At 32.5% G+C, this 72,089-nt stretch overlaps 1 pseudogene; it reads right to left on the bottom strand.

Moving 5' to 3' along the window:
• Nucleotides 1-27,522: 27,522 nt before the first annotated feature.
• Nucleotides 27,523-71,848, bottom strand: LOC139099654 (lachesin-like; annotated as a pseudogene).
• Between the last annotated feature and the right edge of the window lie 241 nt (nt 71,849-72,089).

Genomic DNA, 72,089 nt, shown 5'->3' with positions numbered 1-72,089 from the left:
TTCGACAATTCAGGTGTTATAGATACAACTACTAATTTATCGTACCCAATAATAAATTGAGCAGCATCATTTGATATAATTTCATATGGATCATGGATATAAAATTTTAAACCAGATTCTTCAAGGCTCGGTACCGTTAAATTGAAATTATTATATCCCTCGAATACGAATTCTACAAAAATTAAGTATATGAGCTTGTGAAGTATAAAATTTCATACAAATTGCAATCAGTTCTTAAGAAACATTTACCTGGTCTTAAAACATTGCAGTTTCTCTTGTAAGTACCAATCATGAGGAAAAATCCATCTTCATTTGCTTTTACAGGATATGAAATATTTTGAAGTTGCTTGCAATGGGTTGCGAACTCTCTACTTGAACGTATATAGTTTAAAGACAATATTTCTTCATCCTTTTCACGAATATGATATCTATGTAAATTAATAAAATCTTTAGATTTTCAAAATTACATGTATATGAATCATTCAGATCATTAGAATATAGAGCCACGATTCGCGACAGATGATTGTTTAACAAATGAGGATGCGATAGTTCCCAGCACTTGAAGACCTACAATTTAGAAAGAGATCAGTACCTCTCCTTTGATGGCAATACTGCCTGTAGCCTGCATAGGATAGGCTGTGAACCCATGATTCCTGAGTCTGTGTTGCAATAATGCAATAATTAGATACTGAATTACTAAACCACTCCGACACCGAACCAATTCGACTCGCTTAGATATATAAATTTACATTTAGGAGAATCTGCTAGTCCAAGAGGGAATCGGATAAAATTATCAGTTGGAATTGAAATCGTCTGAAAGTTTTCCGAATTCGGACGGAGTAGAGCGGATAGGAAATGAAACGATTACTACTTCTATATTTTAAAAGGACATATGTTCGATTCCCACTAATGACAGATGATTTCGTCTATATAAATCATTATTACATTTACTTACTTATTTTGATGATATAAACTATCAAATTTTGGTGAATTGAATGTGTAGCAGGGCCCATATTTAGTAACTTGATACTTCAAATAAACAGTATAATTATTTGCATATTTTCCATAGAAATTTGAAGGGGGAAATTTTGGGAATGGCCGATTAACTATGACCACCTGTTTATAAAAGAAAAAGTCTGTAAATGTCAAGTTAAACTTGTAAAAACTGTCCATAAAATTATCAGTTGGAATTGAAAGCCACGGAAAGTTCTCCGACAGAAAACCATCGCGTGCTACTAAGCTCACAACTTGGAGTAATTCAAGTTCATTTATTGTCAATTCACTGATATTTCGCTCATGATTTGCTAGTTGTGATTTTATCAAGTCATAATCAATAATATCTTCACATCCATTTCTATAAATCAGTCCAGGACATATAGAAACTGCTGGAAAGTTTAGTTCCTCAATTTTCACAGCATTTTGGTCTGTATAGATAACAATTGGATTCTTTTGACTTTCAAGTACAAGTTTGCGTATCAAAATTCCAGTCAATGTTAGCGAAATTAAAATTATAAGGAACCAAAATATTCGTTCAACTTTGTGACGTGGCTGAACAATGTAGACGAATCCGTGAAGATTTGTATTTTCACAAAAAGTTTTGAAAATTTTCATCAACATTTTTAATGTCTATTTGCATTGATCGCTTTTTTTGTACTGGAAAGTGTACAATATGTAGAGTAATGTGAATAAATATGATAATATCTAGCCATGCTTTCTAGATTATCAGAGTTATTCGTGTTGTGTTTAAAAAGCATGTTGAAGTTGATGATTTGATGCCGTATGATTTTGTTATTGATTCCTTTGCCTTTAAAACCTTATTAAATCAGTAACCAATCTAATTGTCAAGAAATAAATGGTTTCAATTATTGACAGTACAGAAATGCCAGCAAAAAGTCCCAAGATTCCTCCAGCATATGAAATGAAGTCGACATACGTATATTCTTGGAATCGAACCAATGCATAGTATTCACTGTCCTTCCATCTCATTTTAATGATCGAATTTCGATCAGTTGAGTTCAATTTACTCGTGTGAATTTCATAGGAATATTCTATGTCATTACACAGCGGCAAACAGCCACAAACTCCATGAGTCTTGTACAGATGATCATAGGTACTGGCTTTAATAATTTCAAACTTGTTACTACAATGCTTATGGCTGTATTGATCACAAACATCCATTGATGGACTTCTAATGTAGTTGTAAGGAACGCATGTACATTCATCGTCAACTATCAGAATTAGGCAAATAAATTAGAACCAGAATTGGCAGGTATTAGAATATGTACTCACCAACATAAGACATGCATTCATATTCACAATTGGTTTTTGTGTAGATCTTGAAATATTTAAGCTTCCTTTCATCCTCAAAATAACAATTTCTAATACTGACATCAACAGACTTTAAATCGTCATCAATTTTTACAACAGTTGGCATTACCAAAATATTATATACCGTCCTTTTCATCAATCCTTCTTCGTTATGTCTTATAGGTAACTCATAGGCTGAATGAATTATAAAAAAGTTATCCAAGATATATATTGTTTTCCTGAAAAATATAATCATACAGTAATAATATGTAAATATTAGATTCCAGATTACAGAGTTCCCGAATGGAAAAAAATACATTAGTACTAGTCATCAGCAGCACATTAACTTGTCAATAACTAGTTGTAGCAATAGAAGGAATAAAAATTCAAGACTAAAGATGTATTTAACGATCATTCTGGATTTGAAAATTAACGGAAGTTCAAAATTCAAATGAAAGTTTAAAGTTTGAACTTTGTTATTTTTGGAGCAAATTCGGAGTAAAAATTCCTAAGAAAGAAATATCAAAAGGAAATATAAAGGCTAAATCTAAAGGAAATACTCACCAAATATTAAATTCAATACTGATTTCGTTGTTCTCATTCAATGAAGTTTTGAGAGGTAAATTTAGATTTCCTTTGTTTCCGTAAGTGTAGAAGAAATCTTTCGAGACTCTGAAAATAAAGATTAATCTAAGCATCTACTTTTAAGAACCACAACTACTAACTTACGTCATATTATCCAGAAGCTGATCGAATTCCACCAAATTAAAAGTGAGTCCAAACATTATAGTCGTTAAAACATGAGCTGATGATATGTTTTGAACTCTATTCAGTGTTGCATCATAAAGATGAAATGGCGGATTATCACTTTCATCATACATCCTCAATAAATCAACGAGATCTGAATTTGTTTTGAATTCATGTACCACATCTGCAGTGGTTTTTTGTGTGATATGGTTAGCTTGGGTTTCAAGGCTGTTCAAGTATTTTTTATCGTTCAGATATAAACTTCTATTTCCTTTATAATAAAACAATAATGTATATCGAACAATTGTAATGGCAGGAAGAGGAACCTAGAATCAGAGGATATTCATTAAATAACAAATAAAGTCCATGATCTGGACACATGTGATCATACTTCTTCAATATTCAACGGAGTTTGTTCTAATTTCATCACAATATTTTTTTCACGAAATTTTTGAAAGACATCCTTCATCATAATTGTTGAAATTGATATTGACGTTAAGAATAGAATTGTCCAAATTAACCTGAAATGATCCAAGCATACATAAGGGTTGTGACGTCTGAGCAAAGTGAAATCTTGGAGGTATCAAGCCATATATAGGCAAATCTGACAGTTTGAGATTAAGGCGTCTGTGTCCGAGTAACTAGACAACTGACGTAATAAATGAATCCGTTTTTTGTGAGTACTTGGGTTCGATTCCTACCATTATATAGAATGCTGTCAATATGACAAAGATTCGCACAATACTCACGACATTACCTTCCAATAAACCTTCTATCATCTCCTCCAATTTGATTAAAACCATGAATTGAAGACTTCTTTAGCATCTCTTTGATGAAGTTAATCACACGTGATTGAGGCATTGATTCAATTGGATAGTCTTCATCTCGGATTAATGGATGAACTTTTGAAAATTTACAGGATAACGGAACGAATATAAAGTAATACAGCACTTCAGCACCAGACAAAAATGAAAATCCAGCAAATAGTCCCAATAATCCACCAACAAATGAGAAGAAATCAGCAATCGTTTGACTTTTCTTCTTTCGGGTTACGAACACAGAATCCACTTCCGTTTTAAGATACAATCGTACGCCGTGGGTACCACTGAGGAAAAAAGTAATGATTTAAGTCTTAAACATTTTAATATTTTTTTGCATAGATTTTACTATTGTACGTCAGGTTCTATAGTTTGCAACCTAATTTTATACTTAAGATTGTCGCATGGTTCATAGCATTTGCAAGTCGATCTTTGATCTTCAAATTGTGTTTCAACTTTAAGAAAGCATTTTTCATCAATAGATCCGCATATTCTTGTGTCTTGCTTTTTTGTCATGAAAAACTGGACGCATCCGCATGATTCAAGAGTCAACTGAGCCTGACATTCATGTTCGCAATTGACTTTGTTGTAGACTTTGAAGAATTCAAGTTTTCGTTCACCAGGTAGATAACAATTCCGGCTAATAAATATATGTACAGCATGAAATGTAACATAAAAGGTTTCAAAGATTGAGCTTACTATTCAAGATCCTCATTAATTAGTGATTCATCCAACTTCGACAATTCAGGTGTTATAGTTAAAAACATTAAATTATCGACTCCAATAACAAATTGTGCAGCATCATTTGATATAATTTCGTATGGATCATGGATATAAAAATGTATCCCAAATTTCTCAAAAATGGGTACTGATAAATTGAAATTATCATATCCGTAGTATTCAAACCCTTAAAAAAATTTAAATAAAATTTATGTTCATTTTGACTTGAATTTGCTTCAGTCATCTAAAGCCGATTAAAATTTACGTAATTTTTTTCTGCTAACACTTGTGAAGTATAAGATTTCTTACAAAGTTCTAAGAAAACATTTTACCTGGTCGCAAATCATCGCAGTTTCTCTTGTAAGTGCCAATTATGAGGAATAATCCATCTTCATTTGCTTTCGCAGGATATGAAATATTTTGAAGCTGCCTGTGAAAACCGGGCTGTCTACCTGAACGTGCAATATCATAAAACAATATTTCCTCATCTATTTCACGAATTTTGTATCTATATAAATAAAATTTGAAAATAATATGATAATAACTTTATTAAACGAGTTGTTAAGAAGGGTGCGCCGGATCACAACACTCAGTAGACCTTCAGTCAGACAGATGACATTGCTGTCAGCTGATTGCAAATGGACAGATGAAATAGTTTCTCCTATCAAGTCCCGAACCCAAGACCGTTTGGTCGATACCACCATAATTAGGTATCAAAGTATGAAACCATTTCGTGACCGAGTCAACTAAATCACTTAATCACAAGTCTTTTTATGACACTACCTTACTACGTACCTTAATAGATTTACTTACTTATTTTGATGATACAAATTATCAAATTTTGGGAATTGAATGTGAAGCATGGTCCATATTTAGAGACTTGGTATTTCAAATAAACAGTATAATGATTTGCATATCTTCCAAAGAAATTTGAAGGGGAAATTTTGGGAATGGCCGGTTAAATGTGGCAAGCATCTTGTAAAAGAAAAAGTCTGTAAATGTCAAGTTAAACTTGTAAAAACTGTCCATAAAATTATCAGTTGGAATTGAAAGCCACGGAAAGTTCTCCGACAGAAAACCATCGCGTGCTACTAAGCTCACAACTTGGAGTAATTCAAGTTCATTTATTGTCAATTCACTGATATTTCGCTCATGATTTGCTAGTTGTGATTTTATCAAGTCATAATCAATAATATCTTCACATCCATTTCTATAAATCAGTCCAGGACATATAGAAACTGCTGGAAAGTTTAGTTCCTCAATTTTCACAGCATTTTGGTCTGTATAAATAACAATTGGATTCTTTTGACTTTCAAGTACAAGTTTGCGTATCAAAATTCCAGTCAATGTTAGCGAAATTAAAATTATAAGGAACCAAAATATTCGTTCAACTTTGTGACGTGGCTGAACAATGTAGACGAATCCGTGAAGATTTGTATTTTCACAAAAAGTTTTGAAAATTTTCATCAACATTTTTAATGTCTATTTGCATTAATGGTTTTATTAATACTGAAAAGTGTGCAGCAATAGAATATAAAAAGTGAACCCGAGCAGGACATTTTGGCAATGTCAATTATGTCGTAACCAATGCCTAGTACCCAATGACTGCCGTGTCATAAACGTGGCACGGTAATTTTAGTCGGGTGTCATATGGTAGTCATGAGTCACATAACACTTACATATGGTTGCCTCATGTCACTGATGTACAGTTCGGATTTTACTATAATTTGATAATATCTAGTCATGCAATTTAGGTTATCTGTTTAATATTTTTCATGTCGAATTTTAACAAAAGCTTACTTAGCGTCAGTTCATAGTTCTACACACTCCAAACAATCTCAAAACTTTTCTGTGACCTTCCTACTTATTCTGAACCGTCAAAAACTTTTCTGTGACCTTCCTACACATTCTGAACCGCCAAAAACTTTTCTGTACGCTCTTTGAACCTTTTGCACCTTCCCAAAACTTTTCTGTACCCTCTCTGGACGCTCTGTACCTTATTAAAAGTTTTCTGTATCCTCCATGCAAAACAAAATAATTTTTTTCTTACAAAATCGCCATTTTTTGATCATTTTTCACTTTTTCCCGGAGCAATTTGCATTAAAATTTTTTTTCTTCGATGCACAATTGAACATGAAATCATTCTGCACATATTCTGCCTTCATGAAAAATTGTGTTACACTGCGTAATGCGTAGAAAAGAATAATAAAAAAAAAAATTTCGCAATTAGCAACTTAAATTTAATTTCTGCCGAATACATTTTGTGTGCTTTTTGTAAACGGAGAACGCCTGTGTGGGTGAGTCTCAGAACGTTTGAGAATACAAAAAGTACATTTTTTTTCATTCATTTTTCTTGGGTTCGAATCCCGTCAAATCCAAAAAAAGTAAAAAGAAAATTTTTGTTTTCATTCAAAACCACCATTTTTTGTTCATTTTTCACTTTTTCCCGGAGCAATTTGCATTAAAATTTTTTTTCTTCGTTGCACAAATGAACATGAAATCATTCTGCACATATTCTGCCTTCATGAAAAATTGTGTTACACTGCGTAATGCGTAGAAAAGAATAATAAAAAAAAAATTTCGAAATTAGCAACTTAAATTTAATTTCTGCCGAATACATTTTGTGTGCTTTTTGTAAACGGAGAACGCCTGTGTTGGTGAGTCTCAGAACGTTTGAGAATACAAAAAGTACATTTTTTTTTCATTCATTTTTCTTGGGTTCGAATCCCGTCAAATCCAAAAAAAGTAAAAAGAAAATTTTTGTTTTCATACAAAATCACCATTTTTTGCGCATTTTTCACTTTTTCCCGGAGCAATTTGCATTAATATTTTTTTTCTTCGATGCACAAATGAACATCATGAAATCATTCTGCACATATTCTGCCTTCATGAAAAATTGTGTTACACTGCGTAATGCGTAGAAAAGAATAATAAAAAAAAATTCGCAATTAGCCACTTAAATTTAATTTCTGCCGAATACATTTTGTGTGCTTTTTGTAAACGGAGAACGCCTGTGTGGGTGAGTCTCAGAACGTTTGAGAATACAAAAAGTACATTTTTTTTCATTCATTTTTCTTGGGTTCGAATCCCGTCAAATCCAAAAAAAGTAAAAAGAAAATTTTTGTTTTCATACAAAATCACCATTTTTTGCGCATTTTTCACTTTTTCCCGGAGCAATTTGCATTAAAAATTTTTTTCTCCGATGCACAAATGAACATGAAATCATTCTGCACATATTCTGCCTTCATGAAAAATTGTGTTACACTGCGTAATGCGTAGAAAAGAATAATAAAAAAAAATTTCGAAATTAGCAACTTAAATTTAATTTCTGCCGAATACATTTTGTGTGCTTTTTGTAAACGGAGAACGCCTGTGTGGGTGAGTCTCAGAACGTTTGAGAATAAAAAAAGTACATTTTTTTTCATTCATTTTTCTTGGGTTCGAATCCCGTCAAATCCAAAAAAAGTAAAAAGAAAATTTTTGTTTTCATACAAAATCACCATTTTTTGCGCATTTTTCAATTTTTCCCAGAGCAATTTGCATTAAAATTTTTTTCTTCGATGCACAAATGAACATGAAATCATTCTGCACATATTCTGCCTTCATGAAAAATTGTGTTACACTGCGTAATGCGTAGAAAAGAATAATAAAAAAAAAATTTCGCAATTAGCAACTTAAATTTAATTTCTGCCGAATACATTTTGTGTGCTTTTTGTAAACGGAGAACGCCTGTGTGGGTGAGTCTCAGAACGTTTGAGAATACAAAAAGTACATTTTTTTTCATTCATTTTTCTTGGGTTCGAATCCCGTCAAATCCAAAAAAAGTAAAAAGAAAATTTTTGTTTTCATACAAAATCACCATTTTTTGCGCATTTTTCACTTTTTCCCGGAGCAATTTGCATTAAAATTTTTTTCTTCGTTGCACAAATGAACATGAAATCATTCTGCACATATTCTGCCTTCATGAAAAATTGTGTTACACTGCGTAATGCGTAGAAAAGAATAATAAAAAAAATTTCGAAATTAGCAACTTAAATTTAATTTCTGCCGAATACATTTTGTGTGCTTTTTGTAAACGGAGAACGCCTGTGTGGGTGAGTCTCAGAACGTTTGAGAATACAAAAAGTACATTTTTTTTCATTCATTTTTCTTGGGTTCGAATCCCGTCAAATCCAAAAAAAGTAAAAAGAAAATTTTTGTTTTCATACAAAATCACCATTTTTTGCGCATTTTTCACTTTTTCCCGGAGCAATTTGCATTAAAATTTTTTTTCTTCGTTGCACAAATGAACATGAAATCATTCTGCACATATTCTGCCTTCATGAAAAATTGTGTTACACTGCGTAATGCGTAGAAAAGAATAATAAAAAAAAATTTCGAAATTAGCAACTTAAATTTAATTTCTGCCGAATACATTTTGTGTGCTTTTTGTAAACGGAGAACGCCTGTGTGGGTGAGTCTCAGAACGTTTGAGAATACAAAAAGTACATTTTTTTTCATTCATTTTTCTTGGGTTCGAATCCCGTCAAATCCAAAAAAAGTAAAAAGAAAATTTTTGTTTTCATACAAAATCACCATTTTTTGCGCATTTTTCACTTTTTCCCGGAGCAATTTGCATTAAAATTTTTTTTCTTCGTTGCACAAATGAACATGAAATCATTCTGCACATATTCTGCCTTCATGAAAAATTGTGTTACACTGCGTAATGCGTAGAAAAGAATAATAAAAAAAAAATTTCGAAATTAGCAACTTAAATTTAATTTCTGCCGAATACATTTTGTGTGCTTTTTGTAAACGGAGAACGCCTGTGTGGGTGAGTCTCAGAACGTTTGAGAATACAAAAAGTACATTTTTTTTCATTCATTTTTCTTGGGTTCGAATCCCGTCAAATCCAAAAAAAGTAAAAAGAAAATTTTTGTTTTCATACAAAATCACCATTTTTTGCGCATTTTTCACTTTTTCCCGGAGCAATTTGCATTAAAATTTTTTTTCTTCGTTGCACAAATGAACATGAAATCATTCTGCACATATTCTGCCTTCATGAAAAATTGTGTTACACTGCGTAATGCGTAGAAAAGAATAATAAAAAAAAATTTCGAAATTAGCAACTTAAATTTAATTTCTGCCGAATACATTTTGTGTGCTTTTTGTAAACGGAGAACGCCTGTGTGGGTGAGTCTCAGAACGTTTGAGAATACAAAAAGTACATTTTTTTTCATTCATTTTTCTTGGGTTCGAATCCCGTCAAATCCAAAAAAAGTAAAAAGAAAATTTTAGTTTTCATACAAAATCACCATTTTTTGCGCATTTTTCACTTTTTCCCGGAGCAATTTGCATTAAAATTTTTTTTCTTCGTTGCACAAATGAACATGAAATCATTCTGCACATATTCTGCCTTCATGAAAAATTGTGTTACACTGCGTAATGCGTAGAAAAGAATAATAAAAAAAATATTTCGAAATTAGCAACTTAAATTTAATTTCTGCCGAATACATTTTGTGTGCTTTTTGTAAACGGAGAACGCCTGTGTGGGTGAGTCTCAGAACGTTTGAGAATACAAAAAGTACATTTTTTTTCATTCATTTTTCTTGGGTTCGAATCCCGTCAAATCCAAAAAAAGTAAAAAGAAAATTTTTGTTTTCATACAAAATCACCATTTTTTGCGCATTTTTCACTTTTTCCCGGAGCAATTTGCATTAAAATTTTTTTTCTTCGTTGCACAAATGAACATGAAATCATTCTGCACATATTCTGCCTTCATGAAAAATTGTGTTACACTGCGTAATGCGTAGAAAAGAATAATAAAAAAAAATTTCGAAATTAGCAACTTAAATTTAATTTCTGCCGAATACATTTTGTGTGCTTTTTGTAAACGGAGAACGCCTGTGTGGGTGAGTCTCAGAACGTTTGAGAATACAAAAAGTACATTTTTTTTCATTCATTTTTCTTGGGTTCGAATCCCGTCAAATCCAAAAAAAGTAAAAAGAAAATTTTTGTTTTCATACAAAATCACCATTTTTTGCGCATTTTTCAATTTTTCCCAGAGCAATTTGCATTAAAATTTTTTTCTTCGATGCACAATTGAACATGAAATCATTCTGCACATATTCTGCCTTCATGAAAAATTGTGTTACACTGCGTAATGCGTAGAAAAGAATAATAAAAAAAAAATTTCGTAATTAGCAACTTAAATTTAATTTCTGCCGAATACATTTTGTGTGCTTTTTGTAAACGGAGAACGCCTGTGTGGGTGAGTCTCAGAACGTTTGAGAATACAAAAAGTACATTTTTTTTCATTCATTTTTCTTGGGTTCGAATCCCGTCAAATCCAAAAAAAGTAAAAAGAAAATTTTTGTTTTCATACAAAATCACCATTTTTTGCGCATTTTTCAATTTTTCCCAGAGCAATTTGCATTAAAATTTTTTTTCTTCGATGCACAAATGAACATGAAATCATTCTGCACATATTCTGCCTTCATGAAAAATTGTGTTACACTGCGTAATGCGTAGAAAAGAATAATAAAAAAAAAATTCGCAATTAGCCACTTAAATTTAATTTCTGCCGAATACATTTTGTGTGCTTTTTGTAAACGGAGAACGCCTGTGTGGGTGAGTCTCAGAACGTTTGAGAATACAAAAAGTACATTTTTTTTCATTCATTTTTCTTGGGTTCGAATCCCGTCAAATCCAAAAAAAGTAAAAAGAAAATTTTTGTTTTCATACAAAATCACCATTTTTTGCGCATTTTTCACTTTTTCCCGGAGCAATTTGCATTAAAAATTTTTTTCTCCGATGCACAAATGAACATGAAATCATTCTGCACATATTCTGCCTTCATGAAAAATTGTGTTACACTGCGTAATGCGTAGAAAAGAATAATAAAAAAAAATTTCGAAATTAGCAACTTAAATTTAATTTCTGCCGAATACATTTTGTGTGCTTTTTGTAAACGGAGAACGCCTGTGTGGGTGAGTCTCAGAACGTTTGAGAATAAAAAAAGTACATTTTTTTTCATTCATTTTTCTTGGGTTCGAATCCCGTCAAATCCAAAAAAAGTAAAAAGAAAATTTTTGTTTTCATACAAAATCACCATTTTTTGCGCATTTTTCAATTTTTCCCAGAGCAATTTGCATTAAATTTTTTTTCTTCGATGCACAAATGAACATGAAATCATTCTGCACATATTCTGCCTTCATGAAAAATTGTGTTACACTGCGTAATGCGTAGAAAAGAATAATAAAAAAAAAATTTCGCAATTAGCAACTTAAATTTAATTTCTGCCGAATACATTTTGTGTGCTTTTTGTAAACGGAGAACGCCTGTGTGGGTGAGTCTCAGAACGTTTGAGAATACAAAAAGTACATTTTTTTTCATTCATTTTTCTTGGGTTCGAATCCCGTCAAATCCAAAAAAAGTAAAAAGAAAATTTTTGTTTTCATACAAAATCACCATTTTTTGCGCATTTTTCACTTTTTCCCGGAGCAATTTGCATTAAAATTTTTTTTCTTCGTTGCACAAATGAACATGAAATCATTCTGCACATATTCTGCCTTCATGAAAAATTGTGTTACACTGCGTAATGCGTAGAAAAGAATAATAAAAAAAAAATTTCGTAATTAGCAACTTAAATTTAATTTCTGCCGAATACATTTTGTGTGCTTTTTGTAAACGGAGAACGCCTGTGTGGGTGAGTCTCAGAACGTTTGAGAATACAAAAAGTACATTTTTTTTCATTCATTTTTCTTGGGTTCGAATCCCGTCAAATCCAAAAAAAGTAAAAAGAAAATTTTAGTTTTCATACAAAATCACCATTTTTTGCGCATTTTTCACTTTTTCCCGGAGCAATTTGCATTAAAATTTTTTTTCTTCGTTGCACAAATGAACATGAAATCATTCTGCACATATTCTGCCTTCATGAAAAATTGTGTTACACTGCGTAATGCGTAGAAAAGAATAATAAAAAAAAATTTCGAAATTAGCAACTTAAATTTAATTTCTGCCGAATACATTTTGTGTGCTTTTTGTAAACGGAGAACGCCTGTGTGGGTGAGTCTCAGAACGTTTGAGAATACAAAAAGTACATTTTTTTTCATTCATTTTTCTTGGGTTCGAATCCCGTCAAATCCAAAAAAAGTAAAAAGAAAATTTTTGTTTTCATACAAAATCACCATTTTTTGCGCATTTTTCACTTTTTCCCGGAGCAATTTGCATTAAAATTTTTTTCTTCGTTGCACAAATGAACATGAAATCATTCTGCACATATTCTGCCTTCATGAAAAATTGTGTTACACTGCGTAATGCGTAGAAAAGAATAATAAAAAAAAATTTCGAAATTAGCAACTTAAATTTAATTTCTGCCGAATACATTTTGTGTGCTTTTTGTAAACGGAGAACGCCTGTGGGGGTGAGTCTCAGAACGTTTGAGAATACAAAATAGTACATTTTTTTTTCATTTAAATTTCTTGGGTTCGAATCCCGTCAAATCCAAAAAAAAGTAAAAAGAAAATATTTTTTTCATGCAAAATCACCATTTTTTGTGCATTTTTCATTTTTACTTTAAAAATTTCCTCTCTGAACTCTCTGAACTCTCTCAAAACCTTTCTGTGACCTTCCTACACGTTCTGAACCGCCAAAAACTTTTCTGTGACCTTCCTACACATTCTGAACCGCCAAAAACTTTTCTGTGACCTTCCTACACATTATGAACCGCCAAAAACTTTTCTGTGGCCTTCCTACACATTATGAACCGCCAAAAACTTTTCTGTGGCCTTCCTACACATTCTGAACCGCCAAAAACTTTTCTGTGACCTTCCTACACATTACGAACTGCCAAAAACTTTTCTGTGACCTTCCTACACATTATGAACCGCCAAAAACTTTTCTGTGGCCTTCCTACACATTATGAACCGCCAAAAACTTTTCTGTGGCCTTCCTACACATTCTGAACCGCCAAAAACTTTTCTGTGACCTTCCTACACATTACGAACTGCCAAAAACTTTTCTGTGACCTTCCTACACATTATGAACCGCCAAAAACTTTTCTGTGGCCTTCCTACACATTATGAACCGCCAAAAACTTTTCTGTGGCCTTCCTACACATTCTGAACCGCCAAAAACTTTTCTGTGACCTTCCTACACATTACGAACTGCCAAAAACTTTTCTGTGACCTTCCTACACATTATGAACCGCCAAAAACTTTTCTGTGGCTTTCCTACACATTATGAACCGCCAAAAACTTTTCTGTGGCCTTCCTACACATTCTGAACCGCCAAAAACTTTTCTGTGACCTTCCTACACATTACGAACTGCCAAAAACTTTTCTGTGACCTTCCTACACATTATGAACCGCCAAAAACTTTTCTGTGGCCTTCCTACACATTATGAACCGCCAAAAACTTTTCTGTGGCCTTCCTACACATTCTGAACCGCCAAAAACTTTTCTGTGACCTTCCTACACATTACGAACTGCCAAAAACTTTTCTGTGACCTTCCTACACATTATGAACCGCCAAAAACTTTTCTGTGGCCTTCCTACACATTATGAACCGCCAAAAACTTTTCTGTGGCCTTCCTACACATTCTGAACCGCCAAAAACTTTTCTGTGACCTTCCTACACATTACGAACTGCCAAAAACTTTTCTGTGACCTTCCTACACATTATGAACCGCCAAAAACTTTTCTGTGGCTTTCCTACACATTATGAACCGCCAAAAACTTTTCTGTGGCCTTCCTACACATTCTGAACCGCCAAAAACTTTTCTGTGACCTTCCTACACATTACGAACTGCCAAAAACTTTTCTGTGACCTTCCTACACATTATGAACCACCAAAAACTTTTCTGTGGCCTTCCTACACATTATGAACCGCCAAAAACTTTTCTGTGACCTTCCTACACATTCTGAACCGCCAAAAACTTTTCTGTGACCTTCCTACACATTCTGAACCGCCAAAAACTTTTCTGTGGCCTTCCTACACATTATGAACCGCCAAAAACTTTTCTGTGGCCTTCCTACACATTCTGAACCGCCAAAAACTTTTCTGTGACCTTCCTACACATTACGAACTGCCAAAAACTTTTCTGTGACCTTCCTACACATTATGAACCGCCAAAAACTTTTCTGTGGCCTTCCTACACATTATGAACCGCCAAAAACTTTTCTGTGGCCTTCCTACACATTATGAACCGCCAAAAACTTTTCTGTGGCCTTCCTACACATTCTGAACCGCCAAAAACTTTTCTGTGACCTTCCTACACATTACGAACTGCCAAAAACTTTTCTGTGACCTTCCTACACATTATGAACCGCCAAAAACTTTTCTGTGGCCTTCCTACACATTATGAACCGCCAAAAACTTTTCTGTGACCTTCCTACACATTCTGAACCGCCAAAAACTTTTCTGTGACCTTCCTACACATTCTGAACCGTCCAAAGCTATTCTGAGACCTCACTTCACTTGTCAGAACTTGTCAGCAACATAAAGTGAGTGCAAACATTAATAAACTCACTACAAATATCAAAACTACACATAAAAATGACAATATTGACTTTAATCGAATTGTCGGACGCACGATAGAGTAGGATGAGTAAACTGTTATAGTGAGTGAGATGGAGATAGTCGAGTATGAAGGAAATGATGACACAGGAAATTAAAAACCATAAAATTGAATAAACATTTCATTGGGCATTTTTTGTTGCCCAATTCATGAGTTTATTGAGTGATGCTGCTCGATTTAAATCAATAAATTTCAACAATATTTTTTTGGTAAGTGGTTAAATTATTGAATTTGATAAAAAATCATTATGAGTGCTGTTCAAGTGCCATTGTAAATATTTTCATGAATTAAAGAGTCAAGCACTCAACCTCAAAAGTAGCTGAAATTCTCATGACAATAAATACCGAGCTGGAAAATTCACATGTCTAAAATGCTTTGGATATAAAAAGAAAATTGAAAAATCTCATGTGTCAGTTGAGTCTTTCCATTTTCAACGCATGTCAATGTGAATACATTTCAGCATCTATGAATTCAATTCTGAGGCAACATTTCTGTTATCGATAGTTCAATTTTTGGAGACTGCATTTTTTTAAGGGTGGATATGTGAATGTGTTCTTACAGATTGTAGATTGTCAGTTTTGGAAATTATAGAGGGAATATTTATATTAAGGGGCTGCTTATTGAATGGAAATTGGGAGATTATTGTAAAATTTTAGGTTAGAACATCATCATTATACCCGAAACACACATGGGGTAGAAATGTCCAAACCTGCCTCCAAACTACAGTCGCAACGTCCTAAGACCGGTGAATGTAGGCTCCTAACAATAACAAACCAGGAGGCAACGTATTAACATCGGTGAATTAAGGCTAATAGCAAGAACAAACCTGAACACCTGCGGGGTTCACTAGGGTTAATGCCAGAGTTGCAAAAACAAGTATCTGTGACAGGCAAAAACCGTACAAATTTTTGATAATTTGTATGGTTTTGAAGGAAAAACCAATTTGTACAGTTTTTGCCTGTCACTGGCACCTGTTTTGCAACTCTGGTTAATGCTCCCTATTGCAGACAAATATACCGCTTTTTGGTACCGTAATTGCATTTCTGAGCCATGAAACCACCTCTTTACTTGTTGAATACGTCACCATATGAACGGTGAGACTCAAAGTTGCTCCAACAGCCCCTAATGGTTTCCTTTAATTTTACAGCGAAAGTGCAGCATTTTTGTTGATTTGACAGTAAAAACTTGATTCTAAATAACGATTCCCGAGCGGGAATCGAACTCACGTTTCACGATTATCAATCACATGCTCCTACCAATGAGCTATCGAGGGTTATTCTTCGATACAGCAAAGTATCACAAATAAATTATACATTTTTCAGTATCCTCCTTACAAAATCCCATTTTATCATAATTTCCAAAAAAAAACTGAATACTTACCAGATCACATAACTCAACAATCAGTTAACAACACTTTCTTACTTACTTTACTTCTTATAGACACACAAAACTAAACATTGAAATTTTTCGATCAATTTTTCACCCCATTCACATGTTTCAATGCTTCTAAGCTACACGAACCTCAACATTTACTTCTAAAACTGAAAACATATGGAAGGAGATAAGTAAAAAATTGTTAGCATCATCCCAGAAAATTCTCATCCCAATTCCAATATTTTTCGAAAAATACACGAACCACTTCTGCTTTCGATATTGATTTTCACTTGATTAGAAGCACAAAGGACGTAACATCGTTCAGTCAGGCAAGCAAGGAATATAGTAAAATGGATTGTTTGCAATTAAGTGTTGCGGTCGACACGAGAGTAAGAGATTAACTCAAAGGAATTTAATGAAAATTGGTTGGATATAAGAAGGAAGTTTGGGGAAAAAAATTATTCAAATATTTACATTGCGAATCAGCGATGGATGGAGTGAAATGAGGATCATTTGACGATGTAGTTGTAGAGTTTTGAGGTTAGTTTTGGAGACGGGGAGATTGTGTGGCTGTGAATATTGGAGAAAATGAGATAAAATGTGACATTTTAGGTTTTAAGTCATCTGAGCTGAAGTTCTGTCGATTTCGACTGACAACTGAGTGATTTTATGTCCAACTATCGGTCACGGACCTTATTTTGAGATCCAGCTCTGTCGTTGCGTATTACGACAGTTCTGCATTTTTGAATTATTATATTATTATTATTTCTAATGTCAAGTTATATGAATTATTTTCCTCATTCTTTAATTACTATTGTTCACAAATGATTAATTATTTACAATTACACAATGTTATAATGTATTTACAATCGAATTATATTGTACAAATTGTGCGATGATATCTAACGGACTTTACGAATTCAAATATTCGCATCTCTTTTCGAATCTTACGTTGAGACCCCTTTTACGAAGATCTTGCCCTTTGAAACCGAACGTGAAAGAGTAAAGTCGCGTGTTCGCACAATTTTTCAAAAAATTTCCAATTTTAATAGTTTTGAGTGTTAATTAGTGCACAATAAATAGTGAAATTAAATGAAAATTATAAACTAACTTTACTCGTGTTCACATCTTTTTTGAAAAATTGATCTTTTTTGAAAAATTGATATCTTTTTTGAAAAATTGATCCTTGTTGAAAAATTCAATCTTGTTGAAAAATTTGAAAAGTGGAAAAATAAAAAAAGTAAATTTGAGGTTCATTTATTACAATTAAAAAATTATAAGTGAATATAACTTGCAAACTCACGAAAAGTGAAATTAAAGTGTTAAAGAAGTGATAAGTAATCGAGTTTCATTAAAATCGCCAAATTTCGCGCGTAAAAGTCTCGTGGAAAAATATTCGCCAAAAATATTTGTCACCGCGTGAGAAGATCAAAATCTGCTGGATTATTATCATCATCAGAGCCGTTTGAGAAGCTTAGTCGCAGTCAAATCGACCAGAACACCTCTGTAGTGAGTACACATAAATTTATAACCTTATTTTGTCTTTTTTTTTTCTTCCCATTAAAAAATTCAAATAATTTGTTGAAAAAACAAATTCAACAAAACAAGAGCCTACAGAGGCACGAAATTCTGGTCATCAAGCTATACAAGAAGCACAAACCATCATAGTCGCCGTCAAGTGGCGACTTACCGCTATTCAAAAGGCACTTTCAAATTTTTCATCACTTTCAATTTTTCACATTCAACATCATAGTCGCCGTCAAGTGGCGACTTACCGCCGTGCAAAAGGCACAAACATATTAGTTTGAAGCTGGGAAATTCGTCGAATAAGGGACGCATCATTTCGTCAGTCACTTGCAAAAAAGTGCATCCAGTTAGTCACTTCCAGTTATAAGTGCAATCGTGAGTCACAACAAGTGTGCAAAATTTTCAAGTCGTCATCAATCATCGAATTTCTCCACGTTATCAACCTGCTATCAGTGCAATTATTCGGCAACTTCTGAAGGAAGTGTATCATCACATTAAAGGGGAAACGTCAAGTCGTCGAACAACAAGACGCACATTTTATCAGTCACATCAAGTCGTCGAACAAAAAGACGCACATTTTTTTTTTTGTCATTCACATCAAGTCGTCGAACAACAAGACGCATATTTTTTTGTCATTCATATCAAGTCGTCAAACAACAAGACGCATATTTTTTTGTCATTCACATCAAGTCGTCGAACAACAAGACACATATTTAATCATTCATATCAAGTCGTCGGACAACAAGACGCATATTTTTGTCATTCACAAATTGTTGCACAAACAAGTAGCAATTCTCATAGGGATACGTTGCAAGAAACGCATTCCATACTTCAAATAAAGTGATCAAGTCACTTTAATATCAGTCCATCTACAACAACGAATCAGAATGAACGTCGAGGATTTAGGCAGTCTCGCACAATGGTTTTTAAACGACCACAACGCAAAAGCCGAATATAGAGCGAAGAACCCGACGAGCAAGATCGTCAACAATTATATATTCGCTATTGATTTAGTGAAGGACCATGTACGATGTGGATTAAACGATGCATGCAAATGGTTTGAAGCTCAAGAGGAAGAACAACAACATGAAGATCTACAAAAATTAGTTTTGTGTATCACGTGTGATAGAATTTATCACTTACGCTGTGCTGGATGTAATGTTACATCTTTAACTGAAGTTCAACTACCATGGATGTGCCAGTATTGTTTAACCAATCCAATGAATGCAGCAGCACAAGCAGTAGTCAGCTCAGAATATTACATGATGCCATTTGATGAGAGAATCAAACAATTTATTAAGGAAACAAGTCATATCGTTCATCAGTCAGAGGAATCAAGTTCCGATTATGATGAAATGATAAATGAATCGTTGCACATTAATGCAAATGGATCACTGTCGTCACATAATTTAAGGACAGACTTCAACAAGTTACAGAAGAAATTCAAGTCTATTAGGCAATCCAATAAAGACTTGAAGTCTCTTGTGCTCGCACAGACGGAACAAATTTCTCAAATTATGGGATTTTTGCAATCATCGACAATGAATGGAAGCACTATTGGGGCAAGATCCAATAGTGGCACGTATAATACTGCTGATCATGCAAGAGATCAAGAAGCATCATTTACTAATGCTGTCTTGAATGCAAATAGAGCATCAACGCGATTAGATGATGAAATTCGTCAGTCATCACGTGTCATCAATGAAATGATTGGAGTTCATGGAAAGCATGAAGGTCCTCAGTCCTTACCTAATCAACAAAACAATAGTGCATCTGACAGTCACATTGAAACAACATTGAGGCAACTCAATAAGCTGTCAATAAACGAAATAAGGCGCAACTTGCCCAAACTTGAAAAGTTTGATGGTAATCCAGAGCGATGGTTATCATTTGAGCGAGCAGTAATGAGGAATTGGGCAGAAGGAGAATATACGGATGATCAAATGAAGTCTCATATAAGACAAGCGTTGACGGGACAAGCCCTAGCACGCATTGATAGTCTATATATGAATATGTCATCACAAAGAATGATGGACTACCTGAAAGATAGTTTCGGGAATTCAAACATCGTCGTCGAGAGTGCTCGAAACAAATTGTTGAGCACCAAGCTATCAAGACCCTTAACTCATGCTTCATGTGTAGAGGTAACAACAAGAATAGCAAACTTTATGGCAGCTTGTAGTTATGCTGGCATAACAATTGCTGATACAAGCATCTCATCCAGGCTACATGGACAACTGGAACCATATCATCAAGAGCTGTATTACAAATTTTATTATGAGAAACATCCTGAAGCCACAACAAGAATGGAGAGATTGGATGTTCAGTTTGAGTTTCTGAATAATATTTCGAAAACTCTTCCACTAGGGAATTTCAAATTTGAAGAGGAGAAGGCAACAAAGAATAAATCGAAAGATTACCAAGTGATGACAGCTTCGGTCATCAACAACCCAGCTAACGTATCAGCATTTACTCCAGATTCTTATAAGTATGAGATACGTGATAATCAAACAGCCAAGTACCTTGGTTACGATATGAATAAAGTTAAGCAATTGCCCAAAAAATGTGAGATTTGTAACAAAACAAATCATTTTGCGGTGGAGTGCAAGACTTATCGCGAATTAAGAATGGATGGCAAGTACAACCTTGTGAGGTCCAAAAGATTATGCATGAATTGCATACTTACATCTGGTCACATGGCAAGTGAGTGTGACTTAAAGGCAGGATGTGGATTCAAAGTGGACAAGACCACTAGATGTTCTGCGAAACATCATATTACGCTGCATCGAGGAAACACTTCGACTAATTTCTCGAAGACTTTTAGAAAACAGCATCGTAGACAAAATACAAATGCAAATGCAGCAAGAGCAAAGGAGAAAATCGAAGAGCATCAGCAATCACAACAAGCAACAATATCAAATCAACCAGAAGCATCAGGTGTGAATAATCATATTGCTGCTGTCGTTCATCATGGACTTCCAAATCAATTACATGTAGTGCAAGGCTATCCATGTCATCCACCAAAGGATTTGAATCAAGTCAAACCGTATGCAACATTTACAATCAGTAGGCAACTTTGTGCCGTAAATGAAAGTTCAGAACGTACCATTAAATTGTTCAAGACAATTTTCTATGGACATAATTGTAATGCAATTGGTTACGCTATAGGTGATTCAGCAGCAGAAATCACATTAATTAAAAGAGATTTGGTGGATGAATTGGGAATAACTGGCGAGAATTGCATCATAGAACTGCAATGGACGGACTCATCAAAGAAGTTAGTCGATGCAATAAAAATTAAACTGAAGATTTCTGGAGTAGGAAATGGCAGTGAAATAATTGAGTTAAACAACTGCTATGCTGTCAATGATTTATCGCTTCCACCACGGACACTGAATGTTGAGGCATTGAAGAAACAATTCCCATATTTGAGGAAAGTACCGTTTGCTTCATATGAAAACGCAGTGGCTTCTATACTCATAGGTTCTACACATGCTTACCTATTTGAAGCTATTGAACCAGTCATTCAAGATGGACAGAATAAACCGGTGGCTTTGAAGAGTAAGCTTGGATACACGATTTATGGAGGTGCATTAGAGTGCGTGCATCATGCATTTACAGTCAACATGCATCAAGGAGGTCCAGTAGATATACAAGACGCGAATGAAGAATTGAATAGGATTTATACTTATTCATGTGCAATTGAAAGCTTAGGAATAAAGCCAATGCATAATCATCTGAAGAAAGATGAACAATTAGCAATCGAGAAATTAGAGAAAGGAATGAAAATCCTGCCGAGTGGCTCAGTCGAAGTTCCGCTAGTATGGGCATCGGACAATCCTGTGCTACCAGACAACTATCCAATGGTCTACAAGAGACAAATAGCTCAAGAAAACAAATTGAGAAAGAATCCTGAATTGCTGGAAGCATTCAACAACAATTTCATTGAGTTAATTAATGAAAATTATGTCCGACCGGCAAGAGAGAAGGACATAAATGGAAACTGGCCCAACGTAAACTACCTTCCAATGTCGCTGGTAGTTAATCAGAATAAGCATCCAGTTAAGACACGTAATGTGTATGATGCGGCAGCTCGCTACCAAGGCACATCATTGAACGAGCAGTTATTAATGGGACCTAATTTGCTGGTGGATATGCTTAAACCCCTAATGAGAATGAGAATGAATAAAATAGCATTCACAGGGGATGTCAAAAGTATGTTTCATCGAATATTTATAAGTGAGCAAGACCAACAATGTCAACGGATTTTATGGAGATACAATTTAGATGACCCTCTGCAAATATACATTATGCAAGTAATGTTATTCGGGCCTAAATGTAGCCCGTTTGTATCACAGTTCGTCAAGAACAAAACAGCTGATAAATGGGAAGCAAGATTCCCAAAAGCTGCAAGAGCATTAAAGGATTTCACATATATGGATGACTTGATAAGCAGCGAGGAAACGGTTGAAGCAGCAGTTGAAGTAGCAACACAATGTATCGAGATCCTGAAGACAATCAACTGGGATTTAGTAGGATTTCAAAGTAACAGTTTAGAAGTCCTACAAGCTCTGAATACAGAAAATGTTAAGCGAGAAAGCATTGAGTTTATGACAGCTGAAGAAGCATCTTATACTACGAAGGTTTTAGGGGTAGCATGGAATCCCAAAACAGATGCTTATGAATTTAATTTAAATAAAAATGCGTTTATAAAACTGGTCACCGAATGTGGACATAAACCAACAAAACGTGACCAATGCTCTACTATAGCAAGAATTTTTGATATCCTGGGACTGATAAGTCACTGCATTATAAGAGGCAGAATTTTACTGCAGCGGTCCTGGAGGAAAAAGTTAGGATGGGATGAAGAGATTGACGATGATGAGCACAAGGCTTGGTTAAATTGGCTGAACGATTTGGAGAAGGTATCGTTATTGAAAATACCACGTTTAAGATTTCCATCCTACAATATGACACAAGCTGCAACACTGGAACTGCATACATTTTGTGATGCCGGCAAGGAGGCAATTGCAGCTGTTTCATACTTAGTTGGAACATTCAATGGATATAGGCAAGTTAGTTTTGTCATGTCAAAAGTAAAGGTAGCCCCAAAAAGGGTACCAGATTTAGTCGCACACTTGTCGTCATCAGATGAACAATGCAGTCTAGTCATCAATGAGGATGTCCAACTGGACGATGAGGAATTGACAACTACCGCTACAGAGAAATAACTTTGGCGGGGGTCGAGGATGTCGTTGCGTATTACGACAGTTCTGCATTTTTGAATTATTATATTATTATTATTTCTAATGTCAAGTTATATGAATTATTTTCCTCATTCTTTAATTACTATTGTTCACAAATGATTAATTATTTACAATTACACAATGTTATAATGTATTTACAATCGAATTATATTGTACAAATTGTGCGATGATATCTAACGGACTTTACGAATTCAAATATTCGCATCTCTTTTCGAATCTTACGTTGAGACCCCTTTTTACGAAGATCTTTCCCTTTGAAACCGAACGTGAAAGAGTAAAGTCGCGTGTTCGCACAATTTTTCAAAAAATTTCGATTGTAAATACATTATAACATTGTGTAATTGTAAATAATTAATCATTTGTGAACAATAGTAATTAAAGAATGAGGAAAATAATTCATATAACTTGACAGTAGAAATAATAATAATAATAATATAATAATTCAAAAATGCAGAACTGTCGTAATACGCAACGACATCCTCGACCCCCGCCAAAGTTATTTCTCTGGAGCGGTAGTTGTCAATTCCTCATCGTCCAGCTGGACATCCTCATTGATGACTAGACTGCATTGTTCATCTGATGACGACAAGTGTGCGACTAAATCTGGTACCCTTTTTGGGGCTACCTTTACTTTTGACATGACAAAACTAACTTGCCTATATCCATTGAATGTTCCAACTAAGTATGAAACAGCTGCAATTGCCTCCTTGCCGGCATCACAAAATGTATGCAGTTCCAGTGTTGCAGCTTGTGTCATATTGTAGGATGGAAATCTTAAACGTGGTATTTTCAATAACGATACCTTCTCCAAATCGTTCAGCCAATTTAACCAAGCCTTGTGCTCATCATCGTCAATCTCTTCATCCCATCCTAACTTTTTCCTCCAGGACCGCTGCAGTAAAATTCTGCCTCTTATAATGCAGTGACTTATCAGTCCCAGGATATCAAAATTCTTGCTATAGTAGAGCATTGGTCACGTTTTGTTGGTTTATGTCCACATTCGGTGACCAGTTTTATAAACGCATTTTTATTTAAATTAAATTCATAAGCATCTGTTTTGGGATTCCATGCTACCCCTAAAACCTTCGTAGTATAAGATGCTTCTTCAGCTGTCATAAACTCAATGCTTTCTCGCTTAACATTTTCTGTATTCAGAGCTTGTAGGACTTCTAAACTGTTACTTTGAAATCCTACTAAATCCCAGTTGATTGTCTTCAGGATCTCGATACATTGTGTTGCTACTTCAACTGCTGCTTCAACCGTTTCCTCGCTGCTTATCAAGTCATCCATATATGTGAAATCCTTTAATGCTCTTGCAGCTTTTGGGAATCTTGCTTCCCATTTATCAGCTGTTTTGTTCTTGACGAACTGTGATACAAACGGGCTACATTTAGGCCCGAATAACATTACTTGCATAATGTATATTTGCAGAGGGTCATCTAAATTGTATCTCCATAAAATCCGTTGACATTGTTGGTCTTGCTCACTTATAAATATTCGATGAAACATACTTTTGACATCCCCTGTGAATGCTATTTTATTCATTCTCATTTGGCGATTCCGGAGGGTTTATCCAGCTCCAAGAAACCAGACATAACAAGCCTACAAATGGATAAAGCCACCAAAAATCCATTACATCTCTCGACAGCATCACCACCGACAATCGAAATGATACTCGAACATTTTCCAATTGATTTTTTATTCATAGACATTTCCACAAAAACTTCAACTCAATACAGCACACAAGACAATCATCTTGGGACTCATAAACGTTTATTTACTTTATTTTAATACAAAAAGAACAACACACTGCGTTCAACTGAGATTGCTGGAAATGTTATGGCTTGTAAATGGTATTTTTAAGATGAAACTCGTCCCAAGTGAGATTTGAAGCAATTTTCTTTTTTTCATGGCTTTCTGACTTCCTTCATCATATACATCAACTCATCTATCTTCCTGTATATCATTGTACAAATGACTTTTCTTCTACTTCCTCTTTTTGATACTTTTTTATTTCCAGCAATTCACTATTGTATGAGATGTGTTTTTTTGCTTGCTTCTTTCGATTTTATATTGGCATGATCTATGTGGAATTGCTTTCCTGTAATTTTATTCGTTCGCATATTTATGATGTTTTGAAAGAAAGTTTAAGGCTGTTTTCACGGGGGAGAATTTTTATGTGTACGTTGTGTGTGAGTAAAGGTGTGAGTAGGTTTGGTGAGATATTGACGACACAAATCAAAGAAGTCATAAAAATCTGAGATGTTTATTGGAAATTTTTGAATTATTGGATGTGATTTATTTTAGTGTTTTAATAAACAATTCTTAGAAATTTTTTCGGGAACTTCAGCATTCAACTTCATGTGAAATTCGAATCAAATTTAAACGTTTAAACTAGTTTTGTTCCAAACTAGCCTTACATATAGGATTTTAAAGATATTTGAGTAGGCTATTCAACACATTGTCACAAATCTGTCTTTATCATTTTGAAGAAGAGTTCATTCAAAAATGGAAGTCTTCAGACAAAAAAAAGGCCTGCTGCCTTGGTCAAACTATAAGATACATCCAAAAACTGCAGACTTTCGCACTTAATTAAAAAATTAAAAAATTTCCATTTTTTGCTCAAGAAAAAACTAGTCATCTAGATCAATAGCATAACAGGGCTTATATCTCGAGCGACACAAATGAAGCAAACTCCGCCATAGATACGTTCATTAACTAAATGGAAGCCGCATCATTAGAGAAGATAAAGGACCATTTGTGGGTATAAAAACATTCATGACGGAGACATTAAAGCACCGTTGAGTCTTCTTTATTTGTTTCGCCTTTTCTGATTTAATAATAATAATAATTGTATATTTTTTCAATTTTACTCAAATTTTTGTTTATGGTCTACTTCTTCCCAACAATACTATTTTAAATATTTGGTGAATATAAAGTGATGTTCAACCTTGGTGGTAAGCTTCGACCGGCGGTAGCAAAAAATCTATACCCCTCTTTACTTGGTTCATATTTATTTATACCCATTAAATGATAAAATAAAATATCGTGTCATAAAAATTTTCAAATTTCTAATTTAATAAAGAATTTATTTGAACTTTAATGTCATATCTATTAAATTAAAATAAAATTTAATTTAAATTCATTTACATTAAAGTATTCAAATCCTATATTTAAAATTGACCCAATAGCCAATGACACACAATACTAAACCTCAGACATTGATCTACAAATTGTCCCAATATTTATCCTGTAAAAGAAAACTTCAAAGGTAAATTCTTTTGATCTGTAAAGCAAGAATTCCATTCAAAGTTTGTGGATGTAAAAAAATTACATTTTAAGATATTTTTGGAATAAAATAAGATAAGGCAGGATGTTTATGTATATATTTTTGATTTTATTTACAACACTTGACCACAATGTTCTCTGCTTTTTTTCATATATTTACAATTTTTATTTAACAATGACTTTAATTTTATTAAATAATATATAATATATATAATTTTGATAAATACCTTTTTTTTGCTTTGATTAATTTATTAAATTTAACACTAAACTTCATTTTCCTATTTGTCATCAAAAATCTTATCCATGGCAATGGATTTACTGATATCAAAGGGACTCAAGAATCAAGAGATGACTTTTTTTATATTCATAAAAATTTGGTTTATTAGACACTATAAAGTCTTGTTTTATTATTGCAAAAGTTTTTGCTTTAATTTTTACTATTTTCAATGCATTTTTTTTTCTTTTTTTTTGTTATAGATAGCCACTAAATGGAATACTTTTATGTCCGTTTTTTGAGGTTATAGTCAACAAAAATTTTAAAAAATAATTCTTTAAAAGTTGTGAATTTTTAAAAAAAGTTAAAACTTTTTGTAAAATTAACTTTTAAAAGAAAATCAAATTTTAGAAAAAAATTCAAAACATCAGGAAATTTTAAAAAAATTAAAAAAATTGAAAAAGTTAAAAAAATTCAAAAATTTTAGTAAATTTATGAATAAAAAAAAAATTTAAAATTTTTGAAAAATTTAAGAATTGAATTTTTTTTAAAAAAAATTAGCAATATAAAATTTTTAAAATATTTAAAAAATTGAAGATTTAAAAAAAAAATTTCAAATCTTTAAAAAAAATTAAAAGATTTTTATAAAAATTTATCAGTTAAAAATTAAAAATAATTTATATCCGGATTCTGCTCAATTTTTTTAATTTAAAAATAATCTAAAATTGAACTCTAAATAATAATAATAATTACCATAATAATCAGCAACACAAAACAATTTAAAGCGCCCTAATTCAAATTACACTCCAAAAAATTTTTTAAAAAGAAACTTAAAAATTGCCAAAAAATTAATAAATGATAAATAAATTTCCATCTTTAGTTTATCTTGGTTTTTGGCACTTTTGATTATTGTATTTGAGTATATGAGTAGTTTTTGCTGAATTATTATTTTTATTTATTTACTATAAATTTTAGAATTTTTTTTGTTGACGGAATTGAAATTATGGATGAAATTATTTTACAAACATTTCAGTGTCGATAGATATAAGTAAGAATTCACAATCCCTGGACCAAAATGTGTCCAAGTCTGGAATTAAATCCTAGATTCGGTCAATTTTGATCTCGGAATTGAAATCTTTGGATTTAAGTGAATTGAAGAGACCCTAGCAAGAGAAATTTCATACATCTAAAGTTACGGTTCATGAGACCGATATCAAAGATTCCTAGAAGCTTCCTAGTTTCCATATGCAGAAGCTTTGAAGAATTCACATGAAGTCTTGATCTCGGTCTCCGAAACTTGGAATTCAGGATACTTTTCTAGAAAAATAAGTAACTGTGCCTCTGAAAGCTAGTTCTTATTAAAAATACATCGATTTTAACAGTAATTCATGTGATTCATCTCAAGACACCTGACCATTCAGAGTAATTTGCAGCATCCTTCCTTTTCAATCTCTCATTATCAACGACACTGATTCAAATGCTTTTTATATTAAAATTCAAATTTTTAAATTTAACAAACTTCAATTAAGGCAAATTTCCTACAAAAATCAAATCTTTAAGCTCAAGTAAGAAGAGATTTAATGTTGCAAAAACTAAAATATTGCACAAATTTCCGAAATTTTCAACAATTTTTTAACAAAATTTAAATAAATTAAATTCGATGCCAAAAATAAATTTTCATCTACAAATTAGTTCCAAAAACTTTTATATTTTTATTTTATTTTCTTCATAAGTTTTTCAAATATTTTTTTCATCTATTTTTGCTTTCGTTTATATGAAATTCTTTAATAAATGAGTGTTACGCGATATAAAGCATAAGTATGTATGATATTTATGTATATCTGTCATTTTTGTTTCTACCTTAAATTATTCGCATAGATATATGTCCTTAATGACTATAATATATACACGTGTGTCACAATTTTCAGTGTGCATTGCAGTTATAAATGAATAATTATCATTATTATGTACAGTATGTAACATAAAATTAACTAGTTATATAAAGTTTTTCTCCTTACGTATTTAATATCAAATGACATTTTCCTTTTCATCTATAAATTTTTGGGGACGATGGTCGTGCAAAATAAAAAAAATGGATCTTAATCTTAAAGTCATTATCATCAACAAAATTCCTCATGTTGTTCATGCTGAGTATTAATCTTTAATTAAAGTCTCAAATATTTACAAACGAGTAAAAGAGAAAGAGAGAGAGAGAAGGAGATAGAAGAAATTGGGATAAAAAATTCATGAGCTTAATGAAACAGTCCTAAAGCAAAAATTAAATGTGCCACTAGACGGTCATGTTGAGAATTAAAAATAAAAATCTCTTTTTGCATTGGGAAATTTCCAGTGGATCATTAAAAATTAATCAATTTCGATGTAAATGGAACTTTTTGGTTGAATCTTTTTAGGGAGTTTTTGTCAGAATTTTTGAAATTTTTGTGGAGCTTTTCCAAATATTTTCCACAAAAGTGAGCATGGTCAATTATATTGATAAGCATTACTTAGGGAACTATGTTCATTGTCTGTTAGGGTCTGGGTGCTGACTTGTTCGAAACAGATTGTAATGTTACTGCTACCGTGCTGAGACATGGAGTATACTTATATCCAAGTGGAAGTTAATTGGCAAATTTGAACATTTTTGACAATCCGACTGAAACCAGACTCTAACTAAACTGTCGTTTCGGCGATGTGGTGGCAACTTTTGAGTCTGACACTCTAACCACTTGGCCATTGCCACTTTTTCGCTACTCAAGTGGCAACAATTGAATTTGTGTTAGGTTTTTTTAGGATTATTACAGAGTTGTAAGATAGGTGAATGGAACTATTGCCTCTGGCAAGACAATGCTTTTGCCTAGTCAAGCCTGCAAGAAGCATCTTTGACAGAAAATCAAAGGTGACAACTCAGAACTATTGTTTATAGACTGGGAAATGGCTTAACATACTGGCAGTCAACTTTTATTTTGAAATCTGCCTCGTAACTCCTCTTTCGAAACCCAATCCCTAACGAAGAAAATGAGCATACCAAATAAGAATGTTCATGAGTCTTCTTAATCCACAAATTGAGCTCAATTTCGTAAACATTCTCATGAGCATGCTCCTTGTGTTTTCGGACATATTATCATCCCTGAATTCTGACAAAATTCTCCTAATTAATTCCACAAAAAATGCTCAAAAAAATATATTTTAATTAAAAATGTGTTAATTTATTAAATTTTTAATCAATAACAAGAAAGTGCTGAATGAATTCTAAATTAGTTCACCTTTCTATAAGAGCTTTTAAAGGACTTTCGTTGTTGAATACCAAAGTAAAAAATATTATTTAACATTTTACTGCACGTAATGAGAACTTTTTTTGGTCATTATATTAGATTTCATGATATAACAGAAGAAGGAAAATGAAATAAAAAGAAAAATTTTCATATTAAGTCATTGGAAATTTTGAGTCGTAATTATGAGATGCATAGGATTATGTAGATGGGAATTGGTTGATTTATGAAGAGGTGCTGGCGTCAAAAATCTCAAAATATTATCTTTGTGTCTACATTTTGAACTAAGGGTGTGGAACTAATCGAACATAATTAAATTGTGATTAATCAGTTCCTCGCCAATGTTCTGTTCATCTTGAAGACACTATGTGAATCTAGAAAGTCACCGTCTTAGTAATTTTACTGTCAATTTCAAAATTTTGCATTCAAAATAGTGCCATGATGCCTAATTGGAGTAGCACTGATGCCAAAATTAGATTGATGCCCGAGTGGAATCTGTAGTCATTAGTCATGGCAAGTTCCACAAATGTCAAGTTTATAACTAAGCATAAAACTGCCACAGTCTGTTCCAATCGTCAAATCTGCTGATTTTCGAGTATTTCAAGTCCATATAAATTCACCCTGCCATTTAAGGACATTAACTTAAATGACCATTTTCTAAAACTCCAACATCCACAGCCAACCAATATCACCATCTTCAATATTATGCACCTCCAAAAATCCCCTCAAAATTCCTTCACAATAAAAACTCATCATATCAATTTAAATTTAATACCATAATTATTAGGGATGGTTATCACCTTGTAAGGGATTTACTATAAAGTAATCGATAATAATTTGGATAAAATTACACTAAACACGGTCGACATGAATGATACAATTAATAAAAAGTTACTAGTTGATGCTTTGCTGCTGTTAATGAGATTCGATTGTGCGTCCTTAAAGAGACGTCCATTACTGCCAAATATGCTTTCATCATTTTGGTCTTCACTTCGAATTGCTTCATTATCCTATATTTGAGTAGGCAGAAAAAGGAACAAAAAATTGTCATGTCATGTAATATTCAACAGCATTTAATTACCTCGTCATTTGATCCACTAATATCGTCATAATTATTGTAACGATTCTGCTTCTTCTTGTGCAGTTCCATTTCTGTATGAAATAATAAAAAGGAATGAAAAATTAGAGTTGAAATTTCAGCAGACTCTGTACATGCATAATACATGAGCCTATAAACAGATCAACGATAACATAAATAACAACTTTAGCTGCTGCTGCTGCTTTTTTATATTTTAAAATGAAACAAATTTGTACATTTTATGCAGTGCGCTGCTTTGTGCTTAGAACTTACTATGGAATGGGAAATTTTCCATTTTTATGTATGAACATGAAGGAAAAAGTTTTTCTTTGCAATTTTATTGTTTTTTTGGAAGAGATGAAAAATTGAAAATGAATTTAAAGAGAGATAAATTTTAAAGTTAGGAGAAGTGAAGTTGTGGCTTTTTGAACTTTTTAAGGTAGTGAAGAGAAGTTAGTATTTGTTATATCGACACTAATGATTGTGAGATTGGCTTCAGGTAGGATTCAAAGCTAACTTCTCAAAAAAGAGGAAGTTGTAAGATTTGAAAACTGGAGCTTCAGCACTCAGTAAGAAAAGATTTAACCATTCTGATATGAAAGATCCAGAGCTTCACGTTATATGGTTCTTAAGGCTAATGACAGTTTAAAGAGTGAGGGTTCGTGGCCCACCGCACTCAAACCGAGATCTACAGTTTAAAGTGGGATATGAACCACTCCTTTGACGATATTACTGACTCGACGACAAAGTACTCAATAAAATACGTTAAATCCAGCTAGAACACTAACTAAAATTTAACGGAATTTGATTGGAGTTGGCGGTTTTACTGCTTAGTTTCTCTCTCTGGAATACAATCTCGTCCTAAGATATTAACCAACATATGACTTGATATACTGATGTTTAGCAAACAATTAAAAATACAGCATATTCAGGAACGTAGCTTCAGGATGAAAATTGGGGCAAAAATGCATAAATTTCTAATTTTTCGATCTCAAGAACCTAATCAAGAGCATATTTAGGGGAGAAGGTAGTTCAATTTCAATCCAAATCCTGTACCCAAAACAAAACATTCTTGACTATGCCTCTGTGCTCTCTTCTACTTTAAATTATACAATCGTTTATTTTTCGCGGCACACCTTGGTTATAAGCTTCGACTAAAACCGCACAAGGCATGGTTAATGGCATTTTACAATCCCTGTTATACCTAACTGAGTAAAGTTACCTAAATGAGGGTATTCATGAGTATACTTTTTCAATATAATTGAGCATGCTTAATGTTGTAAGCAGACCCATGAGCTTACTCCTTGTCTGATCAGAATAAATACACTGTTTTGCAACTATTTCAAACAAGTTCAAAACTATCTATTTAAACTTGTAAGCATAGTCTATAATTCATATCAAAAACAATTTCCAGCCTTAAAGCCTCCAATCCTGACACAGAAAAAAAAAATTGAAAAACTTGATTCCGCATCAACAACAAAAAAATACTCATGTAAATTGCGGTAGTAACAATTTTTATCTTTATAGTTTCATCTACATTTATGTGCGGAATAAAGTTAAAGTGCTTAAAATAGGAAGGGAAAGAAATTGATTTTCAACCCTACAAAAAAAAAGAGATTTTTTTTATGTTTCGAGAGGCACCAAAAGGGTCAAAGTACTGTATGCATGTAATTTCTTTAAATGAGACAAAATGTTTGAATAAGAAATTTATGCTGAATAATGTTGAAATTTACATGATAACTTTAATGTTTGCAATTTTGATGCTGCTTGTTGTGATGATGGATAAAATGAAATAATTCTGTGATTCGTGGACAAAAGGGATTAAAAGAGGGGATCAAGGCAGAATTTTTTGATGTGGAATTTTTGTTTAGAATTTTTATTTAAAATATTTTTTTGATGAAATGTTCAAATATGCTCGTTGGGGTTCAGCATTCCCGAGCAGTACATCTGAGAGACACAAATGAAGAAGACTGCGCCACGAAGTTTTTAAGGCTCCACTTAATCAACTATGGCGTCCATATGGCTGCCAAAAATGACTATACCATCTAGTCATTAATACCAAATGGAAGCTTCCTTTTTTTCGCAGCCATGTGGATCCCAAACGGAGAGGGCACATTTGCGTCGCTCGGGATAATGCATTCACCAGAGGAACCGCTGCGTCGTCATATTAATGGAAAGAAGCGAAGTTGACTGTACTCTAGCGGCTGATTTCGGCTCATTTTTGAAGCTAATTCGTCGCATTGTGCAGCTCGGGCTGTTCAGAATGTAATGAAATATTTTTCGAGGACCGTCGAGTTTTGTGTCCAGTGATTCACAAAAAATAGCTCCAAAAAACTAGAGCAACTGTAACAAAATTTAATCTTCAATTGCCATTTTCATATTCAAATCTCCTTGAAACTTCACAAATTGTTGTTCCATCAACGAACAACTAACAAATCAGTAACAATAAAAACAATGGTTCATCAAAGCAGCATTCAGTTTTCATTGTATACTCACCATACAATCGTATTGTGCCCTCTGCATCTCCAATACTGTTTTTCGAGATGCATTTATATCCACCAAAATCAGATTTTTGTGTTTTTCGTAGTACTAAAGTCATTTGTACAGCATACATTGAGTTTTCTATTTCTGACATTAGATAGCGATCATTTGAGATTATCATCTCGCCTTTATGGATGTAAATGGAGGAGAAGAAGAAGAAAAAATTATCATAAAAATGTTGTGACTGGATGTTGAAAGTGTTGACAAGTTGTCGAAGGATTTCCATGGATTTTGTGAGTTATTTTCAATTTTTGGGAGACCAGCGATAGAGCTGGTACAGGAAACCAGAGATAGAACTGGTTTAGGTGCCATCTGAGGGAGGTTATGGATCACAATTGATCCCCGAGTGGACAAAAATACGATACACCTAGTTGATGGCAACTTAATATTCAGTTAAAGGCTAGTTCTATAGTTTTTCTGCCCACTCGAGATCTGTACCAGTAAAGTAAGTAAGCAGAGTTGCAAAACAGGTGTCTGTGACTGGCGAAAACCGTACAAATTCTTGATAATTCATATAGTTTTCCTTCAAAACCATACAAATTATCAAGAATTTGGACCGCTTTTGCCTGTCACAGGCACCTCTGTAAGTAATTAAGGATTTACAATTCCTTGAGAGTTTTTAGCACTGTAGAACCAAATTTCCACTAGATCCAAGGATTATCAATCTCATACCAACTTGCCAACCCCGACATTCATTTGAATATAATCCATAAATTAATAAATCAAGAATAAATATCCAGATAATTTCCATATGCACTCAAAATCACATTCATAAATAAATTTTCCACTTTAAATATTCAGACAACAGCGCACAACACACACAAAAAAAGAGCTGCTCAACATCGATGAGTAAGTGAGTGCAAATATATTAAATGGCATATGAAATTCATTATTAATTTACCATTTTCGCGCTGCCAATAATTGATGGCTTTTGGAGAAGCTTCAACATTGCAAATTAACGTCACATCTGTAAGAAGGGGGCACCCACGAGCTGGTTAGGCACCTAAAGAACGTGCAACATACAAAAAAAAAATTGCGAGTCAATGAAGATTAATGAAAAGACAAACAAAATGTAAATGAATTGCTATATCTCATACCTGTATCAGTGGATGAACTGGTATTGTATGTAAAACGCCAATCAAGGGGTTGAAAAATTGCAAACAAACAGAATAACAGCAACGTGAAGAGAGAGTAAAAAATTATGAATTGCCATGAGTATCATCATCATTTATAATCGGATTTATGTACGCATATATATGTTTTTCATCATTTTGTTGTATATATACACGTCAACAGAAGAGGAAAAATGAATAAATCAATGTCTCATCATCACCATTATACACACATTCAGCCAACAATCGCAATTAAATTTCAATTTTTGCTAAACGCGAACAGCAGTTAATTTATATAAATTTAAAATGTACTATTGTGTCGATGTTTGCTTCTGTCGCTTGTCGCTGCTCCTGATGTGCGACTCGAGTGGTGTTGGACAAAAAAGTTTTATTGCAATTTAATGTGCTTGACGGTTTTATGAGGAGAGGCTGTTAATTTTAAGTTGATTTCAAATTGAACACTTTTTGGAGATTTTTTTGGGATTTTTTAATGAATTCTCGAGATGTTCTTGAGATTGTGACAAGCTTGTTATGTACTTTTATGTCATCATGCCTTTTATTTAATGCGCTTTAAGTTCAATTATTGAACATTAAATTAGTTCTTTTTTTTGTGACGAATAGTTATAAAGTTGACAAATACATATTGGCTTTTAGATTTAAACCAGAGATGGGCAGCCTGTGTTCTACTGTACACTGGTGCTGCGAAAGATATAAAGTTGCACACGAGTCGTGTGACACGACTGTTCAAGGTATTTGAATAGATAGTTGATTTTGTCTATATCTAGACAAACCTGGAGCTTGACATTGACTTTGCTTAGGCACCAAATGGGGAAATGGTGAAGCCGAAGCCAGACTCTGAAGCTGTCCAAATGTCAAATGGTTTACCTTTTTGTGGTATTCCCTGATATCGCTAAATACTTGCGACTGATCTATAAGATATGATAATTACACTAAATGATAAGGTAGCAAGCCTATCCAAAGCAACTTGCCTGAAAGAGAAAATTCCCACAATCAAGTTAGGGATGTAAGGTTTACAACCGACCATTTTTAAAATCAATTTGTAGGAAGAAAGCAACTTGCAAGTTAAGAATGTCAGCTACATGTGCGGACAGACAGTTTGTACAAACTGGCTGACAGTCAGCAACAGCGTCAAATGTACAGAGCCTTTTGTTGTAACCTAAGCTTCACATAGGAACATGGAAGCAGAAAGTTATTAAGAGTAGATAAGTATGGTACAACTTCTCCCTAATAAGTGAAAGATCAAATGCTAATCTATTGAAAAAAATTCAAAATTCAATTTTATCAAGTATCTACCTCAATAATTGATATTCAGAATCTACCGCACCTCCCTAAAAACCTACACATTATCATTCATAAACTTTATCATTGTCGAAAATTCAAAAAAGCAAAAGTTTTGCACCACAAAAGTTTACAATGATACTATTATGTATTACACATAATAAGGATAAGAAATTAGTCATAATTAAACAGCATATCATAGCATGCTAACAGAGAGTAAGAGAGCTAAGTGAATATTTATCACATGAAAGGCACCCAACTGACAATAAACAATAAAATAGGGATTAAATTATTACAAAATGAAGTGAACATTATGCAAGTTAATATTTGTTAGGAGGAAGGAATGAGGTAGGGATGGGGTTGAGGATGAAAAGTTTATAAACATAACAAAATAATAATTAACATTTTGTAATATGAATTTATTTGGGGTAATTTTGTTCGAAATTGTTTAAGTCTTTCTTAATACTATATCTAGATCCAAAATCCAGGCCTACGTAACACAGGCATATAGTGCTAGATTCAAACCGAATCCGGAATCAAGTCAGAGTCATGTAGGTTATGGGCCGAATATTTGCTGAATTAACCAATTTGTACTATTTAGAATATCAACTGTCATTTAATATTCAAATTATGCTTGTAACTAAATTTAGTTGAATTTCCCCTTTTATAGTTGTAGCCCCCTTCATGTAAACATTTAATTTGTTTTCGAACTTCAAACAATAAAGATCTTAATTTGTATTTTCGTCCAGTTATTATTTACTTGATAGTGGCTTATCAGTTCCTTCATTTGCAAGTTACAGTTGTGATTACTGTAATGCAGCCATTTGATTGACGTCCATCAAAAGATTCAATTTTTCTTAATTATTTCGTAATTTTCCTTACAAAATCCTAAATTTTGTCACCAAAACACCTAAAAATCTGACAAAATCTTCCCAAAGGACACCCCTAAAAGCAGAGTGCCTTTATTTCCATACAGAAGGCAGCAATAAAGCCAAACTTTTTATTTAAACTCTACCAAAACCTGAGGCATTGTACTCAACACAACAATGGGGTAAATTATCACTTTTCCATTGTTTTTGTGTCCCTTTTTTCCTCTTCCTGTATATATATCCAACATGTTTGTGGCAAATGAATGGATTGAATGAGAAAAACTTTTTACAGCCACGACAATGGATGTAAAACAATTACTAAAAAATTAGATAAACAAGACAAACTTACAATGTACTTGAACTTTCATTCTTTTGGACACGGATGGAGGGACACTATTTGATGCTATGCATAAATATGCTCCCATTTCAGATCTCGTGATTTTTGTGAGTGACAACATTTCACCTTCAACTTGATGTGCTGGAATTGAAAAATTTATTGAATGGAATTTTCAAGGTAGTCATGCGGTGTTGTGACACTGTTTTATGCTGGTATCACATGATATTTTTAACTAAAATACTTATAGATTGGAATGTGCAGTTTCAATGCTGTAAATAGTTTGGAACGCGCACATCCAATGCTGTAATTTGCATCGACAGCCTTGATTCTATAAAACTTACATTTGGTTTTACCATGAGGACCTGTTCGGGCGATTATTTCACGACCATCCTCACGTTTCCACGTTATTTTGGGTTTGGGATATCCTCGGGCCTTACATACTAATTTCGCTGATCCACCTTCAGGAACCATCATGTCTATATGGGGAGGAAAATGAAGGAATTTATAAAAATATAGAATTTTATTAATTAAATTATTCAGGAACACCTAGTGGCTTCCTTTGAAGCTTAAAATAATCAAAAAATTCTCAGTGGTGGACAACCTGTGTGTCGCGACATACTAGAGTGGTGACAGAATGTTTGGTATTGGTATGAACCTTATACTGTGTATGTTTCCAGTCTAGGCATCCAACATAAGTGTGCCGCGGAAAAAAGGTTGTCAACCACTAATCTATAATAAAAAAATAATTCATGGTTTACCTCCTGATGTCTCTTCATACACAATATCCGGTGGAATCACGACTTCCAAGAACGCTGTCTGCATTTTCATTGGATCTGTATTTACCTACATATTCACATAAAAATACATATCCAATTTTAAATTAAATATCTCAAATTTCAGTAAAACAATAAAATCGAATCCCATTGTTAAAAAAAGTATTATTAAAAATATTAAGCATGGGTCACCTGACACATATATTGTCCTCGATCCTCCATTTTTACACTTTTTATGTTTAACGTCCACGTATTGAAATCGTTGTGAGTGACTGAGAGACGTCCATTATTCGTAATGACATGTTCATGAATTGCCAAAATTGCTTTGGCATCAGCCTTTATCCACGCAACCTATATACATCCAATAAACAGCATTAATACATTTTGTAATGGGAGATGGAATATTTTTAATTGAAACTTTTAATCAGCAGTGCTTATTGCATTTTTTTGGACTAAAAGTTGCAATTTTACTTCCAATACAAAATAATCAGCATAGACTTTCAGCATCTAATTATTATGCATTGTAATTGAATTTAATTTAAGTGCAAAATAACAACAAAAATTCTCTTTTATTTTGTGCAAGTTGTGCTTTTTCCATTAAGGCATGCATCAAACATAAACGTTTCATGTGGATAAATGTTTTCGACAATCAGAAAAATATGTTCACATAATGATAACCGCTTCATGCTTTATACAAATTTTCAGTGCTGATTTTTATGAAACATGATGAGAGCATTTTGGATGAAAATTGAGGTTGATGAACTTTTATGGGAGAGGTATGATGTAGGGATAGGTTAATGACATGATTATGAAATTGGTGATTTGAGTGAATTCCTTAAAATTAGAGCTCGAAATTGACTAGAATTCAATATGAAGTTGAGTCGGTCCGGATTAGCACGCATTGAAATGATGCCACAACAGCGCCAGTGGTGGTAGAATGCTTACTGACACTTGGTTCTAGCTTGAATAGTACAAGACAGCTAGTCGATCCAAATTCCGGTCATATGCCGATGTGGCACTAACTTGATGTCTAGTTTGATTTCAGTGACCAACATCAAGGCCATATACCAGAGTTATATCGGCTTAATGTTAGATTTCGACTCAAAATTCAACTAAAGCCAAGATTCAACATCCAACCGGCATGACTCTGACATGGTTCCAGGTTTAAATCAAATCCGACATTAAGTCAGAGTCAAGTTAAACTGTTAGTGGATTTCTGATCGATTAATCGACTTGTATTATTCGATTTAGCAGTAAGTGGCAGCTGCTAATTGATTAATTAACTGATTTGTGTCTTTTGAATTAGTAAATTATCGATTCGGCACCATGATGTCAACATAGTAATGTGTGTCAGTTGGGACCATAAGTCAACTAATCCACACAAATTCTTACTCATCTTCAAATTATCCTTAAATCTATTGTGCAGACTACGACAACATCAAATGTGCATTTATATAATTCAAATAATTGTGCATATTAAAATGAGAAAATGCACTCCATTCACACATCATCAATGACTTTCATACTTGCTCTCTCTTCTATCATTCAACGAATGAGTCTGCTGGTTTTCACTCTACACTACGAATGCACAACAGCCACACTTTCCACATTAATTAGCTATGATTAATTATTGAATAAACATCCAGCATACGTTGATTATTGATTCACAAGTATTGAAGGTGTAGGTGTATTAGCCGAAGAGGATTTTTATGTTATGACATAAATTCTATCCTATTCAATTTAATTTAATTTAATTCTATTTAAAAAAATATTATTTTGAATTATTTTAAATTGCTGCATTCAAATATTTTTATAAGCACGTTTTTTTGGTTAATCGAACGTGTCAAAATTATCGAAAATCTCTGTTGACCATGAATTATTTTGCAATTATGAATTTTCACAACAATCAACTATATTTTATTGTTCATTCAATAATTAAAATCATGAGTTAATTTGTAGAGCAGATGTTTATGAAATTAATAATGACATGCAGTTGAAGTTTTTGGATATATTATTGATGAAAATTTTGCGGTTTAATGAATTTGAATTAAATTTATTGAATTATTTTGATAAAGCTTTAAATTTAATAAATGGTGAAATTCAATTTTAAGAGCTTCTATGTTGGTGCTACTCAAGTTATGCTCAAATATACTAATTTGTGGCCAATGGATAGCAACAAACTAAATCCGCGTAAAATTGTTAGAACTTAAAGAATTGTGAGAAATTCTGTTCAAGTTGATAATCCCCTAAGATATTAAGGGTGTTTTCAACAAACCATTCTCATCAGGGGATTGTCAACTAAACAAATTGTAAACAAATCTGCATTTTTTTCCAATTTTTACATCAATTTACATAATTTTTATACATTTAATGCTTATTATATTTAAAAACTATAATAAAGCTTCAGATTGAGTCAAAAACAATGTAATAAACAGCAAAGTTTCTCTAAAATTTGCACTTTTTAATTGAATTTTTAATAAAATCTAATTTTTTAAGGTTAAATTTCATAGAATTCAAATTAAACTGAAGTTAAGCTTTCTAATCCAAATACCGAATCAAAACAATATTGTACAATAACAAACTAAGTTCCAATTACTTCCAATAACATCAAATTCAACAACAATAGCAATCCAAGTCACTTACTCGATTGCAAAATAAAAGTAAATAAAACAATTAGCAGGATGTGCCCGCAAAAGGGATGATTATTACACATTCATGCACTAAACAATAATAGTCTGAGGGAAAATTGTAAAGCGATTATTGTGCTTAATGCTTAAAAACAACATTGCAGTTGTTGTCGATGCCAATGCAGTTGTTTATGCCATTCTGTTCTCACTTTAGTGTACGGCGGTTTGAATGATAGTTTAGGAATTGTATTTTTTTGTATCCAATAGATAATTTTATAAATCCACACAGGTCCATTGAATGATGACAAGTGAGAGAATGGCACTAATCAACCGTAAAGCTACAATTGACATCAAAAAAATAAATTTCTACTAATTTGAGGCAATCACAAAATTTCAAATTTTCTGTTTTTGAAATGTGTTAATCTAATTTACAGCAAACGACGATGTTTGAACTTCCACTGCAGGTGAAAACTCTTTGTGTTATATTTCAAAAGCACTACCTTTAACCCCTCTCGATATTGTTTTGACGTTAACATTTGATCTAAAAAAATAAGTTGTCAATCAGTCTCTCAAAGCAAGGTATTTCGGCCGTTAATAAAAAAATAGTAAAAAAGCGTCTGTCTGAGGTAAAAATCATCGACTAAAATTGAGTTTTTTTTTTTTTTTTTTTTGATACATGATAAAATTTGTACAATTTTTTTTATTGAGCGCGATTTTTTGTATTTTAAATTTTTTATCAAGTTTAGAAAAATGTTTTGCTGAAAGTTGGTTCTATGTTGCATTTATGCCTACATACTTGACTATCACAAAAAAATTATTCGGTCAGAAATTTAGCCCCATATTGGCGTGACTCTGACTTGGTGGTAAATTTGGTTTATATCTAAATATAGAAGGTCATTGCTTCTTGTAAGAAAAGAACCAAACTCAATCGGCACAAATTATTCGGGACAGCCAAGTGGATGCCGTATGTCGTCCAATCTTCCATTTCAATTGCCATGTTGATGATATTTGACTGCCACCTAAGCCAGAGCTCGAAACCGACTTACATTTTATATGGATTAGACCAGGGATTAGAGTCGCTAAAAACGTGTGCCGATCGGAAAAGGGACTGTTTAGACCCCTTCAAGTGGAGTAGAAGTATAGGTAGGAGCGTTTCTAGAAGGGGATGAGATGTTGTTTGGGGTCAAGCTTCCATCATTCTTTGAAAAAAATCTTCATTTTCCTGAAGAAAAATCCAAAAATTCTTCTAATAAATTATGAGGAAGAACACATTTTATGGTAAATCATCTTAATACTGCGTTTCTAGGAAGGGGTGTATCAAGGCATCCACGTCCCAGACATCAATGCCCCTACCCTTCTCCAATACCAACAAAACTGAAAAATCCAAAAAAATCCACCTTAAAAGTTATTTTTAACTTCAAAATTTTTCCCCCTCTTTCACCAGCAATCTACCTATCTATCTATCCATCTAGCTATAGTTAACAACTCAGATCATCATTTTTCAGCAAAAAAAAAATCCTCTCTTTATTTTCAAGCTCTTTTTTTCGACATTTCATTGATAGTACGTTGAATGATGGATTTTAATTTTTTAATATCAACGTCAAATATGGTTTTTGGAAGGGATAGGTATGCAGAGAGTAGCGAGCATGAATATTTTTTCAATGAAACTTTAATTAATGAAATTAAATTTTTTTGATAGAGGATTTTTTTTTATGCAGCACAAAAAACCACGGAAGACAATAAAAAAAGTGGTACAAAATTTTTTTTCCCTCTCTTTGAGCGGATTAAATAATTAATTTTTTGTTTTAAGCGCTTGGCGTTGATTGAAAGTCATGTCAGTTCTTTTATTGAATTTATTTTAATGGAAGTACAAAATAAAATCAATTTTTTTAATTAAAGATGAAAATTTTTGTGGATAATTGAAAGTTTTTTTGTTGTTTGGAGTTTGTTGATAGACATGAAGTGGAAGTATGTACTTTAAATCATTAATTTAATTATTTTACTACATTTTAATTGGATAGATCCATTACAAAATAAGTTTTTGAATTTTTACAAATTTTTATGCTTGTAGCCAACTTCAAGTTGTACAGTTTTGCTCATTTAATTGCAACCAACTTCAAGTCAATCAGTTTTGTTTGTTTAAATCACAAATTTAGGCTTTATGCATTATTTTATGGATTTTTGAGCTATTTTACATCTTTAAAAGGTAAAAACTGCTTCTAATTAGCTTCCAAAGAATAAACAACATTTATTTTTTCGAATTAAATGCAAAACTTGCTTAGATTCCATCAATTCTAGTAATTTTCATCAATATAACTCATTTTTCTTGCAAAAAATCAAATTCCTTTCCTATATTGCTTCCATTTATATCAATATCACTCACAAACAGATCCCTATTCACAATACATTACACATACTATATTTTCGAGAAGTCCCGCGTATAAAAATTGAATTATAAATTTTTTAATTTGACTTTTTTTCGGTTGAAGTATCGGTGGGGATATAAAAAGTAGTGCTTTTGAAGTCAACTAATTGTTTTTCGTTCAATATTTAACATCCAACTTACGATGACGATGCGGATATTTTTTGAGGATTAATTTTGTTTTTTTATTCCTTTGACGGGGTATTTTTTGTCATTGAATATAGTGCCAAATTTTGTCAGTGATATGAAAAAATCATAAAAAAATGTGAAACACAAAAAAGGATACAAAAAAGTTTTGTGCATTTTAAAATTTGTGCTTTTTATATTGGTGCAATAGTGCTGGTGCTGGTGCATATCTATCTATTGATTATTTTGGTGCTCGTGAATTGTTGCTTACATTCAACAAAATATTTATTGTGATCATTTCTTATTATTAAATTGTGCGATTCGGTGCGAATAAACTTTATAGGTGCTCTGGTGCTCAGATATATATTTATATATATTTGGTGTAAATAGATAAAATTATTTGTGATTAAGGTGCAGTTGATTATGTCACTAAACGACATAATCGATTATAAAACAGTGAAAAACAGTATTAGCATGCATTGAAAAACTGATACGTACCCTAGCAGGGGACCCGGATTCACCACTCACCCTATAACCACCTAAATTATTAACTACACATGTAAATGTTGCATCTCGTCCTTGAGCAACTGTTACATTTTCTAGTGGAAAGACGAAATCAGGTTCAAATGCTGACACTGTAGTTAATCGTAGATGGAGGGAAAGAAAGAAAGGTAAAATCGTTATACACAAAAAATACATACATGACATGCTACACATAAGTAGCTCAAGATGAAATCACGACTCGAAATTTATCTAATGGTTTTATTGTCGCTTTACAACACATCGTGCATATAAATAAGTAGGAAGAAGAAGAAGGCAAGAAAAACCTTTGTCAGGAGCATCATCATACGTGATAAGCCTCTTTACTTCATTGTTTAATACATACACAAACACATACGAATGTGTAAGATGCTCCATAAAGGCATTTCTATCATAAAAAATTCATAGGCAATGGAAGTAAGAACAAAAATTAAATAAACTTCAAGGAAAAAAAAACGTGAAAATGATGCGATATTCTTGAAAATGAAATTCTTCATCCCCTTCTCGATTACCTTTAAGGAATCTCGTCTTTTACTTTAAGTGAATGGAAAAGTAGACGAAAAAAGGAAAGAAGAAGAATGTTGATGAAAGACAGAACTGACAAATTACTGAATTAACTTGTGGTGAAGCCTTGAAAGGAACTTTTTTACATTTTAATAGAATAAATGTCAAGGAAGTGAAAAGTAATTAACTTTACTACTCGGATTGCTTCTATGACTCAATGAGAAAGTTTTGTGTCTTGAAATAAGAAAGAGAACCTCAAAAAAAATTAATCTTAAATTCAATGTCACTTCTTGTTTTAAGGTGGAATGAATCAATCTGTTTTTGTGTAAAGATTTGTTGAGTATTTAAATGTTGAAAGGATTTTTTGGAAGGTTTAAAGAGAAATTTATGGATGCTTGGCTGGATTTATATTTTTGGTTTTGATTGTGAACAGGTTGAATTTGACTTCAAGATAATTTTAAGACAGAGATTCTTTAATAAACATATCTAAGCAACTATGGTGTATGAGCACTGTGGAATCTAAGGCATCGAGCCATATATAGGCGAATCTGCCAGTCCTAGATAAGGGCTCTATGACCAAATCAAATCAGTTTGATTGGCATACATTGAAATGTTGCCACAACGGCAACGAGGTGGCAGTATATTTAGAACCAAGTGGCAAATTTGGTTGAGACCGACAATTTGATTCTAAGTATATTGCCACCTCATCGCCGTGGAGGCAATATTTAAATATGTGCCGATCGGGCAGATATCTGTCACTCTTTCTTTTATGAGGTCATGAGTTTGATTCCCACCAGAGACAGATCTCTCAATCATTTTTATAGACTGTTGTATACATGTCAAATATTTAATGGATACACAATGCTCACGACCACAGTTGTCAGATAAACGCCTGTGGATAGGTGCTTAGTTGTATTATGGTAGATTTTGGCTTTGTCTAGGCATTTCCAATGAAAAGGCAACCAAATTTGTAATTAAATGCATGTGACAAATTTTTGTCTTTAATAGCAACTCAATAGGTAACAACTCTGCTCACGACATTACAGCAACTAACTGTTTAAATATATATAATAATTATAAAGTCAAACATCAAATAACAAACTACCTAATCCTGTCATCAAAACAAATTTATAACATAAATTTTACTTAATTCCCTCCAAACTTCCATTTCCAGCACTTAAATTATATCTGACCATTCACAAAAATGTTCTCCCACCTTTTTTATGTCCATAAAATGTATTCACACAGCTCTCTTTTGTCAGGATATTAAATTTTTATAATATTTTTATTGCCTACCTCCTGCATGGCCTTTTTTTGCCACCTTATCCATTCATTATATATTTACTCAATAGATGGATAAATCCTAAGTCAATATAAAAGCGATTTTAACATTCAAAAGGTACCGAAAAAAAGGCACATTTGTTACAATGGTCTGTAACGCACACATGTATTCAAAAAGCGTTCCTTTAAATAGCATCATAACGTGCTTAGGATTAAGTGTGTAAATAGACTCATTTTTTATATAGCCGAGTGGCACTTGATATCAATATAAAGGAGAAACTTTTTTATGACATTCGATTCGATTCTACGTATTTATGTAAAGGAATCTCAAAGGAGAAGAAGGGGAGGATAAAGGTGTCGAGTACATGATGAGACATGTGTATAGAATGTGAGGGTCACTTTCAAGTCAAAATAACAAAATAAAAATGACTATAATCATTTTAACCTTTCGGAACACGTAAAAGAAATTTTTCAATTGGACATTTCAACGTGATTTTCCTTCACAATTTTCATCTTGTGCTTAGTTCTTTTCTTAGTTCCTTTTATATTGCTTGAGAATGTTCTTTTGGTGAAATTGAACTTTTTTAAAACATTCTTTTTCAATGAATTTCAATTGATTTTTTGTTGACTATTTCTGTTGTTCAGTGAAATTGAAATTTTTATTGAACAACTGTTATGAAAATATTGAAACAGACGGCAATTGAAGACATTGAGTCATGTTTAAATTTACATTTAGTGAGAAAATAAGTTTAATTTAATTTATTGATTTTTTAAAATAAAGAAAATTTAATTTCTTATTTAAATATAGTTGAATGTGACTGGATCTACAAGACAAAGGGCGTGTTTTTAAGAGCCGAGACAGTTAAGAGCAATCGCTCATGAACATCTAGTATATCAAATATTTGCAAACTGTTGAGAGCAAGCTCTTTGTCTGTGTCCCCTTTGTTAAGGCTTAAAATCTTAGTCTTATTCGTAGTTTGACACGTTACATTTCAAATTACTTCTGTAAACGGTTAAAACTTTGAATAATGATTATATACTCTTAAAAGTAAGCTATTGGTAGTTACTCCGATGTGACAAAATGATAAATAAATTAATGTAAATTACACCTTTTCTAAAACCAGAGCTCGAAATCGACTAGAATTTTGTAAACAGTCGACTTGAGTCGATTTTTCAATGCAAAATCCGAGTTGACTTCGAGTTCTGTCTTAAACTACCCAGGAAGAAAGCTCTATTCTTTAATATTCGTAAACAGTGGTGGGCAGCTTTTTGTTTTTCGCGCCATGCCTTGAAAGTGTCTCGACAGAAACTTTATCCGAAATCTCCAAAAATTCTTAGTTGCAAACTAGTATGACACGACACTCAGAGTGCCTACCACTGTTCAAAACGGACAGATGATTTCAAAGAATATTCTAGACTAAAAGCGTTTACAACGCACGGGCTTATGTACCCAAGCTACAAAATAGTAAATAAATAAGGCTTTCTTCAACTGGATCTCGACGGATTATTCCCATCCCAATAACAACATCCAGACAATTTTGACTCTGATTTATAAATATATAATACCTTCTTAGCATTACAAAAATCAAAATTCCATGTTAAATTTATTCAAAATTCCCCATCTTATCTCTAATACCGAATTCATAAATTAGACAATCTCCAGACATCATATTTCACATAGAAATGATTTTAAATTTTCCCATTAATTACAGATTTATATTCTAATCCCTCCTCCTTAACAAGCATTTCTAAGGTGTGACATTAAAAAGTTCATCGAACAACTTACCGTAATCATATTGCATTAACACTAATCCTATAACAAGTGTTGTATAAGTTAAGCATGTTGCTATGTCTCTCCCTAATCTACTCCTATATCGACGCTTTAATTTGAATTTACACCTCGACTGTATCATCATTTCTCGAACATTCGTGAGGGTGATAATTGCTAGCTGTTTAATTAATTATTCAATCCGAATAATTTGTAATTTGATGATTGCTGTGTAATCCTTAATTTATGTTCTCAATCTAACATCAAATCTTGTATCTTGTTCTCACCCTTACTTCTCACTGTTGTCTGTTAATGCTCTTTAAGAACTTTTTTACCCCGAATAAATACTTATATATTTGTTGGATATGTGAATATCCACACACACAAAAAAGTTGAAAAATATCGATTTGATTATTAGTTTGCTCGTTAGACTTCAACTGCTGCCAAATAGAACCAAAATAAAAAACTTTACTACAGATGTATAGAATTTTTTTTTTTTTGTTGCTGCTTTTCCTTTCAGCTCCTTTATCGCATCGTCATCTGGAAGAGAAGTTAAAGAAGAAAAATAATAGAATCATATAGGAAAAATTATGAGAGTAAGTAAGTGTGTGGTAATATGTGTGTAGGTTGATCGGAAGGGATGGTTTCTGATAAAAGTTTTGTTGTTTTTTCTCAGTTTTTGTTTTATCTGAGATTTTTGGATGGTTGGTGTTGTTTACTTTTGCATTTTGAGTGGATAACTAGTTATAACTGGATGTATTCTCCCAATATTCCTAATCGGCACGTATTGAAATGCTAAAACCTTATTGACGAAGTGGCAACTTACAATAAATTTGTCTTTTAAATGTTTTTGATTTTTAAACTTAATACTCTAATGATTATACTAATCTACCAATAGCAATGTAAGCTGAATTACGCTTAAGAGCATCATCCTATGTCCTATCAGCTCTATTCGACACAATCAATAATTTTGTGCCATTTTAGAAAAGAATAATCTAAAATGTTTGAAATTTCTTCACAGATTAACAACAAGGGGCCTGCCACTTAGTTTAAGTTCAATATTTGAGCTAAAAGGTTTATTTAAATCGGCAGAAACCGTTGGAAAATGACAAAGAATATTAGCTTTTGAATTGTAGATTTATAAAACCTTGTAAGCGGTTGTTTAACAAAGGATTTAATGCTAATGAACTCTCTTATCTTCCTACAAAAATGATTTAATTTAGCAGAGGAACTCTGTCCCAATAGTACATGTCGGATAGTCAATCAAGTATCCGGACACAGACTAAAGTGCCTTTGGAATTGATTCCAGATTAAATTTAAATCCAGCCAACCTCGTGTCGGATTTTCAATCGATTAAGATTTCAAGGCTCATGCTTAAACAAGCATGATCTGACTTTTTTAGACTCCAGACCAGTGATGTCAAAACTGTGTCACTGAGTCTTACCACCAAAGTGAGCTGTGGCGGAACACGCTCTAGAAATAGTGACAACATTCTTAATACGAATCACATCAATCCATAACAATTAATCACATTCTAATCAACAATAAATCCGTCTACAAAAAATGCGTCACTATACCCACATGAAATAACGCAATCCGGACTTTTGTAATACTTTTTTTGTTGTTGGACAATCGACAACATTGTAAATGTTCTCCTATATTCCCAAAGCCACTTTGCAACATGCTGTTTTTTCGATCTGAACATACATGCATGGATAAGAGTATAGAGGAGGATAAAACAAGAAGAACAAAAAAAAAGAACTAAAACTTTTTCGATAGCAATTTATTCACGATTCACCGCAGCATGTGTGTCGGGATAGAAAAGCAAGTAGAAAAAAAATAAAAATCATAGATTCATGAATGAAAGTTTCAAATAAAGTGAAATTAATTTCATCCATTCCAATCTCTCTCTCTTTTTTTAATTTAATTAACGCCTGTCTTGAGATGCTCGTTTATTGCAGAATCAATATGAAGCATCAAGCATCCGGCATGCAATGTTATAAAAAAAAATTAAATTAACTTTTATATTTGATCAAATATTTATTTAGTCATTCACCAAGTCAATTTCAATCATCATTTTTTATTTTCCTTTCTCCTTCCATTTCATATTTCCTTGTCTGTGACTGTCACATCAACCATCAAAATGCCAAATAGTACAGTAGGATGGAATGAAAGATGATACAGACATAGATAAATGCCAAAAGCAAACATTGAGGACATTGGTTTTGATACACACACATTTTGGTATGATATGGATGATGTATTTGCAGAGGAAGTGCTTGAAAAGTTTGCGTCAGAATCTTTTCAACAATTAAATTTCAAGAATTCCATTTATCAAGCATATTTAAGTGAAATTGCAATAATTATTCCCAATTTCTCCACAAGGGAGTCAGCAATCCAGACCAAATGACTTTAAATCAACCCCCCTACAGTCACTCAATAAAAGGAAAAATATTTTCTAAATTGAATAAAGCCCATTGATAATTTACATCCATATAAGTCATCAACACGAAAGCCATTTAAAAAACCACAGAGATGCTCAGTCATACTTTACCTCAAAACTCAACTGCAACCCAGAAAAACATTTTCAATTACAAATCACACACATTCATGACTTCCGTTTTTATTACAATATGCAGTATTGGAGTAATAAGAGCAACAATAATACAAATTTTCACAATGCAGTTATGTAGTTGAAAGCAATAAATAAATTCAGGGGAACATGAAATGGTTTCGAGGAAAGAGGAATATGAAATGGAATGGGGTGGAATGAGAATGGTCATTTTTAGGCAAAGCAAAAATAATTATAAAATCTCGCCCTGTACATTGTATGGGAGAACGAATGACAAGTGAAGGCTTTTTTTGCATTTGTAGTTCTTTTGGCCTTTTTGTTGTTTGATGTTTGGGAATGAATTGGTGTGTAATTAGAGGCAGTTTGGGAATTGGACTTTGAAATTTTTAATGTTTGTGTGCTCACTTCTGTTGAATCGGAATCTGAAGGAATTTTTATGAAATGACTTACTAATCGTGAGAAATCGGGCTTCAAAAATGCGATGTGGAGAGTCCATGAGAAAATTTAATTATCTAATCCAAAGTCAATGATGCATATTATACTAGAAAATCATCTAAAATCACAGTATAAATTATTTTTAGATGCTATAATTAATATTTAGGAGCAGATAGACAACTAACCTAAAATCAAAACATCAAAATCAGAATAGCAAATGTACATATTTAGCATAACTCCATAGAAATGCGCATCAAATCTCAAAACACTCATAAAATTCCCCACACATCTACTTTCTATCATAAATGAGGTTTTTATCCCAAAACTAGTTGAATAAAATTACAATTTATTGTGGCTATAGGACCACTAGCAAAACAACAACACATGAGAATCTGAAAAAAATATCAAAATAATTTCTTTTTCGAATGTTTTTGATTTTGTTACATTTCGAAAAACATCTGAAAGGCGGAGATATTTAAATATGCAAATCCATTCCTAGTCTAATTTTTATCGTACTGCATTTTTGGACACACAGAACATTTGTTTTATGAGGATGAAAAAAAAAATAAAAATCATGATGAAAAATTTTTGCAATGAGCAAATGTTATGCTGAAAAAACATCATGTTTTGGTTATGCTGAGAGTTAATTTATGAAATTGATTCTGTGGCATTTGGATGAAAATTTTTCGCAAAATTGTGATAAAGTCAGATTGTGTGTGTGAAGTACGTCGGTCCATGTTCGAATTTCGAACTGAAACTTTGCATGTTTAAAGACACTTTTACGACACTTTTCGACAACAAATTAGTTTTTTTCGACACCCCGTAGTTTTCGAGATATGGAGTGGTCAATTTTGGGCAAAAAGGCAGGCGTACTTCACGTTTTAAGTCGGTCTTTTTTCTAAATAACAATTATTACTGACATGTTATATATCAAAATTACAGTAAATTTTACGACTATTTTCGACACCTAAACAGAATTTTAATCGGATGTCCTGTTGCGGAGTTATGGCCTGTCAAGTGACTAGGCAGACTCACAAGGTCCACTCAGAACATTTTTTATCGACACTTTTCGACACAATTTTTAATTAACTTCTGTTGTTACTTTTCTATTGTAAATTGATCTAAAGAATCCAAATCCGAAGAGATCTTTTCAATCGGACCATTGGTCGATGAGTTATAGCCTGTCAAGTGACTAGGCAGACTCACAAGGTCCACTCAGAACATTTTTTATCGACACTTTTCGACACAATTTTTAATTAACTTCTGTTGTTACTTTTCTATTGTAAATTGATCTAAAGAATCCAAATCCGAAGAGATCTTTTCAATCGGACCATTGGTCGATGAGTTATAGCCTGTCAAGTGACTAGGCAGACTCACAAGGTCCACTCAGAACATTTTTTATCGACACTTTTCGACACAATTTTTAATTAACTTCTGTTGTTACTTTTCTATTGTAAATTGATCTAAAGAATCCAAATCCGAAGAGATCTTTTCAATCAGACCATTGGTCGATGAGTTATAGCCTATGAAGTGACTAGGCAGACTCACAAGGTCCACTCAGAACATTTTTTATCGACACTTTTCGACACAATTTTTAATTAACTTCTGTTGTTATTTTTCTATTGTAAATTGATCTAGTAAATCCAAATCCGAAGAGATCTTTTCAATCGGACCATTGGTCGATGAGTTATAGCCTGTCAAGTGACTAGGCAGACTCACAAGGTCCACTCAGAACATTTTTTATCGACACTTTTCGACACAATTTTTAATTAACTTTTGTTGTTACTTTTCTATTGTAAATTTGGTCTAACTAATATAAATTCGAAATGATTTTCAAAATTCGATTATTAGTTGTCGAGATATGGCTTAGTAAGTTCTGATTAATACATCACACCGACGTACCAAGAAATTTTTAAGAAGCATTTTTTTTGAGTTGCCGCTCAAAAATCTTAATTCAAAATTTTTTCAATAATTTATATGATTAAGGATATTAAAATATATTTATGACTAAGGAAAATTTTATTTTAGTGAGCCCTATACCCCTAAAGACCCCCTTATGGGTACGCCCCTAGACTTTGACACCAATTTTTAAGTGTTATTTTACATTCATAAGTATTTTAAATTATCCGATTTATAATTTTTCTGTTCAAAATTAATTTTCCAAACTTTTTCAAAATAATTTATTGAAAATTGAGATTTGAATCTCAGTTGTTATTGTTATTTTTGGGCAAAATTGGCAAAAATTATCTCTAAATTATGATTCCATTTTTTCTAAATATTATTTTGTTTAAAAATAAACCAACGTTTTGAAAATTGTCAAATTAGGATTGATTTGTTAATTATTTTTCGTTTTTGTAATAATCAAAAATAGTTCAAATTTTGCCCAAAAATAATAATAACAACTGAGATTCAAATCTCAATTTTCAATAAATTATTTTGAAAAAGTTTAGAAAATTAATTTTGAACAGAAAAATTATAAATCGGATAATTTAAAATACTTATGAATGTAAAATAACACAAAGTCTAGGGGCGTACCCATAAGGGGGTCTTTAGGGGTAAAGGGCTCGCTCAAATAAAATTTTCCGAAATTTAACTTTAGTCATAAAATATTTTAATTTCCTTAATCATATAAATTATTGAAAAACTTTTGAATTAAGATTTTTGAGCGGCAGCTCAAAAAAAAAGCTTCCTAAAAATTTTTTGGTACGTCAGTGTGATGTATTAATCAGAACTTACTAAGCCATATCTCGACAACTAATAATCGAATTTTGAAAATCTCTTCGAATTTAAATTAGTTAGACCAAATTACAATAGAAAAGTAATAACAGAAGTTAATTAAAAATTGTGTCGAAAAGTATCGATAAAAAATGTTCTGAGTGGACCTTGTGAGTCTGCCTAGTCACTTGACAGGCTATAACTCATCGACCAATGGTCCGATTGAAAAGATCTCTTCGGATTTGGATTCTTTAGATCAATTTACAATAGAAAAGTAACAACAGAAGTTAATTAAAAATTGTGTCGAAAAGTGTCGATAAAAAATGTTCTGAGTGGACCTTGTGAGTCTGCCTAGTCACTTGACAGGCTATAACTCATCGACCAATGGTCCGATTGAAAAGATCTCTTCGGATTTGGATTCTTTAGATCAATTTACAATAGAAAAGTAACAACAGAAGTTAATTAAAAATTGTGTCGAAAAGTGTCGATAAAAAATGTTCTGAGTGGACCTTGTGAGTCTGCCTAGTCACTTGACAGGCCATAACTCCGCAACAGGACATCCGATTAAAATTCTGTTTAGGTGTCGAAAATAGTCGTAAAATTTACTGTAATTTTGATATATAACATGTCAGTAATAATTGTTATTTAGAAAAAAGACCGACTTAAAACGTGAAGTACGCCTGCCTTTTTGCCCAAAATTGACCACTCCATATCTCGAAAACTACGGGGTGTCGAAAAAAACTAATTTGTTGTCGAAAAGTGTCGTAAAAGTGTCTTTAAACATGCAAAGTTTCAGTTCGAAATTCGAACATGGACCGACGTACTTCACACACACAGTCAGATTAGACTTGAATGATTATTGTTGGAGAAATGTTGCAGTCGTGTTGAAAATTATGTCGACTGAAGTCATTTTGATGATGAATTTAAAACTTTATATTTGACTATTTAATGACAGTTTATATCGTTGTGGAATATTCGCTTGGGGATATAATGTAAAATTATCATTGTTACTGATTTGTAGAATTAATTGTCTTGTAAATAGCCTTAAGGTATACTTCATCGGAATTACAAGTGTATAATTGATAACTGATACACTTGTAACACTTTAATGTTGAATTATGATTTAAGCTTTCTCTTTCAACTTTAATTCCGCAAAAACATTTTTCATTAAATTAACCGTCTTTTGAGATTCAAAATTTCTTCGTTAAATTGAACGAATGCATAGTTTCACTCCTTTTTTATTTTCATTTTACAAAAACTAAATTAGAATTTTTCAAAGAATGTATTTAATTAAATTTACTGATTATCGTGAGCCACAAACGATTCAAGCTGTTCATTCATTGACAGACAATTCATCCATATAGACAACGATTCAAAACTCAGAAGAGAATTAAGGTTTTTCATCCAAACAAATCAAAATTGACTTTCACAACAACAATTTCCAAAACTAAATCTTCAACAGACGTAAGCATAAATATGGTTAAAGTAAACATTAAACAAGACCAAAGCAGCACAGTCAATCTTCAGTTGTTACATCTCAAGTAAAAGATTTTAACCAGTCTAATAATTCACTGTAAACATATTCAACACAAAAATTCATTATTCTCAATGTTTTGATATATTTCTTGCCCTTTTTGTTATAATTAAAAAGCAGATTTTCAACGGAATTTACATCCACTTTGTGAATATTAATATTCTTAATGTTTCGTATCCTTTTCCCTAAACATCTGAAAAGTGAATATTATGGAAATGAACTTCTAACTTGGGTTATGAATTCATTTTAAATGCCTCATTTTTGGCTTTTTTTAACAACTCGTCTGTGCTGTAAATGGAACAAAAAATGTAAGAACATTTGTAAATTTCTCAAATTCACTTCCTTTCAACAATAAACTAAATAGATAGATGAAGTGGAAAAATGTGAGCACTTGAAAATTACACACATATTTTAATTTTATTCTTCTAGCAGGAAGAAACTTAAAATAAATTTCATTTCATTAATTTTATTCTTTCCTCTTTCACTTTCTCTCGTTCAGTTCACTTTTTTTTATATTTGGTTCAGTTAGTTAGTGGAATGAGCTGAACAGTTTCCGTTTTTGCTCTCATTTGGAAAATGTTCATTTGTTTTGAGGAAAATAAGAATAAAAGGAAAAATTTTGACGTTTAGTGTGAGAAGAGACTATCTGCTTCAGCATTTTCTTCTTAGGTTTGTTACAGAATGGGAAGTATGGGAGACGAAGGTGATTGATTTTGAGGACTTTAAGACGCTTTTATTGGGTATTTACTAAAATAGTACTGTAATGAGCTGATCATTCCAAAATTCAGTTGATTTCAGATCAGCTCACCTTTTAAGACCTAGATGTCTTTTGGATACCATAAACTGCATCAAACATCATCTACTAGATGAACGACAGTGGAACACTACCAGTGTTCTCAAGCGGCAATGGTCCAAATGGTTAAAAAGTCGAGCAATCCGGATTAGAATCCAGGAAAAGTCTTATTGAATTCGGGTGCTTTTTTGCTGTTCTCGTCACTCCAACTCGGTTTGAGTGATTTGATGCAAAAATTGTGGCAAGTAGGTACATTACATTGAAATGCTCTAGGTCGTACAGTGGGCTGAATTGAGGAAAGCAAAAACGTCTATTGGGATCAAATTGGGACAAAAACCATCTACATGACTAGACAATTGGTAGTCAACTTGGTGTCGTGGCTTACCAACAAGAAGTGCCGAAAGCACAAAAAAGGTTGCTCACCACTGTAATAGACTGGTTCCAACTCAAATTCTAATACTTAAAACCTAGAGCCTAATAAAATTTCTTCTAGATCCATAAAACAGTTAACATGTTCAATAAGATAAACACATTTATCCAGACAAACTGCTTTCCCATTCACTCCCCTTACTCACAGCAATGCTCATCCCAAAAATATACCAAATACCATATTTATAAAAAACATTCCATTCTATTTTCTATATTCAACCCTGTGGCATAAAGCTTACACACAATAAATAGCTCAATGTAACTCGCCAGCATACTAGTTCCATTTCTCTCGTTCTCTTCACTATATTCTCCTACTGTTAAAAATGGATTTTTCAACGCCTTCCACCAAAAGTGCTATTAATCTTTTAACAGTAAAGGAATGTTAGCTCACAGGAATTTCGGAAATTGCAAATTATTTTACTTTTCTATCTCCTTTCAGAATGTTCATTTTTAAAAAAAAAAACTGAAAAGAGGAAGCAGCTCAGCGACAGTTACTTTGTTTTTATCTTTATTGACTTGGATGGTGAATATTTATGGAAATGGGAATGGATGTAGTGAAGTAAAATTGAAGTTGAATATAGTTACTTAGTTTGTAAGTCCTGTACACTGGGCTATGTAAGCCTGTACACCGAGCTATGTGAACCTTTACATTGAGGTATATTAGCATGTACACCGAGCTATATAAACCTGTACACTGAGCTACATAAACCTGTACACCGAGCTATTTAAGTCTGTGTACCGAGCTATATTAACCTGTACACCGAGCTATATAAACCTGTACACTGAGCTACATAAACCTGTACACCGAGCTTTATAAACCTGTACACCGAGCTGTATAAATCTGTATGCCGAGCTATATAAACCTGTACACCGAGCCATATAAAATGTTCAATTTTGAACTCATATCACCAAAAATCCATAAAGTCATACACAAGTCAAGCCCAATTCCACCAAAAAACAATCCACAATCGTTCATCGATTTTCATTTTCCTTGTCTTGATTTAAACAGACACAATGTGATAAATAAAATCCGTCCTTGAAACAAAAACGTCATTTTCAATTTCCATACAAATTTTCTTCTGATTTTCTTTTAGTTTTTTTTTTCAACAACAAAACGTTGAAATGAAAAATGAAGAAGGAAGAAAAAGTGAAACATGCAAGGTGATAAAAGACGATGAATATAAAAAAGCTCTTACTGTATAGTTCATAAATTTCAAACTATTTCCTCCGTAAAAATTGTTTTTTCCTTTTTTTTCACTTCCCATACTCTGCATTTTAACTTTTTGTTCCTTTTCCACGCGAAGGGAAAAAATGTAAGGAATGAAGCAGAAGTAAAGGAAAAAGCAACAAACATGTCATAAATTTAACAATAAATGTATTTTGAAAAATATGTATTGCTGCACAAGTATGCTTGTGATACACTTATGCTACTTATGTGCTTGTAAAATATTTAGAAAATGCGCTTAAAGTATCAACACACACTTCAATCTTATGTTCTATGTGTGCATTAGCATTTATTATAGGGGGAATGGAGGTTGAGTTGGCATTTTCTTGGATATTAATATTGAGGATTTTTTGGAACTGGTAATGCAAATATGGTAAGATTAGGACCAGAGAAGCAAAGATGTTCAAATTGAAAAAATGCTGCTTCTGTTTTAAATTTAACCATCATGCGACCACCCACTACTGCCAAGACAACTTGACATTGATGCCGTGTCACCAAGTTGACACCTCAACTGTTGTAATCCTCTTTCCACCAGAGTCAGTATTCCGAGTTTTACGATAAAATCTGAGAACTTTGGTTCTATGTAATGATTGAGATTAAGCCTGCCGAAGAGAATCGAACCCACGTCTTTGCAAAACGTATTACAGATTTCCAATCTATTACCTAACCACTCACCCAAAGGAGCCTTATTCTTGGACTAGCAGTTTCGCGTAAATGAAACACGATAACTCAGATTCTCACTCTATTGCAACGCCAGAATTAGTATGAACCAAATGTCAACTTCAAAATACTGGATTAATTAAATGAATTATTGCAAATTTAAAAATCAAACCGCGACTAGTTAGCCGTTGCATACAGTTTTTAAATGCTGAATCTAGCATGATGTTCCAACGTGGACATTTTGCAATGAACAAAAATTTTAATCAGATTAAATCACGTCATCGCTTGGATAATGACTGCAGTATTGACAAGCAGTAGACAATGACAGAGTTAGCTACATGTGGCACCTAATAGATCTCATGGATCACAATTGATCTGATCAGTATGAATCAATTATCTGCTACGCTATCAACTCATAATAACCTAATAATCTAAATTCACAGATTTCTCAATATAAACCTTCCCCTCCATTACTTCTCGAAAAATCACTTCCATCAAAATCAATATTCCCCCTTGAAAAATGTATTCCATGTTGTCTTCCTCATACAATGAAATTTTCATTGCATTTTCTTTCACAACAAAACGAAAAATAAGTATTATTTTTTGTCATATTTTTATGCTTGACAATCAGTGGCAACAGCTGGATTAAACAATATCATGATTCTCTTTTTTTTGTGGTTCATTTTTAACACAATATGACTTTTATGATTCCTTTAGTGAGATTTCACTGAGATAATAGTATGAATATTTAAATGATAATGTAAGGCAGATCTAGTCGCTTTAGGACAACGACATCATAATTTCACAGATAATAATCACAAGCATTAAGTGAGGACCTTTAATATGAAAATTATTTGCAGCATACGATTTAGAATGAAGGGGAGCGTCACGTAGTGCCATCAAAAACAATTTTAAGATAAATTCCCATTAATTTTGCGAGAGCAGTCAACATATTTTATTATCAAGATTTAAGGAGGTTGGAGGAAGTAAAATTTATTGGATGCAATTTTTCATGCCTTACTGACTCAGACTTACTGACTGTTAATCTCTGACTGAAGAGTCCTTCTTTCTTTCATGTCACAAAATTTACATTAAAGTTCCCTTTTCATGCTCATTTGTTTCCAACTTCATTTTATGCCATTTTGTTGCCTTCTTTCATTTCTTTTGAAGTCATTAAAAAAAAAAGTTTATGTTGTGTGTCGAGTGGAACAGAGACAGAAAGAGGATGAAAATAATTCTATATACACATAAAATGATTCCAAGCATATGATATTTAATGCTATGCTACTTTTTATACTGGTTTCATTACTGGTTCGAGTTATTTGATGTTTGAATATCCGACTATTTATATTGCAACCGCCTCCTCCTCCCACTCCTCCTCCTCATAAGCCATTAAGTTATTTCAACAATTTTATTTGAAAATGATATTTTGAGTGCGAATTGCTCTGTGTAACTTTTTTTGATTCATATTGCACATATGGATATTCAATATTTTTCTCAGTAAATCAGCTTACATGAAAAACTTTGGTATGATATAGTATCATATTTTTATATTGAATGACTTTTTTTGGGGGGGTTGTTCACGTAAAATGAAACGTTCACACATGTCTCTGATCTCAAATATCAAACTACAAGTTACAGTTCGATTCGAATCAGTCAGTCAAACGAAGGATCATTACTAATCTTAAACAGCACTTAAAATTCGATACAAGAGCCGCATGACTCTAGCATGGTACCGAATTTGAACCGAAGTCAGACCGGTTTTTGGCCGGATTTTGAACGATTAACCACTTTGTATTATTTAATCGGGTGTACTAAAAATTCGGTCTAACTCTACTAACCAAAATTGTTAAAAATTTGGTAAAAAGCAGGAAGTTTGGAAGTTAATTGAAGCCAACAAACTCAAGCAAGTTCATAGAAAATCTTGGTATGTATGATCAGTGTCAGTGAGTTTGGATATCAATGTCCATCACTACTTTAACGAAGCCTTTCTATCTCATGGGTCAGGGGTGCAGCCTAAATATAAAGAAGGGGAAAGGATGAGGGGCATGTAGTTCATTTATTATGATCCAGAGTAGAATTTTTTGGTTTCAATCTGATTTACTTAAAATAATAATTAAACTACCGCAAAAATGAACAGTGTAACGGAATTTCCTTTGTTTAAATGAAAACTACCCCACTGAACGTAATAAGTGAACGACCCCAAAGAAAATAATTTAATTTCCGCGACTCATTTAATTGTTAGGTATTTATTAATATTGAGTAAATTTACCAGAACTAGAAGTTTAATCGTATTTTGTATGGAAAAGTGAACTATACTCTATTCAAAATTCAAGTCAAATTCGAACTCTGTTAACTTAATTTGTCTTTAAAGTTGCCGCAACACACTTTTGATGACGTCTTAATACACATAATTACACAGATTCTCAGAATTGTTTTATGGAGCATAATTAAAGGTTAACAGCTCTAATTTATCATTAACAGACTTCATATAAAACACAATAAATTCCTAACTACCACTTTGTGATATAATTTCCAAACTAACCCCAACTCTCAATTGCCACAATTCTATTACCAATAATAAAACTTCAACAACAAAGCCATGGCAACAATAGATCTTCCCGGAAATAAGTTATCTAGTGCTAGTACATGCGTTCATTTTTACAATCAAATTCTATCAACAACATCCCCTAAACTTGCATATATTCATTTCGACATACCACATATAGAAAGTGACATGCAAATACACAAAACTCTAAATGGGTCGAGGTAGAATGAGGATGAAAAACTTTCTCTTATGGCCTTTATTGGAATTAACACGTTCATGTATAATTTTACAAAAAGTATATATTCCATCTTTAATAATTTCATCTGCAATGTTATAGTAGCAGATTTTCACCATTGACTCATAATAACCGACAATTCAATGCACAACTGTAAATATGGGATCGGAGAATGGATATCAATATTTATGTAAACTGTTTTTCAATTCCCACTCACATTCCATTGCTTGTCTGTTGTCTCCTTTTTCACATGAATATTTTTGCCATAAGCAAGAGTAAAGGAACTAACAATTGCCAATTTTTTGGCTTTTTCCAACAAATTTTTTGTGATGAGGAAATATTCCAATTATCAAAAGCATGCTATTGAGTAGCATAAAGTCATAACTTTTGTATAAACATATACATTTCAATGCCCTGCAGTTGTTTAATCTTTTAACCTTACTCACACCATCCTGATGCTGACTCGCCATATAAAATATCGAAAAATAAATATATAGATTGAATTACTGTTGCTCTTGTCCACCTCAATATGCACTCGATATATATATATATTTTTTTTGATTTAATCGAACATTTTGGACATACTGTACACTCAATTATCGTTTAATAACAAAATAATGAGAGAATTAAAATAATTTTTTCCCGTTTATTGACCGTATCTTGTGGGAAAATTATGTATGCGATTATAAGGGGATTTTATGTTGATGATGAACTGGAACCAGAATGAAAATGTTTTCATTTCTGTAATTACGAGGGAATTTAAAATTTATTTTATTTTTTTTTTGTGTCAAATGAGTGTTTTCCTTGGTAATTAAGGATATAATTTTTTCGTATTGTGGAATTTTTTATGGTTTACAAGGATTTAAATCGATTATTTTAATGATTGTAAATATTGCAATATTGATTGATAATTCGAGAAATTCGAGCGAAATACATGAAGAAGGGTCATATTATGGATGTGTTTATTAACAACAAATAAGAGCAATACGATGTGTTTTGGAGGGTTAATCAAAACTTAACGGCTAAAGAGATTTGACGATTTCTTACTCGTTAAACTTTAAATAACCAAGAAAATCTGAATGAAATTTACATCCATCAAAAAATGAAAGAGTCAATATCATTTTACTATCAAATATTGTCAGTGTCGTATAAAGTGAAATCCAAAACATGATTTGTGTCCTAACGTAAAGATTTTAGGGTTTCTAAGAATTTTTGAGTGCTTATACAACTCCTCCTTAAAATGGTCATTCTAGGGTTGGGCAGAATCGTATTCGAATATATTCGAATACAAATATTCGAATATTTTATGCGAATATATTCGAATGCATATTCGAATATGCATTATTCAAAAAATTCCGTTGCATTTGGTTTCTTAAAAGAGTAATTTCTAATCACATTTGTGAAGTATGTAATTTCATACAAAAGTTGATCAAAAATCCTTTTTTTGCATATTTCAGGCAAAAAATTAGAAATTCTCAATGAAATTGCATTAATGCATCATCATTCTTTCATAAGAACATTATTCCGAGTCATAGATACATGTTTTAACACAAATTAACTAAGATTTTATCATTTTTTGCCAAAAATAAGCAAAAAAAGGATTATTGATCAACTTTTGTATGAAATTACATACTTCACAAAAACGATAAGAAATGACTCTTTGAATAAATCAAATACAACGGAATTTTTTTGAATAATGCATATTCGAATATGCATTCGAATATATTCGAATATTTTTTTGTTCATATGCGAATATATTCGAATATATTCGAATATTTGCCCAACCCTAGGTCATTCGTCATTAAATTAAACAGCAAAAAAAATTTAATAAATAGATTTATATAAGCAGTTTTAGGTTCAAATCCTAAATTGATATTAATAAGCAAAATGTTGTTTATGCGTAACAAATTTCTGGTTCATTTTTTTTTTTTTTTGCTGCCAATATTCAGTTGCTTCGGCACAAATTTTAGAAGATTCGGAACAAATTCTGCATGAAAACAGGCCAGAAGGATACATCGCCTTCCTTGACAAATCTCTTCAATTTACTTAGGTCTTTTGAGATAAAATCCAAAAACTCCTCAAAATGTTAGCAATTCATACCCAAAAAATTCAAAATAAAACTTTTTAAATTACCCTCAAATTAAAGACTCTGATTGCCTCTCGTATTCTAAGCAACTTCACAAAATCTCAAAAATCACAGCACCTCCCCAACTTCCATATAATATTTCACAAATAAACCCCAATAAACCCGCTTACTTATCATCATCATGAGAAATTTCCTCACCACAAATTAACTCCCGCACCGCATCTCAATAAAATATTCAGAAGAAAAAATTTTAAAACCAAATTCAATAAAAATACATTCAACTTCATCATACAGTATCAATTAAATTAATTCCACACAATAACCATAAATCGATTTTCAGCAATGCCAAAAATTTTCCATGAGTTTTCACACAATTTACACTAAAGATCATTATTCATACACTACTGATGCCTTAAAAAAGGAAAGAGAGACAGAACGAGACTTGTGAAAATTTAATGAACATGTGACGATAATACATTAACATTATAGATAGTGTGCAAAATTTTCAATATCAATTCACAGCAAGTAGCAACAGCAACAACAACAAATAAAAATGCCAGAGTATCTAGAACAAAACAAAAATTGAATTTGGGACGAGGAAAAGACAATGATGATATGGAGAAATCAATGAAATATCAATGCATGACTGGTTGGTTGGTATTGTACTAAATTATACATACTCATACATCCTCAAGCTCATATATCGAGTATGTAGAATAGAGTTGATTTTTTTTTTAAAAAAAGCATTCTAATGTGACATGTTTATTGGAATGAACATAATTTAAATTGAAAAAAATCAAGGAATAGAAAAGAATATTTTTATATTCAACAAGATCACAACAGAACGATTTCCATTTATTAAGGAAGAAGAAGGAAAAAGTCTTAAAAAATGTAAACAAATTTCGCATGCAGTGAGAAAAAGGGGAAAGAAAAGTCATTCACAGATACTTTAGTTGAGAACTTTGGTTATTTCTTATTTTCTTGAGTCAATTGTGTGCTAGAGGAAATGCTTGTTGTCTTTAAAATGGTCATTTGTCATCCTATTTCTCATAGGTGGAAATAAAGAACGAAGATAACCTAAGAAGTCCTTTAAGGAGACTTTTGATAGAGAAAATGTTGCTTTTGACACTGGAAATTGGCAAAGCGCAGACAGCGAAAGAGCCAATTGTAGACGTCAGCTGAGAGAAGCCATGGTTCATAGACGATCTGTATGACCAGCGAAGTAACTATTTAAAAAAGTTTCATTAAATTAATAAGATAAGAAATTTAGAGAAATAAATTTAAAAAAGCAGTTTGAGGTTCAAATCCTAAATTGCTGTGGTTCATTAATGTTTTGTTCAGTATTTTTTTGCTATTTTTTGATATCGATGTTTCGTTGCTGCAATTTTGAACAAATTTAGCAAGAATTAGTATGAAAGACAGGTCCGAAGGGTACTGAGGGTTTATCCTAGCTGACATGCTACACATTTGACCGTTATCGACAAATTCAAACTGTACAAACTAAGCCAATCTCTCTTCTCTCATATGTGAGGAACTGATTAACACATTTTGATCTTTTTGTTCAGGTTGTCCCTCTTAAGACCAGTGTTGTCCAAACTGTGTGTCACGGCACATTACTGTGTCACCGAATTTATTAGGAAATATCATGAATCGTATGTTATGTACAGTTTCGGATGGGGCTTAGTCCAAATATTCCATGTATCATATGCTGTGTGCGATTTGGTCGAGGCTTATCATCAAGATCAACCAAATGTTACTGCTAACTTGTCTACAATTTCATTCCCAACTTGTTTCTTTCTTGCTCTCATAGTTCAAAAAGTTGAATAACAGAACTGCATAATGCTTAAAATTAGCAATCTCGAAAAACGATTTCCTCGTTCTGAGAGTTCATTAAATATTCAAGAATATTTTTCCATTGATTTTTTTCTCATCTTTCCCTTCCTTAGTTCCTTTGTCGAGAGCAAAGAAAAATACTTTTCTTTACTTGTGAAAATCTGTGCATGTTATAGATGTAAATCCCTTAGTAAAAATTATTATACCCAAAAGACCATTGCACATGAAAAATTTTCCTTTATTTCTTTTTCGAGTGAAAAGAATCAAGAAGTTGTAAGTTAAGGGGATGCTGTATGGGGATGTTTGGTAGTTACGTGATGCTAGTCCCCTGCCCCGCCTAAAATAAAGGTATGCCCTAAAACTCGTAAATGCAATAAATGCAGGTCTGCGGCTCTTGACTGAACCCTACTTAACCCCTCCCCCTCTGTCTCTCCATCGCCCTTTTTTAAGCGTTACCTAGCTTCCAAACATCCCCCTTAGAGTTCCTTCTCACAAATAGAAATATTTTTTGTGCTTTATGCAGTTTGTATGGACGAGGAATTCTTAATGTGTCGAAAGTGGAAACATGAAAATCTCTTGTTATCATGCTGATGAGATTTTTCTAAGCCTTTTAGGCCAATTTCTTGTAGTTTTTTGACATCGGTGTTGGGTATTTTAGGAGATTAAATGAGGGGATGTTGAAATATTCATTAACTTATTAAATTTTTGTGGGGGAAGTAGTTTGAAGATGAGGAAGATGTCATTGGTGTTGAGTTTGACTAGAGGATTTATAATTTTAGGGTAAGTCTTCACGATTCCTTCATACTCATTGATGCACACTTAAAGTGTCAGAACTAGAATTGTTTAAAATTGTATTTGCATAGCAAGCAAACCCTTTTCTTAACTTGACATGAATTTGCATTAGCCGATACTTTTGTCTTTGCTTAGGTATGACTAGGTTAAGGTCAGTGATGGGTAACCTTTCTAGTGACACGGAACAGTTTCGAGCGACAAAAATGAACAAGGATTCCACCACAGAGTTTTAAATTCTTCGAAATTTAGCAGATCATGTAAAACTCCAAAACTGTGCTTCCTTCAATTTTGTCGCTCGGGTTTAAATTTTCCTAATTAAATATGCAAATTTCAAAAAATCGTCTATTTTTGGGTTTTTTGAGTAAGTTTTGTAGCGCATTTGAGATTATTCACGACATACCAATGTGCCGCAACACATAGGCTGCCCTCGATTGAGTTTAGGTTCAGATAATGCCTAGAAAAATCAATCTAACAACTCTACTCAAAATGATCATATTAATTACAAAAAATTGAAAATTAATTAAATCTACAGCAATAATCTAATTCTCACTTCAAATTTCTATAACAATCATCCCTAAACCCCCTCAAAGCATCCACAAAAAAGCAAGCAAAGTCCTTACCAATTTTAAAGCAACTTTGTAATGAATTTAATTAATTTTCATGCTGAAATCATGAATTTTTCAAAACCTAGAAAACTCCATTCAGCATTTGCGGCAAAAAAAAAAAGAAAGGCAAGGGCAATGCCGCGGTGAATACTCACAAGAGATTTAATTTTCATATTCGCAAATCTTTCAGGCGTGAAATTTCCTCCCCGAAAAACTCTCAAGTCAACCATTATTTTTTAATGTACAACGCTCGGTTGAAGCATAAGAGTGAGACAATGAAACTTTAATTTTTTTTAACTTTACAGCATTTTTTTGACTGTTATATCTGTGCATTCCTTTTACAGAAAACACTTATCTTTGAGAATATGCTGTGCCAACTTATTGTCATATCGTAAATTTTATATGAGGCTTGAATTGTATCCTCGAAGGTTAGCGTAAAATAACAATAACGAGCATCTGTAGCAGATTATTTTTTGTGTCACCTCTTTTTTTCAGACCAAACGGTAATGACTGGATGTGGAAAATTCACACAAACTCCCACACAATCACTACAAATTACTACATCATATGGTTTTATTGTTTCACATTCACTTGAAATGATAAAGTTTTAGTCGTGCTATGGCACAAAAAAAAATGTTTTGTTCATTCCTGTCTGAACTTTTTTATTTCATTTGTTAGTTTTTGACTTTTGTGAAATCTGTCGTACTTTTTGTTGTTTTGTCGAGACAACTTTGAGCTGATAATTGTTCAGGATAATTTGATGGAATTACCATTCCTTAGATGTGGGATTTTGGATCGTTTAACCAAATTGTGCTATTCGGACGTAATATTTGGACAAACTGACTGTATTTTTTGAAAGTTAATACTATTCACACTGACGACACATTTAGTTGAAACTTACTTCCTTACTTACTGGAACCATGCTCTGGCTTGGAGCCTTATTACAAAAGTTCCTTCCAAAAATTGAAACTTGGTTCTTCCCAAGTTCTTCCCTAAAATATGCTCAATATTTGAACCAATGCAACTAAAATATTGGGATTTGTTTCCGAATTTGGCATAATTCTGCCATTTAAAATATTCTGTAGATTTAGAGCAATGCTAAGTAGCCGTGTAGACGACAACAAGTAAAGTTTTCCTTGACAGCACCGTGACGACTGTTTTTGGTCCATTTTTACGACGAAAAGAAATTTACCGCATTGTGACGATCTAGTATAACTCCCAGAAAATTTAGAAAAATAGGCCCAGCTTCTCATATTGCACTTGCACTAAAGGTTTCCTATGTCGAGGCCAAGACATACCGTTTTTGGTCTTGAGAATTTGTCGTCATTTCGGGAAATTCAAATGCACAAAGTAGAAACGTGCAGACCTAGAAGTCGACTCAAATTTTATATGGCTTTAAGTCGTCTTGACTTGACTTTTTCATACAAAATCCGAGTCGAAATCGAGTTCTAGCAAACATGGAAGTGAACAATAAATTTCATTGACCACCGCATTGAAAGATGTAGTCACTTACTTATCCCATTTAAGTAATTCAATTTTCTATAATGACCGAAAATGTTGTACAATTGCTTCGAAAAACCATCTTATATTAAACCTTTTACTTATATTATTTAAGCCAAAATTGATTTAAAAACTCACAATCTGTCATCCTTTCATCCCCATTTCATTAAACGTCTGTCAAATAAATTTTTAAAAACAGTAAAAAAAATCACTTTAACAATTTTTACTCATGAGCTTCAACTTATCTCCTGTCTGTAAAATGCTTTTATTCATACAGCACATAACAATGCGTATTCATGATATTCTCATTCATGTAAAGAAGATAATGCAACAATGATACCAACACAATGCATTTCTTTATTGTTTCACGTGAAAAGGAACGAATGTGGGGATTTTTTTTTTTTTTTTGAACAATAAAGCAAGTCTAGTGGGATCATGATACTAATTTTTTACTGCATTCTACCTAGATTTTGATTGAAAAAAGAATGGAAGCCTGAATGGGAAAAAATTGTTTTATTGAAAATACAATAATAATCCACATGCATGAGCCGCAATTTATGCAAATAAATAACAAAATGGAACTTTTAAAAACCACAATCTGTCAATTAAAGCTCTATTTTCATTTCATGATTATTTTTATGGCTGTTAATAGGGCATTACAATTGAATTATATCCAAACTACTATGCAGCTAAATACGATGGTTTTTGTATCATTAGCAATAATGGGAATTGATTAAATATTCATGTAATTGAATAGTTGCAGCTTACGAGTATTTAATTTTCAACAAGTTGCAATTTGATGATTTTTTTATTGCAGATTTTCGAGTTGAAAAATTGGTCTTTAATTAAATTGATACAGCATATAGCTGTGTTTGATAGTATTTAGAGCAAGTCACGAATAATTGGAATCGTGAATGTGACAAGCATTGAGCTTTTTGATAAATATCACTAAAATATGAAATGTGAATTTGATTTTGATGAATGAGAAAATTAAAGATTTAAATTTGGAAAATCTGAATTGATTTAGGCTGCGATACTGATAAATTTTTATAATTTATGAACTTTCCAATCGCTGGATCGATGTTGCAATAGGAAATCAAAAAGTCAACAAGTACCAATATTTTATACGCATCATTCTGGTAAGCATCATTCCTGATCTTCAGTATATTTTGATTCCAAGATTGAAAACCCAACCAAGCGACACAAATGAAGAAGGGTCCAACAAGAGGATTTCAAGTCTCGATCACAGATATACTCACTAACACCAAATGAAAGCAACCTTCGTGGAGAAGTCAAATAGGCTCTATTTGTCCTCTATTTGATGTTACTAAACCTATCCGTGACTAATATTTAATAGACATTTTTAATAAGTGTCAATCGAGTCTAAAGCCAACTTAAGGTGTTATTTGAGGGAGTTCGTAGATTAAAATCAATTTGTTTAGACAATAAACTAAGTTAAACATGTAATGCTCTTAAGGAATATCAATGTAATACACATGGACCATTTTGGTTACGTGGGAAGTTTTGAAAACCCTACTCAAAATTGTTTTTCTACATAAATGTCATTCATAGAAATGAAAAATATGAATTAAATGCCCACACGTCACACAAAGCTTTATATTACCAAAGTTGCCCTTAAACCTTAAATTCCAGTCAATTTAATAAACCAATTTTATGCAATATGAATGAGTTACTCACGCAAGAACGTCGTCAGTCACAGACGAAATTTGATACCAAATTTGCTTGGATATGTCACACAGAAAATTATGCAATTATATTATTTGATAATTCAATGATTTAATCTCACACATGACAATGAAATTATTTATTAATTATGGCATCAAGTTACGTTAATTTGAATTTAATTTTGGATATTACTATTTAGGTATTTACTGGGAATTCACTTCAATAAAATTCACAAAACTGACAATGAAAAATGAAAACTTCAATGAAAACTAGATTGAAATAATTTAAACAAAATTTGAAAATTCGTTATTATTGCTGATCAGGAAGCTATACAATTTAATAAAATACCCAAAAACTCAATGCAAATTCATAAATTTTCTAAAAATTTCAAACTCTTATCACATCCGAATCTCCATAAAATTAATTTCCTCTTTCAGTCACAAAACAATAAATTAATTCACAAAAATTATAACACACAAAAAATATATCTAGTCACTAAATAAATTCATCCTAATTCCACTCTAAAGCACTGCAAAAATTCTCATAAATTTTATTTCAACTCGATTTTATGATAATGCAATGACTGCATAGTCTTTCCACTTCATAACATTATAATTGTATCACAATATTGTACAGTGGCATTGAAATCAGACGAGAGAGAGAATCTGAATGCAGAGTGGAAAGGGAAACTGGAAAAACTTTTATCACACTTTTCATTGTTTATGAAAAAACAGAAACAAAAAAAAAATTATTTTTCACACTTTTCATTCCCTACGAATTGCATATTTGCACAATTGTGTACAATTAAATTTTAGAGCTTTATAGTGGTTTTTAAACTGTACATTGTGCATTGTTGGAAAAGATAACAAACCCAATTAATTTTGTTATATATTATTATTTTTTTGTTGCACACACACAATTATACCTAACAATTTGTACAATGACCATAGGTCATGAAGAGAGAGTAACAATTTGCATAAATTTGTAGGCTATAGAATGACTAGTCGGGGTCATTTCACTTTCGAAGTTAAGGATACATAAAGTATTTAAAACGAGAGCGTGTAAATGTGCAATAAATTTTTTCTTTGCGTCGAAATGTTTTGTATTACTGCTGTTTCTTTAAGTGCTTGAGATTGCCTTTGTGAAGATTTTGAGAGAATTTGCAGTTAAAAGTAAGATTTGATGGCTAATGTAGCCTTTTTGGCCGAATGTAGCCGAGAGGAAACACATCTAAATGTATGAAGAACGAGCGAAACAAATGAAGAAGGCTCTGCAATGGAGTTTAAGACTCAATGTAGCCAAAAATAGGCGGCTTCAATTTAGTGTTAATAAAACAGCTTAATCCCAGCCTTAAAAGCTCTGTGTTGTTTGGGGACTGAGAATTTGTATAAACTTTGAGACAGTGAACGAAAAAGAATCAAATGGAAAGTTTTTTGTTGTAACTTAAGCTCCACATAAGAATATCGTTACAGTAAGTAAGTGATCATGTACTGAAGTCGAAATTAGGCAACTTAACAATAAGGTTTTGTTCTCCTCAATTTAATTGAGAATAAATCCAAATAAATCTAATGAAGAAATAGGTAATTTTCAAAATTTTGTCAAAATCTAATAAAGAACTTTTAATTCAATCAGAATGCAATCTCCAAGCATTTAATGCACACGAATCTTTTCAATAAGATCACTTTTAGTTCACAATAATCAGTAAATTTAATTAAATACATACTTTGAAATATTCTTGTTATTTTTCACACACAACGTAAACAAACGTAAGTCTCCGAACTTAATGAATATAATTTGAATTCTAAATGTTCGTTAAATTTTAAATAGTAACTTTAAGAGAGAAAAAATGTTTAAATTGACTTTATGGATCACTAACAAGTCTGAATCACTGTAGCACTAGGATAGAATCAGCCTAAGAGTCAACACTTAATTAAATTTACTTAAACATTCAATCTCCAGTAATTTTTAACCAAAAGAAATTCCCACAAGGAAAAAGTAATTTTACAAAAAAAAAGCAAAATATTCCCTCCAACAAAAAGCCACAAAGGCAATTGAAATTTTATACTCATGCTGTTGCATAATTTAATTCCATAGCATTTAATTTTTCAGCTTTTTCAGTGGTAAACAATTGTGAAAAATAAAAATTCACTCATTTGAGCATAACATTGCATTCAATTTTCATGGATTACGGGGTTGGAGAGCGAGTAAAAAAAGGAATTACAAAAGCAGATGAAATGAATTGAAAGGAACAAAACCATCCATTTGATAGCAACAAACACTTTAAAATTTAAATATTTGATGATATTCATCCACTCATAAACGTGCGAAAACAGCGTTTAATTTTAATGAAAAATTTTATTTTCATCAGGAACATGTGAGCATAATATCATGTATATACATATATGGAACCTACATTGCTGAATAGAGCACACACTAAATAATTTGGTCGAGATTTATGTTAATAACGAATTGTTTGTCCGGCTATGCTTGCTGTTGATTTAAATTAAATATTTTTATATATATTTTTCACATATTAATCCAAACATTCAGCAATTCCTGAATAAAATCACACTACAAACACATAATTCAATTCAAATTTATTTTTTTATGTTTTGCGGTTTAAATTTTCCAGCGGCACTATCATCACGATCCGAGATTTGTTATTATTAATTTCATTTCCATTATTTTCATTCTGCTCTTTTTTTCAAATCACACAATTGGAACCTGACAATAATATCAAAAATTATTTGTAAACACAAGTCAGGCAAGGCTTGATAATATTTTTTTATATTTTCCTTAATTGTTTTACGATCGTTTATTGAAACAACACACTCCGTAGCTCAATCAATGAACAACTAACAATGCAGTTTTCATTTATTCCGAAAGGCTATATTTTTTTTCCCATCTTCATATCCATCCACAACACAAACTCCATGGCACGAATGAATTTCCGAATTTCCCCTTCGTGTGCTGCTTTTCGAAAATCCTTACTTGCTGTTCACGACCGTACAAGAAGAATGAAAATGAGCAAAAACTTCTTCTTTTTCTTCATACTACGTTCTCGAGAGATGAATC

Source organism: Chironomus tepperi, unplaced genomic scaffold (assembly GCF_022539635.2).
Source record: "Chironomus tepperi strain 1889 unplaced genomic scaffold, CSIRO-AGI_Ctep_v1 contig_479, whole genome shotgun sequence".
NCBI lineage: Eukaryota > Metazoa > Arthropoda > Insecta > Diptera > Chironomidae > Chironomus > Chironomus tepperi.
This window is presented reverse-complemented; position numbering and strand designations above follow the sequence as displayed.